At 33.0% G+C, this 71,952-nt stretch overlaps 3 protein-coding genes, 1 long non-coding RNA gene and 1 pseudogene across 8 annotated transcripts in view; 4 read left to right on the plus strand and 1 right to left on the minus strand.

Moving 5' to 3' along the window:
* LOC112272815 (protein phosphatase 2C 70) overlaps positions 1 to 1,356 on the minus strand; it is a 5,626-nt gene extending 4,270 nt beyond the window's left edge. Inside the window, exons 1-2 of one of the 2 annotated variants that reach the window (XM_024500950.3) lie at positions 817 to 1,356; positions 1 to 47 (exon numbers count right to left, since the gene is read on the minus strand). The exon at positions 1 to 47 is cut by the window's left edge and continues 191 nt beyond it. In XM_024500950.3, the coding sequence (XP_024356718.1) occupies positions 1 to 47; positions 817 to 1,023 (254 nt within the window). In that variant the 5' untranslated portion in view covers positions 1,024 to 1,356. The remainder of the gene's footprint in view (positions 48 to 816) is intronic. The other variant, XM_024500951.3, reaches the window with a different exon arrangement.
* A 12,853-nt stretch (positions 1,357 to 14,209) lies between these two features.
* LOC149987338 (uncharacterized) lies at positions 14,210 to 15,440 on the plus strand. The gene is made up of 2 exons (XR_016498564.1): positions 14,210 to 14,424; positions 14,703 to 15,440. It is a non-coding gene; the product is annotated as an uncharacterized LOC149987338 (long non-coding RNA).
* A 22,364-nt stretch (positions 15,441 to 37,804) lies between these two features.
* LOC112295683 (glucan endo-1,3-beta-glucosidase 8-like) lies at positions 37,805 to 44,333 on the plus strand (annotated as a pseudogene). The gene is made up of 6 exons (XR_016498427.1): positions 37,805 to 38,438; positions 39,024 to 39,402; positions 41,134 to 41,367; positions 41,820 to 42,146; positions 42,319 to 42,719; positions 42,822 to 44,333. The product of XR_016498427.1 is annotated as a glucan endo-1,3-beta-glucosidase 8-like (transcript).
* Positions 44,334 to 52,838: 8,505 nt separating this feature from the next.
* On the plus strand, positions 52,839 to 58,001 carry LOC112296088 (uncharacterized). Its single transcript, XM_024548245.3, has 5 exons — positions 52,839 to 54,153; positions 54,323 to 54,964; positions 55,176 to 55,875; positions 56,063 to 56,676; positions 56,832 to 58,001. The coding sequence occupies exons 1-5, from the start codon at positions 53,995 to 53,997 to the stop codon at positions 57,726 to 57,728; spliced, it is 3,012 nt and encodes a 1,003-aa protein (XP_024404013.1). The 5' UTR covers positions 52,839 to 53,994; the 3' UTR covers positions 57,729 to 58,001.
* Positions 58,002 to 63,719: 5,718 nt separating this feature from the next.
* Positions 63,720 to 67,180, plus strand: LOC112295759 (adenine/guanine permease AZG1). 3 transcript variants are annotated; one of them, XM_024547685.3, is made up of 5 exons: positions 63,758 to 64,009; positions 64,345 to 64,434; positions 64,715 to 65,626; positions 65,827 to 66,002; positions 66,087 to 67,180. In XM_024547685.3, exons 3-5 carry the CDS (start codon positions 64,807 to 64,809, stop codon positions 66,822 to 66,824), a joined length of 1,734 nt encoding a protein of 577 aa, XP_024403453.1. In that variant the 5' UTR covers positions 63,758 to 64,009; positions 64,345 to 64,434; positions 64,715 to 64,806; the 3' UTR covers positions 66,825 to 67,180. The 3 variants fall into 3 exon arrangements, with proteins under 3 accessions (XP_024403452.1, XP_024403453.1, XP_024403454.1); XM_024547686.3 differs by having other exon boundaries at positions 63,868 to 64,009; positions 64,345 to 64,476; XM_024547684.3 differs by lacking the exon at positions 64,345 to 64,434 and having other exon boundaries at positions 63,720 to 64,009.
* The last annotated feature ends 4,772 nt before the right edge of the window (positions 67,181 to 71,952 follow it).

Genomic DNA, 71,952 nt, shown 5'->3' on the forward strand with positions numbered 1-71,952 from the left:
ACCGCATCGCTGTCTTCTAAAAGTGGCTGCAACAAATCCTTGGGTCTCTGTCAATCCCTCAGAACCATTACTGTCAGATACTTCCAGTCCTCTTCCAATCATCAATCGGAACCAGAATCGACAACAGCTCCCGCGAAAACTTTTCGAGGCAACGTGCATGCTTATTCCCTTGTGCATGTAATAACACTCTCCTAATGCCAGACTAAGTTCTTTACCGGACGTTGCGTGTGCTCTACATCATCTGTCTTCTGAATTTAAGTTGCATTCTCAACACCAGCCCTATTATGAGATCCTAACCTAATTTGTTATAATTGACTGCCTTCATTCGCAGGTCTATGACACATTCTTAAGTATATGTGCAAGAACACCGCCACTAGAATTTTGCCATTACAAGTTGTAAGAAAGTGACAAGGACCGACACGAGGTCAAATGGTGGCATGTGTATTCTGCTGCCAATCGTGAGAAAGCGTCATCATATTTTGGAACAGAAAACCCCCGATCATGATAAATTTGCAATGCAGAATCCATGATCAACAAAATTTGTCGAGACTCAACAACTGCCTAAAATGCCCCATATCCGCAACCCTGTCGGCTATAACTTACACACAACGACAAATAACTCCAAAACATAATTTTAACGCAATCTAATCTCGAAACAAATGCGCCATTCGAGTACACGCTGCGCTTCGTTTCTTTGACAAAATCTGCCCTACAGAAGGCATCATCGTGCTTGTGGTCCGTCTTGATTGTCCATGAATATGAGCATTATCATAAGAGAAATAGCAATTCGGGTACAAGGGATAGCATGAGGTGAACCTGCACAGTGATCGAGTTGTTCTCACTCTCGGGCTCGTGATAACTGCGAGCTAACCGATGCCGCAACCTGCATGAACATGTGTAGATGCCGTACGCGACCACCACCACCAATCCGCCACAGATGAGCACTTTGGTCACCTCCATCTTGCCGTCCCCGACTACTTCTCCCTCGGCCCTTTTCGTCGTCCTCACCCCAAGGCCCCACATTCTTCTTCTGCCATCCTCCGCCCCCGAGGTCCCAACTGGGCATCCCACCCTGCTCCGTCGCCGTGCACTTCCCTCACCACCACCTCCTCCTCCACCACCCTCTGCAACTCCCCGTGAGACCACGCGTACACCATCAACCCTTCCCTGCTGCTGGTGCGACACCAAAACCCGCCGTTCTCGCTAGACTTTGCACCATTTCCTGCCGTTGTTCGCTCAAAATGACGCGTAAGGAGAGGCCTGGACGCCGCGAGGCCGTCGGCGAGGATTAGTGACGAGGTCCGTACGCGGGACGAGGGCTTCCCTTCCCCCGCTCCCCTCCCCCACGCTTCTCCAGCGATGCCCGGCACCATCTCCCGCTCACCGTCTCGACACAAATCCGATCCTCCCCCCCACCCCGCCATCGCCCTGCGATATCGATACCCTGTGTCCCGGGTATACTCCCAACCGATTCTCAGCTCCAAGCCATGCTCCAGCCCGTTCTCGTCTCCAATTCCGCTGTTGGCCGAAAATAATGTTTCCTTAGTATTTTTCTCATTTTTTCTTTTCCTTTTGTCGTTTTCTTCACTGTTTCTTTCTGAATCGGCACTAAGAGCGGGTGTTTGTAAACTGATCTCTTTGGTACCTTCTAGAAATGATCACAATATGATTTATAATTTCTATTGCAACTTTTTTGCTTTAAAAATCGTCTTGTTTAAAGTAGGTGGTTTAAGTTAAATTATGAAATATAAACACAAGTGGCATTAATTTAAGTCAACTTAGAAAAACTAATTCAAATGGTTAATTACATAAATACACATATTACCTGTTTTTTAATAGTATTTTAAAATTATATGGAGATAATAACAAGAATATCTTTTTCATTTTTTATTTTTTGAATAAATTAACTATTTCATAGAGATATTTGTGCAGTTTGATATTATAAATATTTCAAAATACAAAACAGTATAGATATTTTAAATATTTACATTGATTTATGTTTTGATATTAATAAATTATTTTCAGATTAGTGTTTACTTAATCTTCTAAATTTTCTTATACAATTTTTTTTAATTTACACTAATTGAAATATATAAAATTTATAAAAACAAAAAATAAATAAAAATAAATTTTTTAATGCGCATGCAATGAAATATAAAATTATAATCAATTTTGTAATAGATTATGTACGACTAAAAATTAATATTATTTTTAGAGTTATTTAAATTATTAAAAATATCATTAATTTATATATAGTTTTAAGTAATTGCTATTATGAAGGCTTTTTAATCTAATATAAATAGTATATTACTATTATGAAGCTTTTTTAAGCTGAATTCATTGTCAATTTTAAAAATAAATAAATATGTGTTTTTTTGAAGAAACTAAAATAAATATTCTAATGAACTGTTTCTTTGTAATTTTAAGCTTTTAATTGTAAATATTAATAAATAAGTATTTAAATATACGAATTTTAATGCTAGGGACTAATAAAATAAATCTTATATTTCATTATTTACAATAAGGTGAAATATTGTGGAAGAATTATTATTTTTGCTAAATCTAAAATAATAAAATATTAATATATTTATAAAATTTAAAATGAAATAAAAATTTATAGATATAAAAAAATAAATTCACAATTTTTATTTTTGTTAAGAATTTTTATGAATGAAATATATTTATAAATATACTTTTAAATATTTGATATATTTGTATACAACCAAGGAGAAATAAAAGATAATTAAAAGAGATATATTATTAATTTAGGAAAACATTAGAATGGCTATTGCTAAATACAAAGAAACTTAAGACTAAAACACAAGAAGAACATTAATAAGACTAAGGATGACACTATCTTTGACTCATTATATATTAGCGAGTAAAAACATCATGTATAAATTAACAAAGAACTACAAGACTTGCAAGCCAACTCTCTAAGTTGTAAGATCCTTCTATGTTGGTTTTTCAAGAGTATAAAATTCTTGAAAGAAGTTTTTGAAGACCCATTTGTATCTAATTTTTTTATGTGATGCTATCTAAAGAAAATATTGTCCACATAACTTAATCCTCCTATGTCTACATTTTTTTACTTATTTAAATCATTTAAATTTTAAAAAAATAATAAATAAAACATTAATCCTCCTATGTCTACATTTTTTTACTTATTTAAATCATTTAAATTTTATAAAAATAATAAATAAAACACAAGTCACAAAGAACAAATTTAAAAAAATAAAATAAAAACAAAAATAAAAAAAAAAAATTCAATTAAATATTTAATTTTTTTATATAAATGTACAAAACTTGATATGTATACATCTATACATACAATGTTTTTAATAAAATCATCATAAATACACTTATAGTGTATTTTGATCTTTACATATAATTTTAAAAAATAAATAATTATAAATATTTAAAATTATAAATGAATAAAGAGAATTATAAAAAAGATATAAAAGTGTTAAAATCACAAATTAATTATATAGATATTATAATTATTATAAAAAAAACTATAGATTAAATAATTATATAGAAATTTTGAAACAATATTATCTATATATATATATATATATATATATATATATATCTTTATACAACCTTTAGAGCATTTATATACATCTGTTTTATTTAAATTATTTATGATGCCTTGTATAATCTTGCAGGAATTCTTTAAGAAGAATTTAGCATTTTAAAATCTTCTCTAATATTAAAAAATTTATAATATTCTTTTAAGACTTTTGAAACATTTTTCTATAAATTTCTATGAAATTTGAAGATTAAGATACACATAGTAATAACATTATAAGTATCTCAATTTGTCTATTGAATATTAGAAGAAAATATATTCTATTATTTAAAAATATTTTATAAGAAAATTCCTTTTTTAATCTTTTAAAAAATCCTTAGATTATTTTATTTTCAACTTATTTATTAATAGTGATAGGAAAATAATTTAACATCCAATATAATATTTTTTTTCTCTAAACATTATGTTAAAGACTTTCTAAATAAGTTTAAATATTTAATAAAATAATTTTAGTTAAAAAAAATATATATATATATATATATATATACACACACACACACACACACATATATATATATATATATATATATATAGATATATAGATATACATAAAAGCAACCAAAGAAATTTTCTTGTAAAGGTTTGTTTAATAATTAATAATATATATATATATATATATATATATATATAATAGTTTACTAGATAACATTTTTGATATAAAAAAGTATCAAGTACATATTTAATGAGTGAAATTATTTCTAAGATTTTGAATTTATAAGTATTATTTTGGATCTACATGATCACTATTTTAAATATTTGTTTTATTGGCATTGATTGCACTAAGCTTGTACTATTTTATTTTTTTAATTACAAATAATCTAATAATTTCATAAGATTTATTATATATTAAAAATAAAAATCCTTAAATAATCTTAAATTATATATTTAAAGAGAAATAAATCAATAAAAATAGAAATTCTACAAAAGAATTTTTATTTTTTAAGTGCATACTAATAATAAAAATCATTGCATAAATAATCAGAAAAGATTAAATCCTTTTTAAAATATTTTTCTTTGCTCTTAGAATTGATAAAAAAAATATATTTCCAAAAATAGTTATATTCTTTAGTATTTTGAATGAATTTTTTATATAATATTTTGCATGTGATAGCCAATTGTTTAAAAATTATGAAGAAAATCAATTTAGAGAGATTACATGCAAATTGATTGTATAGATATATATTCCAACGTCATATCATTTGATAAAAATTAACTTCAGTTTTAATATTGATTGGCAAATTGGTTTCTACAAAATTAGACAATGTCAGTTTGTAATAAATACCATGTGGGTGGACTATACCAATTCATTATAAAATATTAGTTTCTTATTACTTTATAAATTTACAACTTAATTTGTAATTTATATATATATATATATATATATATATATTAAGCTATCAAATATTCGGTTGTAAAATCTTGTTCTATTATGATACCAAGTATTCTAATTTTAAAAATTATATATATATATATATATATATATATATATAATTATTTTAATGAATTAATTTTTACAAAATCCAAATGCAATATTTAAACAATGTCAATGTGATTGCACAATCAATTTACACAAAATTTATAAAATATAAAATATAAATAATTAAAGACTTGCTACAAACAAAACTCAAAAGCATCACAATAATACATTCGTGAAAATTTGACCAAAACTTTTGTCCAACATTCAAAGATACTGAGATAAATACTTATTTTATATGCCAATTGGAAAGACAGATTATATAGATTTTTGTTGATTATCAATGATTACACAAAGTGATTACAAGTTATTATTATTAAAACTATGTAAATTAAGAGTATTATAACAACTTTTCTAAAAATAGATGTTTATACAGCTTGGCTTAATTTTAATAATACTTGCAACCTAGTTAAAAAATTTTAAAAAGGCAAAAAAAAAAAAAAAAAAAAAATGATATTTTGTAGAAGACATATGTACTTAAAATAAAAATTCAAGCCTTTTGGACATAAAAATATACTTTTAATCTTTAGACACGTGATAACTAAAGATTTCCAATAATTATAGATGATTTTATAATAAAATTTTATTTAAAATTTTAATCTGTTTTTTCAATAAGTAACCATAAGTATTATGTATGTTTTATGTCGGAAAAACTTAAAAATTAGAATAATATTGAAAAAATTTAAAAAATTTAAAAAATCTTTAACCGTCAATAAAATTAATTTTGAGAATTAATATTTGTTTTTTAATTACAAAAAATTTAATTACATGATACAAAAGTTTACTATTTAATTGAAGTGGATGTCCATAATTTTTTTCTTATTTTAGTGCTTTAAAAATATGATAAATTTATTAAACTTTATCAAGCTTTTGTATTTTTTCTAAAACCTTTTGCTATCTAAAATAAATAAAAAAAATGATTTTAGCTTTTTAAATTATTATAAGTATTTACAGTAGATAATTTTAATATAATATTACTATTTTTGAAAGATATATAATATTTAGCATTATTTATATATATGTTATGATACTCTAAAATAATTCTTAATTATATAAATTTTATATTACTTAAAAAATAGATTTATATTTAGATTATTCTAATTTTATTATGTAAAAATGTATTATCTAGAAATATTTAATTAAAATTATACATGAATATACATATATTTTTCTATCATTTAATTGTAACTAAATAAAATATAAAATCAAATTTAAATTTGTTAATTTTTAAAAATAAATAAATATATTAAAATTAGAAAAATAAATATATTAGTTTTCAAAGACATAATAATATAATAATATGTATAAAATTTTAAATAAAAAATTTAATATATATATATATATAAAGACTTATTAAAATCACACCATATCAAGGACATGAATTTCAATCAATAAAACCCTCAATACACTCTTGTGATACTCAAAAAGAATATATATTCATTAAAATATATTGTATATTAAAACTAGAATGACTATTGCTAAAGTCAAAAAATTTAGTGCCTCTTGAAATAAGACTAAAATCAAGAAAGACATTAATAAGAATGAAGAAGGTTTTACTCTTGCCTCTATATATACTTTCTAATTAGAAGCTATGTGATAGCATTGTCATGCTAGAAAATAACATAATATATAAAAATAATATGAAATATTATAAAAGGTTGGATTATAATTAAACATAAAATAGAATAATGATAAAAATAAAAATAAAACATAAATATAATAAAATATTTGTCTAATTTGTTTAAGTTTGTAGTTTAAGTTTTGTAATTGAAGATAGAAGATGTAGAATTTATTAGTAAGAAGTTTAGAGGAGCTTTAGAGTCAAAAATATAATATTTTAACTCCTCAGCCATCTCATGTAGGTGGTTAAGATGAGTGATAGAGGATTTCATTTCTATTGGTTGAAAGCCATGTTCAATTGGCTTTAAGATATTATCTCAGATCATACTAGATTTTAAAACCATTTTAAGGCGATCCATTTGAGGCAAGGTAGACCATTCAAGGAAAGGCAATTCATTTGAAGTTGGAAGTTGGATTCTAAAAGTTTGTATTTTTGACTAGAATTTGAATGAAAGAAATATGTGATTTAAAGTTGTAATGAAAGAATTATGGTTTTTTGAAGTTAGGGCATGATTTTGGTACCTACTATTATTCTTTTAAGCATATAGAGAATTGTAGGAAAATTTTGAGAAATCAAAAAGTGAGATTTGAAAGCAGACTTAAAGAATTATATTTCATGTAAAAAATCATTATATTCCAATTTAGATCAAAAGAGAAAGAATTGTTTAAAGTTAGTATTCAGAACTAGGATTTGTAATTGAATTTTTTTAATTGGGATTTTAGTTTTTGCCATATCTTGAGTTTTTGGACAAATGTTTTTTTCAAAATTTCCATATATATAAATGATTATGTTAGAAAGTTGTATATGAAAAATTCATGGTATTTGAGCATTGGATTTTGGAGATATAAAGGAATTAATATGCAAGTGCCTAGAAATTGATATGTTTAGTATTTTCTAAAGATTAATTGATATCCAAAGACTTGAAATGAATTTATAGTTAAATTTTTGTATGAAAGTAGTCAAAGATATAAATTAACTTGTGAAGAATTTTGAATCCAACTAGATAGTTAGATTGAAAGTTATTGAGTGATGCATATAAGGAAGGAATCTTCATAAGAATAGAAGTGATTTTAGGATATCTAATTATATCTTAGATACTCTTATATAACCTAGACTTGTGTATTTGATGTAATTATCTACTTGAAGACAAGCTATAAATCATATTTGTATTTTATAATCTTCCAACTTATTTGAGCAATTAGTGGCAGATAAAGCCTTATCGCTTTCTTGAAGCAACTCTCTCTACTATAAAAATTTTCATAGGACCTCCAACTTGTGTCTTACTTACAAGATAAGTTTCCTATATGTACAATACATGATTAGTTTGGACTACAAGCTACTAATATGTGCAACACTTGGCTAGCTTATTAAATAAGCTTTAAACTTATCAATCAACTACAAATACATCTAAAATCAAATACATATCTATAAAGCTTTGCCGCAAGATATTATCAAATCTACATATATTTATATTCTACATGATACTTCTTATCTACATAAATATATATGTTCTTGACATTATATCCTTCTTCTAGAAATAAGTTCTATAAGAAGTAGCAATTATATGTTGAAGAAGTCCAAGATGCAATAAGTTGTGTTTTTCACATATTTTGATCTTTATTTTCTTCAAAGATGGTTGATATGTCCTCTCAACCATCAATAGAATCCCATACAAGGACAAGAAAACTACTCTGATATTTTATTATTGTAGAGACTTTTGTAACTCGCTTTAAATAAAATATTTAAAATATTGTTAAAGGTGGTTTCTATTTCTAGTAATATCACCAAGCATTAAGAGTTTCTTCTAAGGTTGTGATATCAAACATATTATATTTTACCATCTATTTAAGAAAGAACATGTTCTTGAGGATCTTCATCTCTATTATGTCATTTTGAAGGTTGTGACAAATATAATGTTTTATCTAATAACTTAGCAAATAATAACTCTTAAATTGAATTTTCTAATTGTTAATTTTCTATTTTTTTAGCACCATAAGTACATAAAAACTATAATCAATAGTAGAAATAGAATGCAATCTTTCTTAAACCATGTTTCTTTTACAATAAGGATTTATTATTCTTCAACTTCATTTTGATAGATGTCGTGAATAAAAATCATCAACATTCTTCTTATACTTACAATTTTTTTGGTTAAATTCCATGTATATTTATTAATATCATATATATGTCAATGAACAAGGTATTTCAATCTAATTTGGTATTACTTTGAATATAAGACTTTTGTAACATCATATTCTTAATTATTGTTTATTTCTCTAAGAAGAGGTGGCATTTGTCTTCTTATTGAGATATTTATTATCTTATATGATTTAAAAAGAGACACAAAGAACATAAGATGAATCTTGATAGACTTTGATAGATGTAATGAATAAGCAATATGATTGATTTATTTACATATAAAAAATGGTCTTAGTCTATGATAATCTAACTTATTACAAGAGCAAATACTTTTGATATTATGACAAAGTAACCATATCTTGTTGCTTACATGGAATTGAGGTTGTTCCTTGCAATAGGCATCTATACTAATTTTTTGTTGTTCTTGAGCTTCTTTAAATTGTACCTTCATTGTTGCATGTAGCTTTGATAAATAGTTTGTTAAATCTTTTGTTATAGGATTTTTCAACTTTTAAGAAGTAAAAAGTATGAAGTTCTAGATAATAATTATAATTTGTGAAAAAAAAATATTTTTTGAGTAGAAAAATAATCTATTTTATAATAAACAAAAATTACCAATAACAAAAGAGTTGTCCAATTATCTTATTGGTAGTTGATAGTACATCTCAAATATTACTTCAAAACTTGATTCACTCATTATGCTTGAGGATGAAAAGTTGAAGATAGTTTTATATTTATCTTTAAAATCTTGAAAAGGGTTTTCCAAAATCTTCATACAAATTGTGTCCCTTTATCCTTTTAAGTCTTATTAATGCATCTTAATTGGTAGAATTGTTTTAAAAAAATATTTTATATTTTTTAAATATAAAAATATTAAGATTTTAAAGTTTATTTGATAATTTAAGTACTTAAGAAGATTTAAAAGTTTTTATAAGTTAGAAGAGCCTTGTTAATCCAAAAGTCATTAAATTAAAGTCTTAATAAATCTTAAAGGCAATTATCTTATGTAATTTGAAATTTAAAATTTTAGGATTTAAAATTTAAGATTACATATATATACCAAATTTTTTATTATAAAAAAATATAGAATTTTATAAATTTTGATTTGACATAGTTTTTTATTTTTAGATCCTATAAATCTAATTTTGCCTTAAAATATTCTAAAAATATTTTAATTTCTAGATATAAGATCTTTAATTTGATATTTTATATTATCGACTTTTTTCTTACTTATATTTTTGAAATTTTGAGCTGAATTATTCCTTAATTTTGATGCTTTTCATTCAAACAATATGATTAAAAACTTCAATAAAGTCTATAGTTTAAAGATATAAGGTTTTTTTATATATTCATAGATTTCTTTATACTATAATGGTAGGTTTATAATTTAAAATTTGGGATTTTAGAATTAAGAGTTTATAGTTTAGAATTTAAGATTTCAGGATTTATAATTTAAAAATTAGATTACATGGTTGTAGTTGATTTTTTTAACCCCTTATTTATTTAATTATGATTTTATCTATTTTTTCATTTTTGATTCTACAATTCCAATGATATATTTAAAAACTTTTCCTATAAGTTCTTAATTTGTAAGATATATCAACTTTGACTTGAAGTTTTGAATTTTAATTTTTTTATTATAGAAGAATTTTATTAAAATTAAAAAAACACCTTTGGATGCATTTTTAGATTGTTCATTTTAAATATACCATTGGTTTTTTCTTAAATTGTATAGATTTGTAGATGTTGGATGTTTAACTATTTTAAACTTTAAGTTGACTTTGCAAATGAGTAGGATTTTATAAGTTTTAATTTGACCTACCCTCTTATTTTAAAAGACTACAAATGAAGAAGTGGACTTAGAATACTCTATAAGTTTTTTAATTTTTAGATTTAAGACATTTAACTTGCTATTTTTTTCTAATATTTTTTTAATATATATTAAGTATATGACATATTTATATTACTATTTTAAGTATATATAAATATAAATATATATATATATATATATATATATAAATATGTGACTTAAATTTACATAATCTATGTTCTAAACTATATAATAGATTTTACATGGTTATGTCAATTTACACTATATTCTCCAACATAATCTTCATATACTTATTCTTTCTTCTTATATCTACTAACATTAGATTTTTTGAACATTATTCCATCTATACATCTATTTATCATCTTACTATAAATAAACTAATATACATTATAAAAAAATTCAAAGATGAGATGAAAAATACTTGGATCATCTTGCTCTAAATTATAATAGAAAATTTGGCTCTCTTGTATCAATGCTTATTGGTGTACTTAATTACTTCTCTACTCCCTTATTTATTGAAGCTGATGCTTTATATTCTTGATACTCAATCTTATTATTTATCTAGCAAAAATTAAGGTACTTTTGACCCAAATAAAAAGTGCATATAAACTCCTTCTATGAATCTTATATGCCAACTTTTGTTATATACTTTACGTTATATGCAATGACTAGAGTAACAAATTTTTCAAAAAAATATATTTTTAGTATTATCAATAATAAATCTTCAATATTATCTTTTAATCTGTATTTAAATTTATTAATCAGATATTTTTCATTTTAATCCATATCGTAATTAAGATTTTGGAATTTGATTACATAAATAATAATTTATTGTGATCTTTATTATAAAGAAAGAAATTTTGTCTTTGCTATTCTTTTTTATAACTTTTATAAAATATGGCTATAAATACTTTCAAAAATAAATTAAGATCTTGTAAGAATTATGAATATTTTTTTTATTAAAGTTTCAAATAAAAAACAAAAAAGAAATACTTTAAGATATCAATGCATCTATAAATCCAACTTCAATTAATTCATTTGGATATTTGAAGAGATCTAAATTTAAATAGAGATTGGTTTGTTGTAAAATTCTTCAAAATTTTGATTTTGTTCTTTTAAACTTCATACTTATAGTAGCAAAAGATTTTGGATTCAATTATAAGGTTGATCTATTTTTTGCTTTAAATTACACAATTGTTTGGGCGTAAATATTAAATCTCATTATTGACTTCTTCTAAAGGCATAGGAATAATACTTTCATAGGTGAGATTAGTAATTAATAAAGTTTTTATTTTAAGAACATTAACAAGCTTATAAAAATCTTCAATAGTTGCAAATCTATTCTTACTTCTACCAAATGAAGCATCCATAATTTTTTCCTTTTGTCTTCATAATAGACAAATTTAATATATCTATAAGTAAAATTAGAAGCAAATAATTTGCAACCTCTACTATCAAATAAAATTTTCTACAAAAAGAAATAGTTTATTTTTTTTTAAAAAAGAATCAATATTATAAAACAAAAAATATTAGTTTAAAGATAGATAGTTTACAATCTTGTTGTATTTTTAAGAAATAAAATCAGTCATCTATTTTTAAAATTAATAAAAAAATTATTCTTGTTAAATTTTCAATGATATGAAACATAAAAAAGATTTAAAGAAATAATACACTCTCATAATATTTACAAATAAAAAATTAATAAATTAATAATAGATATAAGATAGAAATTAAAATAGCTATCTCTAAATACAAAAAAATCAAAGATTCTTGAACTATGACAAGAATATAAGAAAGATGTTGACAAGATTGAGGAAGACCTCATTCTTACCTTTGTATATATTATCTATCTATAAGACTACATGATGACATTCTATAGATCATCCAGCATGTGTCTAATTTGTAAGGCAAGTTTCCAATATATGCACTACATGGCCAACTTGTATATTAAGTAATCAACTTGTGTAACATATAGCCAACTTATAAAGCAAGTGGTCAACATATGCAATATGTGGCCAATTTATTTGCCAAGTTTGCAATCTATTGATCACCTACCAAGACTTAGAAAGTCAAAGTTGCATCTATAAAGCTTTTAAGAAGCTATTCTATAAGTTATTATCAAATTAAATTGCTTCTACTTATTTCTATCCAATTCTTCTAGTTAAGATAATTAATAATATAAATATGTATATTTATAACAATAATAAATTTATTAATACTAAAAAATATTAAATATTGATTAATTAGACATGTCTAATTATTTTTAAAAAATAATATATCTTTTTTTAAAATAAATCTTTAAATTTTTATATAAATGCTAAAAATTGAGTTATTAAGCTCTTTTTAATATATAATCCTAGAAAAAGAAGTAATTTCATAAATACATAATAAATTATTATCTTAAATACATTATTGTTTTATTGTCACATAAATTTCTTATAATATTTTATATGATTGTTTTACATTTTGTAGATCTTCAAAAAAATTCTATAAATTCTCAAATTATATATATATATATATATATATATATATATTTTCATGAATCTGAAAAACTTGTGCTATTTTTTACAATCACTTGATATTTTTATGACTTTTAAAATATTTCTATAATAGATTCTAGAAACTTTAAGGACATTTCGTAATGCTTAGAAACTTTTCCAAAAACTTTAATGAATCTTAGTCATTGAAATATAAACAATAGTATAAAATGAGAACTATCTCAAATCTAATAATCTAAAATTTGAAACTATCCATTACTCCTTGAGTTGTATTTAGTCTAGTTTCTCTTTCTTATCTTTTTTATTTTATTTTAATTTTAACATTGCACGGTTAAACCCTGAACAATTTCTGTCATGCGTGGTTAAAAATTTTACTGCCGGGATTTGAACCACTAACCGCTTAAAATTACTGATTTATTTGTTTAATATCTTTGACAGCATGCAGAATTGGATTGTGATGGCAGCTGCTTCCACGGTCAGCTTCGGCTCTTTCACAACGACGATGTTGTTGCCCAAATAATGAGAAAGATCCTTCTACGAGTAGCAACCTCGGTTTGCTTTCTTCATTTACTCTGAGGATTTATTTACTCTATCGCTGACGACACTGATCACAATGACATCCTCAGAGCCATTGTCCTTGTCGTCTGAAACTGCTCAGTTACTTCACAATAGTTCTCAGCAGTTTCAGCAAATCGATCACTCAAGAATTTCATCCTCACTGTGGAGTGAATTTGATGGAGCAATAAAGTTGTTGCAATGACTTCAGAAGAGTGCAAAAATTGGACTTACAGATGTGCTTAATTGCATTTGCATGTCTTGGACGCAGAGAGGTCTGTTTAAACGTGCCTCTTGCCTTGAGACGACTTACTCTTCAAAGGGAGTCAAAAGGTAAAAGCCAGTCTTCTTTGGTAGGAAAACTCAAGACTTGAATTTGCTTTTCAAGGCTTTTTCCTCTATCCAGTTAATGGGCTCGAGCATGGACGAGGAAGAGTGCCCTGTGAGCTGTCTCGATAGGTCACAGGAGTCACTATTCTCAAATCCCACATGTTTATTTGGCAGCGCGAGAGGTTTGGATTGACAGTGGTGTATCGGCGGAGATCACAATGCTGATAGATTCAGTGTCTCGTGCTTTGGAAGATAAGCACTGTCACATCACACAACATAGGGGTCATGGCACGGAGTAAAGCTGCATGCGTAAGAGACCTGCATGTGGAAAAACAACCTGGTGAAATTCCAGAGGTTGGCAACATCGGGCATCCAACGTTGCAGGTATTGTGATCCTGTTTGTGGGCTGTAGAAGACGATCAAGTATGAGATTAGCATTGTTTAGTGGGTAGAGGCTCAAAGTTCCACACAATCGTGTAGTGATCATGTTCGCAAGATTCAATGCATTGTCCAGACTGGGTATGTACGCTTGTGAATCTCGGGCCTTGATGGGCTTTTCACACGTACTCTTATATCATATTCTTCCATCTTTTGGTTTTCTGTAGATTATCCAACTGTAGAACTGTCCTCTTTTTTCTAATGAGAACAGAATCCTTCTGCAGATTGTGCAGTTTTTGAAAAGAAGAGACTCGAATGTATAAACTCTTAAATTCGTAGTCAAATGTAACGTGCATTGCCTCTTCACAAGTACAACGAAACCGCAGTATTTTTGTGGAGGGAAACAACTCAGGCTTCGGCACCATGTGTCGCCTTCCTCGCTTCGGTCGAAACAGTGGCTTAATATCACGGAGAGCCGGTGCGCGAAGCATGTTATTGCTAAAACGAGAACTGCAAGTTTGCACGAAGTGGTCAAAACAAAACTATGAAACAATTCAGGATTACAGAAGTGCAGTTATTGAACTGAGACAGCCATGGTTTACTTGAAAACGCCAACACCTTACGTATTGTTGGCCCATTCTATAAACCCAGAAAACCTATTCATCAGCTTATGAAGCTTTCAAGGAGGCAATCCCGCACCAATTACAAATACACATTCGGAGTAACGCGGTTGATCATCTACAATCCAAAGCAAACATCTGAGCAGGATGGCGAAGACATGAAATTGACTCAAACAGTGTCCAATTTGGAGTTCAGGCCATGAAGGTGGATATATAGAATGGCCTGAACTCTTCGCTTTTCAGCACAGTACTGTGTGGTTACCTTCGACAATAAATAGCAAGATGACGTTGGCATAGGGTTGAAGCGTTTCCATTTCAATGCATTATCTGGCTGACAATGTTTCCCTTCTACTGATGCTTTTCTCATAAAAATTCAATAACAAAAATTTATTAAAAATAAATATCAATCTAGAACTTGATATGTTTTTAAAAACATATAATTGCAAAAATTAATTAAAAAAACTGTAAAATAAAAAATTCAAAAAAAAACACTAACACCAAAAATATCACTTGTAGAGGCGGCTCTTCCTTTGTTAAAAGCAAGATGCTATGTATTTTTGAAAATTAACATATATCCTTGTAATGACTATGACCATGGATAACAAAGCAATGTGTAGTAGTGTATTAGTTTATGTATTAGTTGATAACCAAGTGTATAGCCTCCTCATTGGACCAAATATAAGGTGGCTTCTTATTGGACCAAATATGGAGGATTTTCATCAAAGAAAATAAATTGTGGTTTCTATTAGATTATTCTTGAACTACAAATATAGGATAAAAGAATTAGGAATTTGGATGTTAGACAATTTGTATTAGTATGCATTAGAAGTTGGTTTTAGAAGTTTTGTGTGTGTTTATTAAGTGCTACTAAGCACTTAAAAGGTTTGAGGGTTATGACGTTGTCGTGTTGTAACACGAGTATACCGTGAAAATATAAAGAAAGGGGACTTTTATTAATGTTCAGTTACCTCGAATATTGGGAGCAACGACCAATTCCTGTGCAAATATTGAGAGGCCAGGGTCAGTCACCCCGTTACAGTCAGTCGGGGCATATTGAAATGCTCCGTTCGATTCTAATAATGGGAGTCAGCAGGAAGGGAAAGGACCAATTCAACGATGGGTGAGCCTAGTTCGAAGAGCCAATTGGATCCAATTTCAAGACATACAATCTAAGTTTTACTCAATATGAGACCTGAATTGGTCGGGCAACCCAATGCGGTCCAACTACGGGAACATCCAGGTCTTACTATGGACAATTTAGCCAATATGAGACCTGAATTGGTCGGGCGACTCAATGTGGTCCCGATTACGGGGGTTCCGATTTTGTTTCACGTTGTTCCGTCTTTTGTGCCATTCCGGGAACGTCCTTTCGATAAAAGGATCTCTTAAAGGTAAAAATGGAGGAGAAAGCTCTGACGACGGAGCCAATTCCGGATCCAAGACGGAAGATTGAAGAAATTCAGAGGCTAGGGTTTGAAAGAGGGGAGAATTAGGGTTAAAGAGGAGGATAGGTTAAGAGAATGAGGGGTTTTTTAGAAAAGAAGGAGGGTTTGAAAAGGATCAGAGAGCTAGCTTCATGCTTTGGGGCAGAGAAAAAAGACGGAGAATTGGGTTTTTTTTTCATAGGGTTTTGGAAAGATTGAGGCAATCGTTGCTGAAGTCAGTGTTGTAATGGTGAATCGGGATTTTTAATGAAGTGGGTGTGATTGCTCTTGACTGTTTTGTGAAATCGAGTTACGTCTGTGATGAAGAATTAAAAAGGTGTCTATAGGATTGAGTATGCAAGGTGAATGAAATTTATTGGGTTAATCTAACGAGATAGTTAGTGGATACAAGTTCGTGAGTATAAAGCGGTATCGAAGATTAGCAGTTTGGGTTGTTCGGGATTTTCTATAACGTCTAGAGACCTACCGGCTGGGGCAAAAAGGATTTCGGCGAGCAGTCGAAGGACATCCATATAGATTTATGGTATATTCTTATAGTTGTTTATATTCCAACAGTCAAAAATTGATAAACTGCTTGAATATTAGCAAATCTCCATACTACCTTCTACAGCCAGACGCCCGGCGCGTTCTTGAGCAGGAAAGCACGTAATACGACAAAAAGTAGTGAACTCGATGTGAAAGCTTGAGGTGGAAGGTATTGGATTTTGTTTGATTTTATTTTTATTTTATAGAAAAAAAAAATAAAAATTTTGAAGGATCTTTGGGAGGAGTTTCTGGTGGGGGTTCTTCTAAAGGACAAGGTATGCACATGGATCCGTCTATTGCTAGTATGTTTCAAGCCTTCTCATTATCAATGCAGCAACAGCAAAGCAATGATCGAAAGGAAGCTTTGGCAACCAAAGTATTACAAGCAGTGGTCAATAAAATTGATCAATTTGATGGAAGGAATATTTCAAGGTATTTAAGATGTTATGTTCATGAAATGGAATTAAATCGGGTTTCTGAGAAGAAAATGGTTGAATTATTTGGACTTGGCACGATACCGGAGATAAGAGACCATATTACATCGATTACGGATCGTTATGGGAATTCATGGGAGGTTTTTTCACATGCATTGAAAGGCGAATATTTCTTGGAAGATACTGATCGCGTTACTAAGAAGCTATTTCTGGAATGGATTGAACGGCCTAATAAGAATTTACAAGCAACAGAGCTACTAAGGGAATTTGAGAGGTAGTACTCTCAATTGTCGAAGGTAGAAAAATTGACATTGGAGCCGAACAAAGTTGATCTATTTCTTTAAGCTGCTGATGGAGAATTGCAAGGGAAATTAAAACTCCTTCTTGAAGACAAAGAAGAAGATGAAGGATTGACAACAAAGTGGAAGAACGTTGAAGATGCGATGGAGTTGCTTACAAAAAGAGAAAGGAGGAAGGATAGGAGCAATATTCCGAAAACAGTACAAGCACCCAAAGCTCTAGTACGTACAACACCACCAACAATGCCTACAGTTCAACCTTCGACATCTTTATCAAAGAAAGCAGATATGGGGATGGAAGAAATTATAGGAGGAATGCGAGATCTTCAAATCAAATTGGCAAGACTTGAAGAGAATACTTCTACAAACAATTCGAAAAATGTTTCAAAACAAGGATATGTACAAAGATGCATTTGGTGTGATGACGCTTCACACATTAGAAAAGATTGCAATGAATTTAATAATATGATACGGCAAGGAATTATTTGCTGGAAAGATGAGAAGATAGCATTAAAAGATAGGGAGGATCTTCTTCAAACCAATTTTGGCAAGGGAGGAATGAGAGCATTGGTTCAAGATTACTTAAAAGAGCATGAAACAACAGCATGAGAAAGTGCAAGTTATGGTGCTAGAGTAGATGATGACCTTGGTAGAAGTACAGAAACTAGTGAGTTTTGGGCTTCTGCCGTTTCTACAATACAAGAAGGGAAATTACCTCGAGAAGCGTTATTGAGAACTGTAGCTATGATACGAGGTGCAACACGTTGGGAGGATCCTGTTAAGTCACTTTCAGTTCATACATATATTGCTAAGAGCCAACATGAAGCTTTGATGGAAGAAAAGAGACGAGGAAATTTTGATGATACTAGAGAAGGAAATTCTTCTAAGATGCAAACTCGAGGAGACAAGGCTCGGGAGGCAACTTCACAAGAATTGCTTGTAAAGGATACCTCAGCATCATTGGACGAAAAAACAAGGGAGACAAAAGATAAGGGCAAATCAATTGCTTATAAGCTACTTTTTGACATTGAAGCGGCAACAAATTTGAAAGAGGTGTTGGAAGAACGTATATTAAACGCTAAGGTAGAATTCACATTGAAAGAAGTCTTGGGAATTGCAAAGAAGGAGTTTCATGATGTTATCATTGACGGCATTAAGCAAAAGAGGCAATTAATGGGCGAAACTGGAATGAGTCATGCTATTGATGCAAGAATATTTAAAGATGAAGAAAAGGTTAATATTGGTTACAAGCAACCAACAAATGAAAAGAATGGGTATAATCAACGAGTACATTTCGAAGATTCTAGTGATAAGGAAATGGAAACTTTGAGCCATTATACTCGAAAGCATTAGGCAAGGGCAACTACTGAGGTATTGGTGAAAGTATGAGATATAGAAGAACCAATTGTTGCTTTAGTCGACCATGGTTTTGAAATAAATCTCATGTCTAAAGATCTTTATAAGAAGCAAAAATGGCCAATTGATATGGAACATGGATGGGCAATACAAGCAGCTAATAACACACGTGGCGAATTATATGGAGCTTGTCCAGATGTCAAAATTCGGATTGGGGATGTTGCGACGGAGCAACATTTCTTTGTTCAAGATACAACATCTTATCCGTTGATTTTAAGACAACCTTATATTATGACAACACGGATGGAAACAAAAGTACTTGACGATGGTTCTGCTTATGCAAAGATACGTAGCGAAGATGGGAGAGAAGCTGTACAATTTCTAACAGTACCTCCTAACCATGAACGGAATCGAGATAGGTTGAGGGAGAAACCATTGCCAAAGATTGTTGAAAGATTTAAGGATTTTGGGGAGGTACCACTGTAAAGCGAGATTATGGAGGTACAAAAGAGGAGGTACTCTCGCGAGATGAAGGTACCTTTGATGCGAGTTTTATTGGTATTTTGGAGAATGGAAATATTATGTATAAGAAAGTTGATGATTATAAAAGAAAAGAAAGAAAAAGATTATATAATATTGAAGGTGAATTATGCAAGTTAGGTACGCAGCAAGAAGATGAAAGTGATTTGGATAATGAAGGTCACGAAGACAAACTGGACAAAGATGTAGAGAATATATTATAAATCAAACAGAAATTGGGTAAATTGGTGCATACTGAAGGATGCACAAGTTCAGAGGGGGTGGATGTCGTGTTGTAACACGAGTATACCGTGAAAATATAAAGAAAGGGGACTTTTATTAATATTCAGTTACCTCGAATATTGGGAGCAACGACCAATTCCTGTGTAAATACAGAGAGGCCAAGGTCAGTCATCCCGTTACAGTCAGTCTGAAATGCTCCGTTCGATTCTAATAATGGGAGTCAGCAGGAAGGGAAAGGACCAATTCAACGATGGGTGAGCCTAGTTCGAAGAGCCAATTGGATCCAATTTCAAGACATACAATCTAAGTTTTACTCAATATGAGACCTGAATTGGTCGGGCAACCCAATGCGGTCCAACTACGGGAACATCCAGGTCTTACTATGGACAATTTAGCCAATATGAGACCTGAATTGGTCGGGCGACTCAATGTGGTCCCGATTACGGGGGTTCCGATTTTGTTTCACGTTGTTCCGTCTTTTGTGCCATTCCGGGAACGTCCTTTCGATAAAAGGATCTCTTAAAGGTAAAAATGGAGGAGAAAGCTCTGACGACGGAGCCAATTCCGGATCCAAGACGGAAGATTGAAGAAATTCAGAGGCTAGGGTTTGAAAGAGGGGAGAATTAGGGTTAAAGAGGAGGATAGGTTAAGAGAATGAGGGGTTTTTTAGAAAAGAAGGAGGGTTTGAAAAGGATCAGAGAGCTAGCTTCATGCTTCGGGGCAGAGAAAAAAGACGGAGAATTGGGTTTTTTTTTTCATAGGGTTTTGGAAAGATTGAGGCAATCGTTGCTGAAGTCAGTGTTGTAATGGTGAATCGGGATTTTTAATGAAGTGGGTGTGATTGCTCTTGACTGTTTTGTGAAATCGAGTTACGTCTGTGATGAAGAATTAAAAGGGTGTCTATAGGATTGAGTATGCAGAGTGAATGAAATTTATTGGGTTAATCTAACGAGACAGTCAGTGGATACAAGTTCGTGAGTATAAAGCGGTATCAAAGATTAGCAGTTTGGGTTGTTCGGGGTTTTTTATAACGTCTAGAGACCTACCGGCTGGGGCGAAAAGGATTTCGGCAAGCAGTCGAAGGACATCCGTATAGATTTACGGTATATTCTTATAGTTGTTTATATTCTAACAGTCAAAAATTGATAAACTGCTTGAATATTAGCAAATCTCCATACTACCTTCTACAGCCAGACGCCCAACGCGTTCTTGAGCAGGAAAGCACGTAATATGACAACGTTACTTGGAAGAGTGAAGACATGGACTATGAGCATATATTATATATTCTATATGGTTCCATAAAAAAGACAAAGTTTGGATTATGAATTTTGTTCATTGAGTATGAATAGAAAATTTTCTTTAGATAAAATTTTGGATATGATTTTTTGGTGAGATATGTTAATATCAAGGAAGGTTTAAAAGCTTAGAAGTTATTGAAATTGGAAAAATAGAGCTTCAAAGTGAAGTGGGTACAAACATTGTAGTAATAGAAGGGATAGACTTTGAAGGTGCATATTTAGGTAGATACTTTGATTGATGCTACTTATTTGAGAAGATAAAATCTTATATTTTTTATTTAGATTGTGCCAATATCTTGCATGCAAAGATCTATGATTTATGAAATATGAGTATTTATACAAGCGGTCTTTGTAACTCACTTCAAATAAAATATTTGAAACATCGTCAAGGGTGGATTTCTATCTCTAATAATATCACCAAGCATCGAGAATCTCTTTTTAGGTTGTGTTATCAAACATGTTGTATTTCACCTTCTATTCAAAGAAAATATATTATTTGTGAGGATCTTCATTTCTATTATGTCGTTTTGAAGGTTGTCATAATCATAATATTTTTTCAAGTAACTCATTAAATAATAATTCTTGAATTAAATTTTTTGGTTGTTGATTTTTTTATTTTTTATTACCAAAAATATACAAAATTTAGAAATAAAAATAAAAATAATATGCAATCTTTTTTAAACTATGTTTCTATAATAAAAAAAAATTATTATTTTTTATCTTAATTTTGATGGATATTGTTAATAAAAATTATTAATCTTCTTCTTGTATTTGTAAGATTTTTTATTAGATTTCATGTACATTTATTAATATCATATCTATGCCAATGAAAAAGACTTTTTAACCTATTTTGATATTGCCTTGAATTTAAGACTTCTTTAATCTTATATTCTTAATTATTATCTATTTCTATAAGGAGAGGTTGTATTTTTTTTGTCTTTCTAAGATATTTAATATCTTATATGATTCAAGAAGAGACACAAAAAATATAAAATGAATCTTCATAGACTTTAGTAGATGTAATGGATAAACAATATGATTTATTTATTCACATTTAAGAAATGGTCTAAGAATATGGTAATTCAATATGTCATAAGGACAACTAGTCTTGATATTGAAACAAAGTAACTATATCTTATTGCCAATATAGAAATGAGATTTTTCTTTGCAATAAGTATCTATATTGGTCTTTTGTCATTTTTGAGTTTTTTTAAATTATACCTTTATTGTTGTATGTGTCACAGATATACATAGATATATTAATAAATATCTATATGATTAGGTAGAAGTAAATAAAAGTAGATAAAAGTAGGTTAATTTTACAATACCTTTTAGAAAAGCTTCCTAGAAGCTTCATAGATGCTACTTTGACTTTATATGTATTTGTACTTGATTGATAGGTTAGAAACTTTGTCAACAAATTAACCATGTATCCATAGCTTATGAAACAAGCTAACTATGTGGTATACATATAAAAAACTTACCTTGCAAGTTAAGATACATGTCTTGCAAAGTCAACACGTTTTAGAGGTTCTATAATACATTGTCATATAGCTCCTAGTTAAGAGTATATATGAAGGCAAGAGTGAAGCCTTCTTCACTCTTGTCAACGCCTTTTTAGTCTTTAGTCTTCTTTTAAGACATTCTAGTCTTCTTGTTTTTAGCAATAGCTATTCTAATTCAATATTATATCATCTTTGAATAATTTTCTAGTTCCTTTTAGTGATATAAGAGTATATTGAGGATTTTCTTTCTTTGAAATTGATATCCTTAACAATATATAGCTTAGATAAATGATTTGCTAAATCTTTTGCTATATGTTTATCAACTTTTGAAAAGTCAAAAGCATCAAGTTATAGATGATAATCATAATTAGTAAAGAAAGATATTTATTATATAAAAGAATATATTATATTATTATAAGCAAATTCTATCAATAATAAAAGAGCTATCTAATCATCTTATTGATAGTTGATCATACATCTCAAATATTACTTCAAAACTTGGTTTATGCACTTTATTTGTCTATTGATTTGAAGATAAAAAGCCAAAGATAGTTTTATATCTATCTTTAGAATCTTGAAAAGAATTTTTTAAAATATAGATATAAATTGAATTTCTATATATAATGTACTATTTTTGAGCAAGCTATGATAATAATAGATATTATCAATCAAAAACCTAATTTTTTCTTCACATGTAATAGATTTTGTATATAGTAAAAAATATGCCATCTTGGTGAATCAATCTACTATCACAAACATAAAGCTATGTGAACTTGAGATTAGAAGTTACATGATAAAATCTGTAGAAATAAAAGCCCATAATTGTTTTAGAATAAATAATGGCTGAAAAAATTCATAAGATTGTTGTTGAAGAGTTTCTGATCTTGAACAAATGTCATATAATTGTATAAAATATTTGATTGCCTTTTAAATTTAAAACCACCAAAAATCTTTAGATATTATTTTCAAAATATTATTGAATCCAAAATATTTAAATGTTGGAAAGTCGTGACAAGCTTGAAGAACATGTAATTGTATTTTGTCTTTTGGAATATATAATATTTTTTTGTAATAGAATGTACTATTTTTGAAATAAAACTTAGAATTTTTATGAGACTTAAAAGAATTATTTTTAATATCATGAACAAAAAGATTAAATAACATACTCAATTGAACTTCTTTGAAAAAAAATTGAATCAACAATTATTTTTGCTTTCATTGCTTGAAGATGAAAATACTTTGGCTTCAAAAAAAATATTCTTTATTAATCAAGAGCTTCATCTCTTTTTTAGGATATAAAATAAAAATATCTAAAAAAGATGTTTGACAAATCTTGTTATTTTTTAGATAGATAAGTGATCTTCAAATTAAATCTTGATAAAAAATATGTTCCAAAAAGCATGGCAATGATTTAAAATATATAATGTTGTAAAATACTTGAAGTTTTTGTAATCTATATATAAGATGATTAGAATAAAAGCGCCTTCTAGATAATGATGCCATTCTTGAAATGAATCTATAATTGACACAAAAAATTCTTTGTTATGGATCTTATAATTAATCTTGATTGCTAAAAATTTCTTAGAATAGAAAGTTATAAGATAGAGCTTATTATTTGCTCTTATTAATAATAAAATCACATATATAGTAAATTTTGATGTATTTGTTTCTTAAAAGAATGCCTTAAAAAATTCAGATGATACAAGATTGGTATTAGAATAAATGATGTATTCAAAGCTTCAAAAAATGCTTTAGCTTCTTTATTCCATTGAAGTTTGTCTTTACATGTCAAATGTATAAAAAGAGTTCCACTTGAAATAAAAATTTTAATGAAGATCTAGTAATAATTTATAAATTTCAAAAAAAATTAATCATCTCTAATTATTTTTAGAATCTTTCAATCTATGATAATATGGATAGTATGGACCTTCTTAGGATCCATCATAAGACATTTTTTTTGAAATAATATATCAAAAGAAGTCAACTTGAGTTGTATAAAATATACACTTTTTTATCTTAGCATATAATCTTGCATCTCTTAATTTTTGTAATATACAACAAATATGAAGTTTATATTCTTCTATGTTCTTAGAATAGATTAAAATATTGTCTAAATAAAAAATAATAAAATCATCAAGAAATTCACAAAAGACATCATTTATTAGATGTTAAAAAGTAGTTGGTGCATTCGTTAATCTTAAAAATATGATGTTATATTTGAAATATCCAAATTATGTTTAAAATGTAGTTTTCTATTTATCTGCTTCTTTGATGTTTATAAGATTATATACTCTTTATAGATTTATTTTTGTATAAAACTTTGTTGATTGAGTTGATTAAGAAGTCATAAAATCAAAGATAAAAGATATCTATTCTTGACAGTGATCTTGTTGAGTCTTCAATAGTCCACACATATTTGTAAAGATCTATCTTTTTTCTTCACAAATAATATAGGAGTACTTGCTAGAGATTTACAATGGCATATAAAATTTTTAGCTAAATTCTCAACAAAAATATGTATAGTGTAAATAACAAAAGTTGATATTTTTTTGCAACATACATAAAAATTCTTGTACTTATTAATAAGGATTTAGTTATATTAGACTTATATATTTTTACTTGACTAGCAAAATCTTAGGCTAAACTACAAAAAAATCAAGGTTACAAGAAATTTAATTTATTTGAGGGTTATATTTTTTTAGCTATAATAATCCTAAAATAATTAGATTGGAATGAGCTCTAATGATATTAAATATTATTAAGCTATTATGATCTTCAGTTATTACATCTAAAAGAATTACTTAATGGATAATATCTTTAGAGAAAAACAAACAATCATCTATAATATTTACATACATGACTATGATTTTTTTGACTAAAGATATTTCTTATTTTTTGACAAATTCTTCATCTATCAAATAGGCTGAGGCTTTCAAATCTAAAAAGATAAAGATCTTGCAATTTTTTGGTCCTAAACAAACTTCTATTGAAAAATAAGCCAGGAGATCTTAAAAAAAATAAGAACTTTACTAAGTATTGCATAAGATTTTAGTTGTACGGTCCATATTGTAGTTGAAAAAACTTGTTTTCTAATACATTGTCTTCTTTGGCAACCATGCTCCATATTTTGTGATTATATTTCTTCTTTGGATAATACTAAGCAATATACCTGAGTTTTCTACAATATAAGTATAAACTTTTTTAACAATGTTAAGTCTTTTTTTGCTTAATAAAAGATTTAAAATGTATTATGATAATATGTATAGACTTTGGTCTAGATGAATAAGCTTCCAAAAACTTAGAAGATATCACCATAACTTAACTTTTATCTCTCCAATCAAATCTTTGTTTTTGGCATCTTTCAAAAAATTGATTGTTGGATACAATGGCATGAAGAATAAATTACTCTAATAAGTTATATTTTGGCATCATCAACAATAAATTCTTGATATCATCTTTCAACCTATATTGAAATTTACTAATAAATACTTTATCATTTCAATCTATGTGACAAGTAATGTTTTGGAATTCAATAGTATATATTATGATTAAACATAATTTTTGTTGTAAAGATATGAATTTTGTCTTTACTATCCTTTTTCAATTATTTTTTAAAAATATAATCATAATTACTTCTAAGAATGAATTCAAATTATAGAATAATTGTGAATATTTTTTCATCAAAGATACAAACTAAGAAAAAACACTCATATATAGAAGTGTATCTATTAATCCAACTTGAATAAATCTATTAAGATATTGAAAAGGATGCAATCTTAGATAGAACTTTTTTTAATTGTAGAAACCTTCAAAACTTTGATTTTGTTCCATCAAACTTTTATGGGATAATTATCCTTGTTTCCTTCATACTTGTAGTTGTAAGATTTCTTAGATTTGATTGTAAACTTGATCTACTTGCTTATTTTAATTGCATAATTTTTTAACCTAGTCTTTGAACTTCATTGTTGATTTTTTCCATGGACATAGAAATACTACTTCTATGATTCACATTAGAAATATGTGAGATTTATATCCTAAGAGTGTTGATAAGTTTGTAAAGATCTATAATAATTACAAATCTATTCTGCCTTTTATCAAGAGTAGCATCCATAATTTTTTTTTCTATTGAAAATTCAAACAAATCCTCAAATCAAATTAGAAGAAGGTAATCTACAACCTCTAATATTAAACAAAAAATTCTACAAAAAGTTGTAATTTTTCTTTTAAAAAAAATGATATTAAAAAATTAACTATTAATTTAAAAGTAGATAATTTACAACCTTCAAAATATAACAATAGAAGTAGAATATTCTATTTAAAAGAATAATAAATTAGCACTCTTATTAAATTATCAAGAACATGAATCTTATAGAACTAAAAGTTCAATATACTCTTGTGTCACTCAAAAAGACTAGAGAATCACTCAAAGATGATATAGTATTAAACTAAAATGAGTACTATTAAAAACAAGAAGACTAAAAAGTCTTGAAATAAGACTAAGGACTAAAAAACCATTGATAAGAGTGAAGACGGTTTTATTCTTACTTCCATTTATACTATCTAACTAAAAGTTATGTTGCGACGTTCTATAGGATTTCTAACACATATCTAATTTGTGAGACATATGTCTTAACTTATAAAACAAGTTTCTTATATATATGCTATATCATTAGCTATCTATATATGCTACACATGTCAAATTTTTTGGCTAAATTTCTAACCTATCAATTAATTATAAATATTTATAAGCTAAAATATACATTGTTGTATGGTATAATTTGCAATCTGAGAATACACAAGGTATATAGTTTAGTTTTAACTTATTTGTTAAATTCCAATAAGGGATTTATTCGACCTTTAACTTATATATAAAGTCTTAGCTCTCAAAATCTCTCCACTTTATATAAATGCCCAAATTGTAGCAAAATCTCTCGAAACATATTTTTCTTGCAAAGGATTTCTCCTTCCTATACTTTAAAAATTCATATCTCTTGATCCAACTGTTCAATTTTTCTCAAATTTTTATATAACATAGCTATTATCTTTAAGCTTTACTACCAAAAAATGAATCGTAAATTTACTACCAATCTTTTGGCATCCTAAAAACTCTAGTAAATACTCTAAATCCTAACTCACAAGCATCCAAGCACTATTTTCTTCATATCTCAAAAATCCAAAAATCAAATTCCACAAAATTTATGCACAAAATTAACTAACATGACAATATAAATTTTTAAAATTTTTTAACCAAAATCTTATCAAATTTCTCAAGATATAGCTCAAAACACAACTACTAGTAAACCTAATCACTTATTGTCCTTAGATTGTAAGTGCTGAATTCAACTTCCAATATCTCCTTCATTCCAACTTAGAATCCATTAAAAAATATGCCAAAAATATAGCCAAAAAAGTGATCTCTCTAATCTTAGTCGCCAAACTTTTATTTCTTTTTGTATGTGCGTGTTATGTCCAAACAAGTGATAGTAGATACAAAATTAATACCTTAACTTTAAGCACCTATTTTTCTTTCATATTAACTCCAAATCACACAAAAGTTACACCAAAACCATAGACAAAATCCTAAACTTGCTGAATCTAGCCTTCAAAGTCCAAATAACTTCGAAAGAGTAACCCTAATTCCTAATAAGGCTTAAAACAGCCTACTGTCAAGGACAAGAACTCGATGAAAAAAACAATTCAGATAAGTGAGCCTTCACTCAAAGAGAGGTAACAAAATATATATAAACAAGGATATATATTGAAAGAGAAACTGGAATGGCTATTGCCAAAAGACAAGAAAACTAGAGACCTTTGAAACTAGACTAGAAGCAAGAAAAAAGTTGACAAGAGTGAAGAAGCCTTCACTTTTGTCTCTATATATACTATCTAACTAAGGGCTACGTAGCGACGTTCTATAGGACCTCCAATATGTGTTGACTTTATAAGACACATGCCTTGACTTACAAGGCAAGTTCTTCTAAGTGTGGGCCACATAATTAGCTTGATCTTCAAGCTAACAACATGTGTGGCACATGGCCAACTTGTTGACCACGTTTCTAATCCAAAAAGTCAATTAAAGACACCTATGAAGTCAAAGCAGCGTCTACAAAGCTTCTAGGAAGCTTTCATATTAAATACTATAGAATTTACTTACTTTTACTTATTTTTACTTACTTCTACCTATTGGTATATGTAATTACGAGCTTACATGATTATGTCCGTGATATCAATCCCCTTTCTAGGGACGAGTTCCACGAAAAGCGGTCATCATATGTTGAGGAAATCTATGATGCGACGAATTATATTCGCCACATACTTTGATCTTTTTTCTCTTCGAAGATGATTGATAGGGCCTCTCAACCATCGGTAGTGTCCCATACCAGGGCGGGAAGACCACCCAGTTATTTGATCATTGTTGAGGCCTTCATAACTTCCTTTGAATAGAATATTTGGAACATCATCACGAGTAGTTCCTACTTCTAGCACAATCACCAAACATCGAGAGTCCCTTCCCAAATCGTGATACCAAACGCATTGTATCTCGCCATCTATTCGAGGAAGAACATGTCGTTCTTGAAGATCTTCATCTCGATTGCGTCGTCTTGAAGGTTGTGACAATCGTAATGTCTCATCCAGCAAGTCAACAAATGAAGGCTCTTGAGTTGAATCTACTGGTTGTTGGTTCTCCATCTCCTGAATGTCACTACTACAAAGAAGCTACGAACAAGAATTGAAAGTAGAATGTTATCTTGCCTAGATGTTGTTTCTTTTATAAAGAAGGTTTTCATCTTGATTTTGATGGATGTTGTCGATGAAAAGCCTCCACCACCTTTGTTGCATTTGCAAGTTTCTTTATTGGCTCTCATGTGCGTTCACTAATACCATATCCATGCCAATGGACAAGATATTCTAATTTATTTCAGCGCCGCCTTGAATCTAAGACTTCTTCTACTTCAAACTCTTCATTATTGTCGACTTCTATAGGAGGAGGTGGAGCTTGTCGTCTTTTTAGTATGTCCATTGTCTTGTATGGTTCAAATATAGATAAGTGGAATACTGGATAGATTTTCATTGACTCCGGTAGATCTAAACGATATGCAACTAGATTGATTTGTGCAGAAATAGAAAATGGTTCCAACCTTTGATAGTCCAACCTGTCACAAGGGCGAGTGGTCTTGATATTGCGATGAAGTAGCCATACCTTATCACCCAAGACAAATGATGGTTGTTCCTTACGATAGACATCCGCATTGGCCTTTTGTTGTTCTTGAGCCTCTTTTAACTACGCCTTCATCATTGCATGTAGCTTTGATAAATGAATTGCCAAATCTTTCGCAGCAGGATTATCAACTTTTGAAAAGTCAAAAGTATCAAGTCGTGGATGATAACCATAATTAACAAAGAAAGGTGTTTGTTTTGTAAAAGAATGTACCATGTTATTGTAAGCAAACTTTGCCAATGGCAAAAGAGTTGTCCAATCATCTTGTTGGTAATTAATCGTACATCTTAAATATTACTCCAAAACTTGATTAATACGCTCCGTTTGTCTATCAGTTTGAGGATGGAATGCCAAAGATAGTTTTATATCCACTTTAAGAATCTTGAAAAGAATCCGCCAAAATCTTGATACAAATTGAGTTCCCCTATCTGATATAATATCCTTGGATAATCCATGATAGCGATAGATATTGTCAAGAAAGAGCTTAGCTGTTTCTTCACCTGTGATAGATTTTGTACATGGTACAAAATGTGCCATCTTGGTAAAACGATCTACTATCAAAAATATAGAGTCATAAGAACCTGAGATTGGAAGATCCGTGATGAAGTCCATAGAAACAGAAGACCATGGTTGTTCTAGAATGGGTAATGGCTGAAGAAGTCCAAAAGGTCGATGACGAGGAGTTTTCGATCTTGAGCAAACATCACATGATTGTACAAAATCTTTAACTGCCTTCTACATTTTAGGCCACCAAAAATCCCTAGATATCAGCTCGAAAGTCTTATTATATCCAAAATGTCCTGCTGCTGAGAAGTCGTGACGAGCTTGAAGAACACGTAAACGTGCTTCTCCTTCTGGAACATATAGGCGTCCTTCGAAATAGAGTAGGTTGTTCTTGAATTCAAATTTAGAGGGATCATGAGATTTAGAAGAATTATTCTTGATATCATGAACAAGAGGGTCTGAAGACATACTTAACTGGACTTGCTTAAAAAAACTTAAATCAATAGTCAATGTTGATTTTATTGCTCGAAGATGAAATTACTCTGGCTTCAAGAGAACCATTCTTTGTTGCTCAAAAGCTGCATCTCCTTCTTTTGGTACAAGATAAGAACATCTAGACAAGGCATCGGATAAACCTTGTTGTTTTCTTGGCCGATAAGTGATGATGAACTCGAATCTTGATAAAGACATGCTCCAACAAGCTTGGCGATGATTTAATACGCGTATTGACATAAAATATTCGAGGTTCTTGTGATCCATATACCGATGACTGGATTGGAAGCGCCTTCTAGATAATGACGCTATTCTTGAAAAGAATCCACAATTGCAAGAAGTTCTTTGTCGTGGATCTCATAATTGATTTCTGCTACTAAGAATTTTCTTGAATGAAAGGCTACTGGATGAAGTTTGTCATCTGTTCCCATTTGTGATAAAACTGCACCCAGAGCAAAGTCCGATGCATCTGTTTCCATAAAGAATGTTTTGAAAAAATCAACACGATACAAGATTGGCACAAAAATAAACGCTGTCTTCAAATATTCAAAAGCAACTTCCGCTTCTTGATTCCATTGGAGTTTGTCTTTATAAGTCAAACGTGTAAGTAGAGCTGCAATTCGAGAAAAGTCCTTCATGAAGATCTGATAGTAGTTGGCAAATCCCAAAAAGTATTGGACATCTCTTACTGTTTTTGGGATCTTCCAATCTATAATAATTTGAACTTTCTTAGGATCCATCATAAGTCCATCATTTGAAATGATGTAACCTAAGAAATCGACTTGAGTAGTGTAGAACACACATTTTTCTAACTTGGCATAGAGTCCTGCATCTCTTAATTTTTGTAACACACGACGAACATGAAGTTCATGTTCTTTTGGATTCTTAGAATAGATCAAGATATCATCTAGATAACATACCACAAAATTATCCAAAAACTCTCGAAAAACATCATTCATTAGATGTTGAAAAGCCGCTGGTGCATTTATAAGTCCAAAAGGCATGACGTTGTATTCAAAATGTCCATACCTAGTTCGAAACGCAGTCTTCCATTCATCTCCTTCTTTGATGCGTACTAGATTGTATGCTCCCCGAAGATCTATTTTTGTATAGATCTTAGCTTGATTCAGCTGATCAAGAAGTCCAGATATTAAAAGTAGTGGATACCTGTTTTTGATGGTAATCTTGTTGAGTCCTCAATAATCAACCCACATCCGCAATGATACATCATTTTTCTTCACAAATAGAATTGGAGCTCCTGCCGAAGATTTAGAATGGTGTATGAAATTCTTGGCTAGATTTTCTTCAATATACTCCTTGAGTTCAGCCAACTCATTTTGTGATAAACTATAGATTGGTCCGAATGGCGGTTGTGCTCCTTCTTGAAGATCAATTGAGCAATCATAGGGATGATGTTCCGGGAGTGTATCTGCATTCTTTTTTTCAAATACATCTTGAAATTCTTGATATTGGCTTAGAATGCCACTTGAAGTCTTTTCACTAGTAGAAACGGGTGCGGCATAAATAATATATGGTGATTCTTTCATAGCAGCATGCAAGAAAGCTTTTGTACCTATAAATATGGGTTAAATTGAACTAGACTTATGACTCTCTACTTGATTAACTACACTATTAGTTATACTTTTAGAGAAATTAAGAGTTTGGGAAATCCAGTCTATTTGAGGGTTGTATTTTTTTAACCACGATAAATCTAAAATGACTGGATTAGAGGGAGATCTAATGATATTAAATACTACAAAACTATTATGACCATTGATTATTACTTCTATAGGAAGGATTTTGTGAGTAATATCTCCAGAAGACAATGGATGACCATCTATGACTTCTACATGAACAGGTTTAGTTTTCTTTACTAAAGATATGCTATGTCTTTTAGTAAATTCTTCATCTAAAAAACACGCTTAGGCTCTTGAATCTAACAAGGCAGAGACTTTGTAATGTTTAGGTCCTAAAATAACATTTAATGTAAAACAAAGAGAGGGCTCTGAGGAGAGAATAGGACCTTTACTAGAAGTTGTGCAAGGTTTCAGCCGCACAATCCCTATTGTAGCTAGACAAACTCGTTTTTCGACATATTATCTTCTTTCACAGCCATACTTCTCATTTTGTGATTGCGTCGTTTCTTTGGACAATGTTGAGCAGTGTACTTTGGTTCTCTACAATATAAACATAATCCTTCTTGACGACGACGAGTCTTTTCTTGCTCAGTAAGAGGTTTGAAACGTACTACATCAATTTGCATATCCTCTACTTCCGAATGTATGTGTTGAAGAGGTGTTGGTGTTGCCATTGAATTATAGTAACGTTGAGGTCCACTTGTACAGTTCTCAGATCAGAATTCAAAAAGGCGATTGTCGCACTTCACAGCAAAGTCAATTGCTTGACTCAATGTTTGAGGATCAGATAAGTTGAGCATTAATTTTTTTATCTCATATTGTAATCCGTAGAAAAATTAGCTAATAAGTGCAGCATCATCCCACTTGATATCAGTTGCAAGTTGTCAAAATTGTGAAGCATATAACGTTACTGATCGATTGCCTTGTCGTAAAATACGGATCTTATTGGTTGCAACACGAATTGCATCATGTTCTCCATACATGGATCAAAACTCCGCCAAAAAAGCCTCTAGATTATCCAATATTGGATCTCGTCATTCAAGAAAAGATGAAAACCACGATAGTGCCGAACCTGAAAGAAGCATACCAATGAATCTAACTTGTGATCCTAGAGTTGGATAGCTTTGGGGTTGAAGTTCAATCACAAGTTGCACTTGATTGATAAATCTTCGAAACTTTGATCTGGTGCCATCAAACTTCTCGGGTAGGGCAATTCTTGGTTCTCTAACATTTGAAGGGCGTTCCACCATAGGAGAAAGGACATGGTTTGGTGCAGATGTTGAAGCAGTTCCAACCATTTCTATATCGTCACTTTCTGCCAATCTTGTTGCTCCTTGTGGTGGTAAATTGAATTGATGCATTACAAGTATTAACTCCCTCAATTGTTCTTGCATTTGTGCCATTGCACTCTTCATTTCAAGAAGTTCTGCCATGATAACACTTAGAAGAGAGAAGATGTCTAATATCGCTGAAGACAAATAGAAGAGAGGACTTGAGAACAAAGAAAATACTAAGGACAATATCAGTTTAGAAGAGGGTAATCCGCAACTTCTAATATGCTTATATCTTATCAAGAAAAAGGGGTAATCCACTCTTAATTAAGATTAGACAAAGCTCTGATATTGTAGGTGTACTCTTGTCAATCTGTCAAGGACAAGAACTCGATGAAAAGAACAATTTAGACAAGTGAGCCTTCACTCAAAGAGAGGTAACAAAATATTTATAAACAAGGATATATATTGAAAGAGAAACTAGAATGGCTATTGCCAAAAGACAAGAAAATTTAGAGACCCTTGAAACTAGACTAGAAGCAAGAAAGGAGTTGACAAGAGTGACGAAGCCTTCACTCTTATTTCTATATATACTATCTAACTAGGGGCTACGTGGTGACATTCTATAGGACCTCCAATATGTGTTGACTTTGTAGGACATGTGCTTTGACTTACAAGGCAAGTTTTTCTACGTGTGGGCCACATAGTTAGCTTGATCTTCAAGCTAACAACATATGTGGCACATGGCCAACTTGTTGACCACGTTTCTAATCCAAAAAGTCAATTCAAGACACCTATGAAGTCAAAGCAGCATCTATGAAGCTTTTAGGAAGCTTCCATATTAAATACTATAGAATTAACTTACTTTTACCTACTTTTACTTACTTCTACCTATTTCTATATGTAATTACTAGCTTACATGATTATGACCGTGACACTATTTGATTGAAATCAAATTTTTCTAATATATTTATAACAAGCACAATGACAAATTGAAAAATTTTCATTTGTGAATATGCTACAACACTCACAAAATCATCAAATTTATAAACTTCTTTTTATTTCTTAAAATCCAAACCCATTGAATACACCTTTCACTTTGAAAAGCTCTCAAAACTTCAATATATCTTCAAATTACATGAAATTATTTCTCAAAAATTCTATTATAATTTTTTTCTCAAATGCCACTATTTTATCAACCAAAGAATCCTAGAGTTGCTATAGGTGCATGGTTTTGTGCCTTGAGGTTTGATTTCGACCTTGGTTCACAATTGATCCTCTCCAAGTATCAATACTTTATTTTTTAAAGTAATTTTTGCTAAAACCTATTCTTAATCTTCTTTTAAACATGCCTATATCAATTACATATCTAAGTTACTTTGATTTGGCTTATTTATGCCTCTACAAATAGAAGTGTTTTCTACAAAAAGGTAAATTTAATACTAAAGTTTTTACTACCTTCCTATTATTTATCCTTATTTTTTTAATATATATTTTTACTAGGTTCTTTTATAATAAAATAATTTCTTTCTTTTTTCACCTAATGGCTGTATTACTACATGACATCATCAATGCCTCTTCTAAAATGCATAGATATTAGATGCTCAAGGATTTATAATGAGAGATGCACCATATTTACATGGGAGCACATAGATGTGCAAAGGCATACTCCAACTCAAGGATCTATGGAACATCCAAAGAGAGGATTGGAAATCCACTAAAGAACTAAATCAAGTGGTAGGATCTCGGAATACAGAACAACACCAAAGAATCCCTGTGGACTCCAGCCTAGCAATTGGAGCATGACCCAGCGACCAGCCCTCACACTGTTCTACCTAAACAGAGAAATTCAGTCGCTCTTCCAAACCCGTGGTACTCACGAAGGAGCCATATTCAAACGAACCAAGGCCCCCTTCTACTCGCGCCAAGACTCGGACTCTTTAATATCACAAGCCTTGACCTTCATCAAATTAGAGTCACAACCCCGGACGGAGACCTTCGCACTGCCACAGTCAACCCGGACACACCATACAACGGCCCCATGCAGTGCATAGGACCTGTCCGCTCGCTAGCCTACGATCCATTATAATGGAAATGGCGCAAGATCGCGCCTCTATGAGCAGCAGAATTTTTCAATTACACAACGAGAATGGTTATCGAATCGCACTTGCAGATAAATCCCAAGTCACTCGACTCCATTCCAAATAGATTGCCCTTGGTCTCACGTCAGTAGAAACGGCAGACTCCATCAAGCTTATGTGGGATAAACACAAGCCGGCTAAATTCCAGACTTTTTTATGGCTCTTAAATTCAGGAGGACTCCTGACTGGCAGTTGGGATGCGCCACTAGGTTTTCCTAGCAAGTGTTAATTCTGCAACAGGGGCATTCGAGAGACATCAGAACATTGTCTACGTGATTGCAAATTTGCGCAAAGAGTTTGGCATCGTTATTCCACGACTTGGACCACCCTAGGCATGCCACAATATCTCTCTTGGCGAGAAATCATCACCGGGGTTCCCCCTGGTACGACAATTAACGCAACATGCACACCCACTTCCCGAACTCCAGTTCTTGCAGGAGACGTTCTCCGTGGTGCTCTACTGTGGAGAATTTGGTGCGCAAGGTGTAGCCTTGTTTTTTCCGTGATCAGATTAACATCCTCCAGATCTGTCATAGCGCCTGGAGAGATACAATATACACTGGCATGGCATGCAGTAACCATATATTAAGTTTTATTAATTCATGTGGAAAGAAATGCCTGGAAACGCTCATAGAAGATTTTGACTAAGTATGGTTTAGCCCAAAAATATTTTGCGTAGGAAGCCTCCATTCACTTCGGTGGGTAATGGCCTCGTCAACCCGCTCATGGGACCCAGACTGACTTGTAACCACTTTCTTAATATAATCATCGTTCGTTCAAAAAAAAAAAAAAAAAAAAACTCCGCCCTCTAACTCTTCTGTGAAAACAAATCAAGCGAGGAAACAAATCCAAATCAGTAACAAAAAGAATGAAGTAGAATGATTTGTACAGCTGTTCACTTTATCGACGTGCTGTTGTCAGATGCTGCTTCCGCGTTCATGAATTTTTGTTTCCTTTTACAAATGGTTCGAAAGAACTTGAAGCAGATGGAGACAACCATTACTGATTAATTGCAAAATATGATTTTCTCAACTGATGTTACATGCATGGATTTTTGTGATAATTCTACGTGTGTGGCCACTATTTTGGGCAGTCATCTCATGCAGATTTTAATAAAAAAATCTTGTAATTTAGTTTATTCATGATTCACAAATGCAAAGTTTGTCACGTGTAGTGATTCACACAACTGAGTCAATGATGTGGTTGAAATGATAAATTTTATTTATAACAGATGGTCATGTAGTAAGCTTAATGTGATGCTACAATAAAAAAGCAGGGAAGTGCAATTACATTTAGAGTAATATTTGATCAGTTAAAAATATTTTGAAATAAAATATGTTAATTATATTTAGTAGAGAATGTATGTGCTCTGCTTCATATCTAACACAATAAAATTGATGTCATATTGATTTGTTAGTCGTTTATGATGAGAGAAAAAGTTGTGACAGGTGAAATTTAGAAGCTAACACAATCCTCTGGCTATTTTATCTTTTTCTTTTTGAAAAATAATTTTACAGTATTAAAAATTATCACAAAAGGTGACACAAGTAATCTTTAAAAACAGGAAAATTAAAAATACTCATACAACTAGATCCGTGGCCGCTTTTGCTAATCCCTATATTTTCGAAATCATCTGATTACCAACCACATCAGCCAACAGCCTCTTTCCATTTTCAGTAGCGACCTTGTGATTCGTGGTTGTCTCATCAGTCTCATCAGTTTCATCCTCTTGTTGCCTGCATTCCCTCAGTCCCCACCTCCATGCGCTGTGTTTACTTACCTACTACGGGATCTGCCAGCTGCTGACGGATTTGTGGAATGTACTTGCGATGTACGGTGCGCTGAGTGCGCATTATTCATGGGTATCGCTTTCGTTAGAGGGCTAAGTTTGGTATCCGGTCGTGACATTAGCATTTGAACTGTGCCACTAGATGTCGCCGCTGTAATTTTAATGTTCATGGTGTTGCGCAGCTTGTTGAGGTTTAAGCTATTGTTTCTTGGTCTTGAGCTTGGATGAGCGCTTATATGGATGGGGTTGTTGTAGTCTCCGCCGCGACTTATAGAGGGAACTAGGATTCTTGATTCCGGGTTTCACATTTAAACTTGTGGATGGAGTGCGTGAGTTTCCTTGTTTTTTTGTGACTGATATATGATTGAGTTGATAAACATGGCAGGAGCACGAGGTGCCTGGTGTACGGTTGTAATAGTGCTACTTTTGATGGTAGCTTTTGAATTTGTGGGTGGCCCGGGCGTGAATTGGGGCACTCTTTCCATCAATCCCTTGCCTCCTAGGCATGTGGTAAACTTGCTGCAAGCGAATGGGGATCAAGAAGGTAAAGATCTTTGACGCTGACCCTGATGTAGTGAGGTCGATGGCGGGTACGGACATTGAAGTTATGGTGGCCGCCCCAAATGACATGCTCGCTACGCTTGCCAAAGACCCAGAAGCATCTGATGCTTGGGTGAGAGAAAACGTGACTTCCCTCAACTTCGAAGAAGGCGTTTATATCAGGTACTAGCTAGTTTCGATTCTCAAGATCCTACGCCCTGTTTTATGATCCTTTGCATGTAAGTGTAGCAACCATTGCAAACATCTAAGGTTGTTAAGATGTGTTTTGATCGTTGAATGCCTGTTGGCCACGTTGGTGAATTCTTGTCAGATTATTTAAACAGGAATTTAGGTCATAAATGAACGACACGTCAGGGGTCTCCGACGACGCTTGAGGTCTAGTTGTATCTTAGATAGTGGTATCTCATAAGCAGGTCCAGGCCCTGCAACTATGCGGTGATTTGGTCATGCCCGAGTGCTAGCAACAGTGTATCAACTTTTTGAAAGTGTTGATCATGATCTGCATGTGAATTAGCAAGAAACGGAGAGGACATTGTTGGAACTACCTCTGAGTGTGTGGACAACCGCGTCTGATTTCAAGAACATTTTCCCCGACCTATTCTATCGTTGGGCTCATGTTCATCAGTCCGCTGGAGTCTCTCGGATTCCGCTGACGGTATGTAACTGTAAATCAGAATGATGGCCCTGAATTTTCCTGCAATCATCGAAGTTCGATCTCTTGTTGACCTGCTCACTGTCCCTCTGCAGATGGGTTGCAGTCGGTAACGAGCCCTTCCTTACAGCCTATGAAGGAGTGTATCTGACAACAACCGTTCCAGCACTTAGAAATATTGTCAATGCAGTGGCGAATGCAGGTCTCGCAGACACTGTGAAGGCCACTATTCCATTCAATGCAGATATTCTTAATGGCGCCGCAAAGCCTTCAGAAACCCGGTTTAAGATCGAGTACATTGAATAAATTAGATCCATGCTGCAGATTTTTAACAGCACCGGTACGCCATTTAGCGTGAATTTGTACCCATTCCTCAGCAAGTACCAATCTCCTGATTTCCCTCTCGGCTATGCCTTCTTCGAAGGATCTACCGCCTCAGTAGTTGATGGCCCACACTATTGGGAGAAATATTCAGTATAGTACACTAGTTCCTAGTATAGAATACTATCTCCTTAATTGTGACCTTACACCAAGAGTTGTGACTCTTGGTGTCACACTTGGATATATTGTGTGAGAATTGATCATATTAATATATAAGATGTTTCCAACATGATATCAGAGCGATAGAAATTTTGATCAGCTTCAAACCATGATAAGCAATTGAATTGATTAAGAATAAATTAATAAATAATTTTAATTCAACTTCAAATTAAGAGTATTGAAGATGGCACAGAAAGTGGACATCAATCATATTCCAAAATTTAATGGTTCATATTTTAATATATGAAAACATAAATTGATACTAGTTTTCAAGGTTGAAAAGGTATGGTCTACAATAAGTGGTGAAGAATGCTTACCAGTGGAACCAACGGTAGCTAAAGTTGCTACCAAAATCCCAACTTAACCTACCATAGAAGTAGAAAGTATAAGTACATGGATAGACAAGGATACCTTGTCTTTAATCATAATCAACAATTGCCTAGAAAACAAGTACAATCTTGTATATTAGCAAATTCAGTGTAGCAAGAACTAGTAAAAATATTTGAATCACATGACATAGTGATTAAGATGTATTTAAAAGATAAATTATATACCTTAAAAATGACAGAAGGTGATAGTGTTATTAAACACATATGGAACAATTGTTAGCAACAAGATCAGTAGTTTTAGATGATGTAAATACTTACATTTGATTTTGGATGTTGATATTTATGAAGAAGTAAGTATTGATCTAATCTTGGATACCAAACTCTAAAGGATTGTTTAAGACCATAGAGGGATTTATTTAACTTACATATCTTATTAATATGTGTAGGAGGTAATCCTTTTGGAATAGTCATATAAATATCTTCTTCTATAAAACCATTTAAAAATGATGTATCATTATTAGCAACAAAATTTCCTTGATTCAGCAAGTTAAAGATATTTTACAACAAGAATTTGATATGTCAATTGAAGGCAACATCCATTACACTCTAGACAATGTCATTCTAAGAAATCAAGAAGAAGGATAGATAATTCTCCATCAAGCCAAATATTTAACAAATAAACTTCATGAATTTAATATATTGAATTCCAACTCATTAAGTACCTCAATTCAACCATAAATTTGTTTGAGTAATGAAGACCATATTATTTTTCAAGATTATCCATATTCTCAAGTTGTTGGATTTTGTTGAAAATCCAAAATATCACTTAAGAAGAAAATATGTGGACATACAATACCATTTTACTAGAAAAAAGATCCTTGCCAAAGAAATCAAACTGTAATATGTGCCAACCATACATATGACTGTAGATATATTTATAAAAACTCTTCCCAAAGAGAAACATTTCGAATGCATATCTCAACTCGGCATGTATCCAATTCCTCTAATTCTAGAAGAAGCTAATTGTTCTACCACCATTCAAGCCTTGTTGGCCTATTCAAATTAACAAGAAATTCTACAACCTTCATATTTTGATACATCATGGAGTGGGATACAATCTAGTAAGCAAACTTATTCCAAATCCATGACATTTTAAAATACAAATCCTATAAATCTAACTTGCTGCAGTCAAGCTTACTCCAACCAAGCTTGCTACAATCCAGCCTCCTACAGCCAAGCTTAGTACAGAAAAGGGTTATACTCTGTTGTTGGACTAGCTGCAAAGCCCACCACAAAGCTTGCTATAGAATAAATCGTCATAGCATCTTTGGTGGAGCCCACAATTGCACCTGCTGCGGAATTCACAACCGCACATGCTATGGAATCCACATCCGTGCTTGTTGTGGAACTTGTTGCCGCAGCACTTGCAACAGAGCTCGTAGCTATGCCTGTTGTAGAGCTCACAGTCGTGCTTGCTGTGGAGACTGCAAGCCAACTTGCCATCCAACCTATTATAGAATGCACAGTGATGTACGCATTTGGAACTTCTCCCAAGCCTATAGCAATACATGTATGGACGGTTGACCACAATGGCGCTACACCTCCACAATTCTATATCAAATGAAGAAAACAAATAAAATCAATATAGCAAACATGCCCAAATCAAGAAAAGACATCACATACCTTCTCAAACTTGAAGAAAGAGTAGAAGAACTACAAGAGAACTCCCCAACATTGCTACACCAAAAAAAACCTTAAATTTTTTACATATATTTGTTCTGAAATGGATGAACTTCCACAATGGATGAAGTTTATTTACAAATAAAAACTAGTATTCTAATGGGAGTATTGAAAGAAATATTCAATATAATACACTAGTTTCTAATATAGAATACTATCTACTTAATTGTGACCTTACACCAAGAGTGTGACTCTTGATGTCACACTTGTACACACAATATATTGTGTGAGAATTGATCATATTAATCTATAATATGTTTCCAAGACACACCTATACAATAACTCGCTCTTGATGCGAGTATTGATGCTCTAATTGCAGCTCCGACAGCTGAGGGGTACCCCAACATGCAAGTTGTTCTCGGTGAAATAGGATGGACTTCGGATGGAAATGTATTTGCTAACTTAGAATTGGCAGGCAGGTACAACCAGCGAATGATCAATCATTTGCAGAGTAAAGTAGGAACTCATTTGCGTCCGAACTCCTTCACAGAATTTTACTTGTTTGGGCTATTGGACGAAGATATCAAAAGTATTCTCCCTGGACCATTCGAGCGGCACTGGGTTTGTTCTATCATGACGGGGTTGCTAAATATCCACTCGATCTTGCAGGTGCGTTTCCTTGCATAGCTGAATCGATATTTTTGTGTCCAAGGTTTAGATGATGTTCTGAATTTTAGTTCTGAGAATATGTTTGGCTAAGGTCCAGTTGGTTTAGTTAACTACCTCTGGTTTTGTATGCCCCCAGTTAAGTGCTATAGACACTGATCAACACTGTCTGCAGACATCAGGTTTAAGACCTGTAAAGACTCATCTGCTGCGTTTGAGCTAGTTCTCCTCCTTTTGGCTCTTACAGCTAGCACAGCTTTTCCTCCACAAATGATCAAGAGTTTGGAATTTCCTCCCTACATGAGTGCCCAGTATTGTGTATTAAATGAAGAGGCTGACAGGACCAATCTTAGCCAGAATGTAGCCTTTGCATGCTCCCGAGCAGATAGCACGGCGTCGTATCCTGGGTCTTCATGTGCAAGCTTAACCCCTGAGCAAAATGCCTCCTCCTCTTTCAATCAATATTTCCAATTTCAAAACCAAGACTCGCATGCATGTGATTTCCAAGGCCTTGCCAGAATCACAACTGAAATCCCTTCTGTAGGAAACTGCCGTTTTATCATCGGGCTCGTGCAGGTGCCTCCACCTAGTGCTGCAACGAGTGGCACAAATTACAATGCTGTTGTAATCGTGACCGTCTTTTCGATCTTAATGAGTACTTTGTTTCGATTTGTGTAGGATAAGCACCGTAGTAGAGCCCATCAATGTATATTTGTAGGTTTTGGTGCTGGACTTCTCATTGCGGGAAGGGCAGGCTGTGTTCCTAAGTTGGAACAAAGAGAGGTGGGGAGGCAGACCGTACTCATTTTTTTTAGTCACAACTATCGCCAGCTTAGTTGTAGATGTAATATCAGTTGGATTTTTTGTTATTAGGTACAACAAGATGTTGAATCTCTCACGCATGCACACCAACGGATGATCTCTGACGAGTGAGCATTCCATATCCTCTCGATGAGATTTACAACGTGATTGACTGATGACTTCTCGTCTTTTGTGAGCAGGAGATGATTGTCAAAATGTTGTACAAGATTGGGAACAATCAATGAATGGATTATGTGCATCTGTTAGCACTCTGAGTACACCAGATGATCGTATTTCCAATTAAACCTAGCCTTGAGAGTCAGGCACACAAACTCATGTGGTAGTTTGTTTCGCTACGTGGTTGAACACAAGATCTACACTTGGCATGGACTGCCACCTGCTGTTGTAAATCCCTTCCTGCTGCAACATGTGTGTGAGGATAAGCATAGGTCGTCTCGTCTCGTCTCGTCAGCGTTCTTACGCAGTCATGCGTATTATTCTCGCTCTCGTCTGACTTAGAGACTCATAACAGTTGCTCTTCTAAGTCTGAAGGCACACTATTTCCTCCATAGTAAAGTTCAGCAGCTAGTGTCTTGGGATACACTAAGTTGTCAAAATTATGGCAGTCGTGCGTCCAATTATTTGACTGCTGCGCGCACGTAACGCCGGCAGGGAGGAACATTCCCCTGAGAAGTTGTGCTTTGGTTTGCAAGAACCTAGTGTCCATAGACCAATTCCAGCTGCAGCTTGTCATGCATTATGTATCATGTGAAAACGGTCCGCAAATGGGGTTGTGGTCTGCGTTCAAGATAGGTCATTTTAAGAATTCTGACAACTTAATGTACGGAACTAGTGCTGTAAATGTGAATATTGACTCACCTTGCTGTAAAATCCTTAATTTCGATCTGTGTCCAAGTAGGTTTAGGGGCACAGTAACTCATGTTGAAATATTGCAGCAATGAAGACATGATCACAATTTGATTTGCATCCTTCTGAGCTAGTTTTTCTAAGAAGATTGCTTTGGGTGCCTATTCAGCAGCTGGAGATGGATACAAAGTCTAATCATCGTTGAGCCACTTAGATTGACACGACACATCATATGTGTTACAAAAAATGGATCAACAGACATTCAGGTTGCAAATGAGAATGTGCGGGAAAGTAGCACTCTAAGGGTCTTTGTTATGAGTTGGATAAGTCACACCTTTTGGTGCAATCAATATGGCATACTCAACACTCCTCCTCTAGAAGTAGGGCTTAGTTTTTTTATTGAAACAAGACTTAACATATCTCTAAAAGGTAGAAACTTATCTCTAAAAAGATATTTTGTGAAGATGTCTAATGCCATCTTCTCCATGGAATAATACTCCAAACCAATTTGTCATTTTTCCACACATTGCCTAATAAAATGATGTTATGTATTCCAATGCTTTGTATGACTATGGTGTATTGGATTCTTGGCAATAGCAATGGCATTTTGGTTATCTTTATAAATGATGATTTTTTTTGGCTCAAGAACATTATAATCCCTATGTACTTTATAAAGCCATAAGGTTTCATTTGTTGTGCAGCCAAAGCTGCATACTCTACCTCTATTAATAAAATTTAAACTAAGGATTGCTTCTTATTTGATCAAGTGATAATTGCACTGTCCAATATAAATACATAACCTCATAATAAATGATGCATCTCCACACAACTTGCTCCATTTGCATCATTGTAGTCCACAAGTTGCAAATTTGCTTCCTTTCTTCTATATTATAATATCAAATCTTTTGTTTCTTGCAAGTAACAAAACATTTATTGGTTCCTTACCAATGTATTATATATGGGTGTATCATATATTGAGCAAAGTATTGACAAGAAAATGCAACATTATACCTTGTACCATTTGTAAGGTATATTAATAAACCTATAGCTTTTTGATAAAGCTTTAAATCTTCCCCATCAAAAGATTATCATTCTTATGCTTAGTAAAATAATCTCGTCTCATTGATGTGGCAATTGCCTTTATATCTTTCATCCCAAATTCTTCTAACTTTTGATAAATATACTTGATTTAATTTAAACTAATGGAAATATTATTTTTTTTGTCTTGTAAAAAATCAATACAAAAAAAAAACCATTTTTATTTAAATCTTTTATCTTATAGAATTCTTATAATTCATTCTTACATCTTTCAAGGATCTCAAAGTTCTTGCCACTAATAAGTACATCATCAATATAGATATTTAGTGCAAGGACTACTTTCTAAATGTATATTTTGTACAAATAAGGATCTGATTCTGAGTGCTCTCAACTAAGATTTAATAAAAAATTATCCAAATTCATATTCTATCTATATTTAGATTATTTCAAATTATTTAAATTTTTTAGCAATTGCAATGTCTTACCTTTGTATTCCAATGGAACTTCTAATCTTTATAGAATCTATAAAATATATATATAAATATATATATATATATATATATATATATATATATTAATTTACTGTTTAGATAAGCTAAAACAATGTCAAGTTATAACATATTTCAATTAAGAATAGTAACAATTGCAACAAATATACAAATTATTATAAGAAAAGCAATTAGTACAAAAGTCTCTTGGTAATCAAGACCTTTTATCTAAATAAAATCTTTTGCAATTACTTGTGCTTTAAAATAATTAATAAAGTCATTGCTAGTAAGCTTTTACTTAAAGATTCATTTTAAATCTACAACCTTCATACTATTAGATAAAAATAAAAATTTCCATGAACCATGATCTTTCAAAGAATCAAGTTCTCTCTTCATAGCATGACTCCATTCTTTGCAAATAAGTGAATTCATGGCTTGCTAAACAATTTCTAATTTTACATATTCATCAACATGAATCACATCTATTATTTCAATTTGTAAGTTATAATCTCTTCAAATAAAATTATTATCATTTTTCCAAAGCATGCAACACATCCTACTACTACTTATAATATTTCTCAAGTTGATTCCACCTACACAATAATATCTTGATGGTAGAGCTTGAGTGATACCCTCTACTTCTGGTTGATGGAATTCTACTACTTCTATTGATATAGAATTTTCTTCATCTTTAATGATTTTTCTACCCAATCTATGATGTACATGTAATCTTAAGACTTGAGTTTGGGATATTTTTAATTTACTTGGATGTTAAAAATCTAAAAAATCAAGATTATTTCTATGATCCATATCTTTTCCACTTTTTTCTTGAAAAGTTGATGGCTCACTATGCAACTCATCCTTATTATTAAGAAAAATCACATCTCAACTACATATCATATTTTTTTCCTTAGGTAGAAAAATCTCATATCTTTTTATCACTTCTAAATAGCCAATAAAAATACCCTTCTTTGCCTTTGTATCAAGCTTTTGATGTTTTTTCTTTGATATGTGATATCAAGCAAGATAACTAAAATAATGAGCATTTTGATGAAAAGATTTTTTTACTATAAAAAAATTTATGTAAAATCTTACCATCAAGTCTTGTAAATAGAAGGTGATTGCATGTTTAGGTTACAAACTTTTCATATTATTAATGATCCAACTTGGCATTGTCTAAAATTATTTGTATTCCTTCAAAAATAGTATACATTATATGCTTTACTATGTTAACAATTTCATTTGTGTATAGAAGCGTGATTATATATCAAATGTCTTCAATCTTGAAATGAGAACCAATCTTACCATTCAAGAATTTAGTACCTCAATCTATGAGAAAAGTTTTTATCTTTCTTTGATTTCTTTTTTGTCTCTTTTTTTTTTTTCAAATCTTGTAAGTAACATGTACTTGATTCATAATTTGAAGAAATACAAGGCTACAATAATTAGAATATTCATCATTCTACACAAGTAACCATTGAAATAACTAATGTCAAATACTATTACATCTAAAATATCATTGGCATGCTTAAACCTTGTATAAAAAAAGGTGCCTATGGACCTTACCAATAATTCATAATTCATTTATAGGTATTTTGTCCTTCTCATCTTTGATCTTTAATCTTTTAAGACTATTCATCCACTTTGCTTCTTGTATTATATGCATTAAAGCATGTACTAATATTTGATGTCTTTCAATAAGTATACAATCCAAAATAGATAATCTAAAAATTCTAACAGCTTCTTCAATTTTATGAGGCATAAGATAAGCTTTATTGGATAGCATGCCTTATACAAGTAAGCTACTTGAAAATAGAATCTAATCGATTCTATTGGAGTCTAAATTGAATTTGTAACTTTTCTTGCATAAGATAGCAGTTGATAAAAGAGTATCATGTGCTCAAGGAACCAGGTGGATATCTTTCACAATTACAAAAATGTATTTTTCTTCAAGCTCTAAAATTGTGAAATTCATCTCATTTGAGTCTTGTGATTTGTCAATGCCACCATCATAGCTTACTCTTGTCTCTTTATATATATATATATATATATATATTATTAATACAAATATAATTCCATAATTGAAATAACAATATAATTGTTATTTTTGAATTAAATGATGCATCTCAAACTAAAAGAATAATAATTCTAGCATTTACTACACTATTGCTATTTATTCTATGATACTCTAGATCACCTTGCCAATATCTCTTCTATCTACAAGTCCTACAAGTGCTTTTAATCTTATCAATCTTATGCTTCTATTTTTGTTGTAGGTGGTGGTTCTTCAAAACTTACTTTCTTCTTGTATGCATTGCCAAAAAGAAAGAAAAAAAAAAAAAAAAAAAAAAAAAAAAAAAACTAAGCTTCTCTTTTTTTTGCAAGGAAAATAGGCCCTACTACTTTTTTTGTGATTTCTTCTCTTTTCTTCAATACAATTGATTGAAGAAATAAATCCTAAGATTTTGGTAATGTTGTAAGTATAAAAAATGCTATGCTTTGTTTTTTCATTTTTCCATTAGCTTCAATATATTGATCTTTAACATCAAAAATATCTCCAAGAAAAATCTCCATAAATTTTCCATCCACATATTGAAGATTATGCAATTTCTTCATTAAAAATATCTCAGTAATAACTCATAAGGGCTTGTGGATCTTAGCCAATATGTTCCACATTTCATTTGCAATATTGCATTTGCATGTATGAGTTGATTGTAAAGGCTTGACATTGAGTGCAATCAATGCTTGTACTTTTGCTTCACTTGATTTCCATTTTAATTTTTTTTAATCAGTACCCCTAGGACATTCTAATGTCTTATCTACATGTATGTAGAGCTTATGGATGAGCATCAAGTGCTTCATAAAATATGTCCATGTGCCATAATTTTTCTCATCTAATTGATCAATGCAATGATACATTGAAGATGATACGATTGCCAAATACAATCAATGCAATAGCAACAAATGTTCTACAAAATGCAATATTAAGGAATAATAGTACCAAGTTGTATTGAAGCAAGATCAACTCCTCTTCAATATTAGCAGTAGATATATTTTAATTATAATAAAAACAACAGCAATAATAAGTGGTTCCAGTGGCAACGAGGCTCTGGCAGCAGCTCATGGATAAGATCTTATCAAAAAAAAAATATCCAATCAATCTCATCTATCCAACTTCTTTCATCCGCAGCTCTTGTTCATCCAAGGCTCTGATACCATGTTACAAAAAATGGATCAACAGACATTCAGGTTGCAAATTCAGGTTGCAAATGAGAATGTGCTAGGACAAGGGAACTCAGCTCTTTGTGGGTCTTTGTTATGTGCTGGATAAGTCATATCATTTTTCGATACAATCAATATGACATATTCAACAACATGTCTCTAAGTTCTACTAGCTGTATTTATATAGTTTCACTTGGTTTGCGTGGTATGGCATATGTTATCTAAGCAAGTGCAGCCACTTCTTTGTCAAATGTCTTATATTAGCCCAACATATGCAGAGACAATTCAAGGCTGCCGGAACGCCCGCCACCAAATAGTTGTAAGGATTCAATTCATTTTAGGACTCGTTTGCAGAGGGTTGAAACGATAACTTGTGAGCACATATGTTTCACACACCGACCATTTCTCTGGTTATTCATGAAATGTGGATGAGGCCGATTGTTACGCAGAATAGGCTTCCTTTCAACCCACATCCTCTAATGTTTAAGCAGGACGCTAGAAAACGAGGAATAAATAGGTGGTTAGAATGTTAGGTTATTAAAAAATTCTGTCTGTTTCTGATTATGGAAAATCTGGCGAGTGCTGGAGGTCGCGGAAGCGACGAACATGACCAGATGATCAGGGAGAGGTCGGAGCTCGCAAAGAAAGGCGAGCATGAAGACATAGCAGCTGATAGGAAAGATTTGGCAACAGATGTGTGGAGATTTATTAGAAATGCGAGTCTGTATGGTGGCTTTGTTCAACCAGGTAGAATTGAAAATGAGATAGACGCACAGAGAGCCTCACGTGCAGGCGTGGGGAAATGGCTCCGGCATCGCTGATGACACGTTTACGTTGGTGATGGTGTACCCTGATGCACTAATTGCTAACGCTTCCTGGACTGTTTTCAACATTCCAGGCTCAGCGCAAAGTCTTCAGCATTTATGAAAGGCAAGAAGCATTCATGGTCCATTACATTCTCGTGCATTTCCAGTGCCAAAAATATCACCATTTTCTTAGACACCCTTGCAAGGTCCAAACCAACAAAAAGCTGAATTCTGAGAAGAATGAAAGCATTATTTTGAGAGTGGCATGATATGGATATATTCATCCAGTGAGGGAACTGCACAAGTCAGGGAGGAAGGGAAGGAGGGGGGCCAGCAGGAGTTTACCCCTGTGTCTTCAACTTGGTCAATTAGGTGAGTTTCCCTGTACAAATCCCATAGAATTTTCGTGTTTGTTGAATAAGTCAGTGATGCTCCACGAGCGTTTACTGACTTGAATGGTTCTCTAACAATTCTCCACGAGAAAAACGGTAAAGAGGAACACGCAACTGTCTTGATGGCCGAGCACGATGGCTAAGGGGCTGTAAACCGAAGGCTCCTCAAAACCTCTCAAGAAAGTAAGAATGTTCTGTAATACTAAGAACGGGAACAAGTTAAACTCTTCTTGAAATGGGGTAGTCTGCAAAATTAGAATGTCATTAGCCATTATTATTGAACCGATTTCACTGTCCCATAAAAACCCTCGTGAAGAATACAGTTGTGATTGGCGTGACGGCAGGCGCTTGATTGGATAGTCGTTCAGCGAATGCTTTCAAAGGACTCAAGGCAAAAATTGTCTGTGTAAAGTAAATTAGCCATCCTTCACAGGGTACACCAACTTGTCATACAAGCTGAACTCAGCCAGTGCTCAAGGCGGACAACCAGTAGATAGCGATGTAGAAACACTTCTTCTGTCCTTGCTTATGGCTGTAAGCAGATGCTTTGTGGTGCAGACTGTTGGTTTGGACAGTATCTCCGTATTTTAAGTAACCAGGAGTTGCAACGTCTATTCATAGATTCTCTTCTCCGAACAACATTTTGATAAGCTTCCGGGCGTGACATTATTGGCGCCGGATCCCCTCACGTGTCGATTTATTCAAAGCTCACATTTCTCTCATGTTGCTGTCACTTGCTTCCTTGATTCTCGTCTCAATAAAAACCTGTGAGAAACCACCGCAATGGAGACAAAAGAAAAGACGAATTAAAAAAAAACTCCCTGTTAATAATAATGGTAACAATGGAAATGCTGAAAGGACCAGCTGCAGAGAATGTCAATCACCTGTTACACCGAACAAGGCAACAACGCTGTCACTAAAACTAGAAAATGCCAAAAATAATCAACAATTCGTGACTGAATTTCCAGATACTTTCTGCTCTCATTTTCTTCAATACATTTACATCCAAGTTTGTATGCTCCACGAAGTGGTCTGCTTCGACACGAAAGCGTTAGTCTTAGTTAGTAGATTCTTCACTTAGGACACTTACTCCACCTAATTAGTATTAGGAGCGAGGTTGTCAATCCTTGCATCACAATCCACTCCCTCAATGCCTCGGATATAACCCATTTTTGTGTAAAAAGTAAAAGAAGTTTGAAGGCACTAAACAGAAAGAAAGAAAATGAAGCAAAATAATTCCAAAAATAAAAAGAAGCTCGGTTGTAAAACTGGAAACATATCACACCACACGCATCTGGAAAACTATAAAATAATCACTGTATCCTCAGTATCCACTGTATCCTTCACCCTCCCTCAACAGAAATCATAGCCTCAGCCATCCACACCAACCCACTGTAAAGCTACTCCCAAAAGTTCACTGGAATGTGTAGAATATCCACTATAAATTCTAATAAGAGCATGGGGAGACATGTCGGGTCACGAAGCAACATGTGCACAGTGAACAGTAAGAAAGACCATCGAGACCTCTCGTTTTCTTGCCATCTTTCTATCCCCACCCTCAGTGGCACTTTTTACCAGCCAACTCCCTTAAAATTCTCACACATTCTCTCCGTGGCTGTCCCTACACCCAACAATTGCAGCACACGAGAAGCTCCCCTGCACAGATTACCACATGTCGAAATGCAATATCCTACAACGCTCTCAACACAAGCCCTAACGAGTGCCCCACATGGTAGGCGGCGTTTTACTGCCTTCATATCTCCACCATATTCTATGCATATTCTTCAATTTTTTCCATAGATAGTGTGATCCATGTCAGAGTTTTTAGAGTAAATAGAGAGTTGTAGGTTCGAAAATGCTAGAGAAACTTTTCTGCAGCGCTGGTTACAGTCTTGGATGGGATCCTAAGAGTCCATTTTGCAAAATAAATGGATCAAATTCGAGTCAACTGTTCGTGCTTGAATAAGATTCTTGTGTACCATATTTTGAGCTGCATATGGAATATGTTTATAAATAAAACAAGATTGCAATGGTACGTTAGACATATTGTATTGTTAGATGCATTGTATTTTATATATTAAGAAAAACAATACATATGGATTAGAAATGAAGATGATCAATATTAATATTGTCAATATAAAAAAATATATATTTAAAAAGTCAATATTCGAAAAGTCAATACATGCATTGATTTAAGAATAATAGATTTGTTTTTTTATAATACCAAAAAAACTCTCTTTGTATATATAATTTCATCATTTTAAAGATGTAACAATTAATCTCTAATATGAAAAGTAATAAGTTATTCAAATATTTATTTGAAAATTGTTTTGTGAAAATACTAATGTAATAATAATATATTTTTTAATGTATTTTTTATAAACTATAAATAAATTAGATGTTTGATTTGGTTTATTAATAAAAAAAATTAATAATTAGTGTAAAACAATGAGAAGTAATAGGTGGAAATTTCTTAGAGAAATAGGAACCTATGACACAATACCACTATGAAATCCAATGGAGGATACAATTTATTTAAGGTTTAAGAAACAAGATAGCACATAACCAATGGAGAATATTAATAGAGACACACAAGGTTCCCTCCAATCTTGTCTTGGCATCAAAATTAGTAATCTAATGAGGGAAGAAAAGAAAAGAAAAGAAAAGAAAAGAAAAAAAAAAAAAAAAAAAAAAAAAAAAACTTCAATGAATCCTCATCTATTTCCACCAAAGATATATTAATCAACACTCATTCAATAGCTGTCGTCTTATTGGCCCTGATTAGTTTTCTGTGGAAGCAAACTAGATCACATCTTCCTCATCCAATGTCCACAAATGGGTTATGTTTTATACAGTCCAACACCCAACTCATTCACACACACACACACACACAAAATTAAATAGACAGACATAAATAGTAAAGTACGTACAAAGGTATTCGTGACATCGTATGCGGTACAAAATACGGAGCGGCGCATGGTTTCCCCATGAATCGGTGTTCGTCGCAGATCAAGGACGCTGGATCGCCACCACCACCGATGAAATCTAGCAGCAAGAGCAGCGTTGCACTGGAATCGAGGGGCATGAATAGAACAATCTCAACTCACGGATCCATCACTCTACCCGCGTGAGCCTGCCTCCGAGTGTGCGCAGAACTGGTCTCGCCTTCAACAAGTTGCACGAATTCCGAGCAGCTGAGTGGACATTTCCCCCTCGTCAAGGCTCTAATTCCTGTTACCTGTCGTTGGTTGAAGAAGAAGAAGCAGATTCTGTGGAACGGGGCTGCGGGTATTCTCGTTGATCGAGTGGTTTTGGGGCTGAGTATTTCTTCACGTGCCCAGCTTGCGGAAGTATTTCGCAGTATCTGTGCACTTGGGTGTTCTGTGCTGCTGCGCCTGAGGGGATAAAGTTCAGGAGTGATCGGACGATTTGTTGTCTTTCGTCTTTGCTGTTTTGTCGTAATTGAGATCGGGTTGACATTATCCTCGATCCAGTAGTTCTCGCAGGATACCGTATTATCGACGAAGCAATCCAGTCTGAGTCATTTCTCTGCATTTTGCTTCCAGTCCTCGTAGCTTAGAGCATTTTCCAGATTTCAGTGGATGCCAGAATTAGTGTATAATAGTTTGCTGGAACTTGGAGTGTGAAAACACGGAAGTTTCCTACTAGATTTTCGCTACTGTTGCAATACCCGTGGCTGATATCTCCTCCCTCTGCCTCCCTGGACATTGTGTGATTCTACACATCTCTCTGTGGAATTGGCGACTCTGACTGAAGAGGGGATTTTAATATTTGTTAAGGTTGGTGAAATCTGGAAATGAATTTCGTAGAGAAACGCTCATTTTAGAGTTTCCTCTCAGAACTGAGAGGTCTGGAGTTGGACCTTACAGCAGCCAGCACTTCGACCAGGTTTAGGGTGTAGCAGGCTGAGGTCAAATCTTGTAAGAGTGGTGACCAAGTGTTTGAGATAATCACTTTATTCTCCAGAGCCTTTTTCTCCGTAGCCATAAAGATCTTGGGGTTTTCAAAGACGTTGGAGCGGTTACACAGAAGCAGAAAGGGAACTTTGGAAACCCGAAATTCTCTAAGCGTGGATCGTAAAAATTGTAGATGTTTGGAGTTTGGCCTTGAAAGAGTCCCTTATATTGCTTAAGTGCTGCATTTAGTGAATATCACTGAGAAACTCGTTGGAACCCACATTTAAGAAGACATATTTACCAGAAGAGAGGTGAAGAAGATGAAGGAAGACGATAGATACCGACACTTGAGCCCGCTGGTGAAGCAGGACTTAAACTTGCTCGACGCGAATGCTGACACCCGCCGTCTTGCGGTGAAGTCGTTGAAGCTGATGGTTAAGCAGCTGGACGCTCACACCTTGCCCCGGTTCATTTTTCAGGTAATTTATTTAATTCTCAGGTCCACACTCGAACAGTTTGTGAATTTCTTGACTTTGTCACCTAATCATGACGGAGTCGAACTCGACGATAATGCGGAGTCGTGTCACGTCCATGGGAAGTAGGATAGTATACCCTACACCATCCTGATAATCTTTATCGTTTGCTCAGATTTCTGAGTCTCATGAACCAGCAGCAACGCGATCTTATGTCATTTATGTGTTTGAGGAAATTGGAAGAGTGCATGGCAAGCTTATTGTAACCCACATCCCAAGAATAATGGGGTTTATAGTGCGATCTTCATCTGCAATCGGAAGCTGTCATGTGTTACAAGAGGCTTGTGCGAAAGTCACGGCATCTCTTGCCCTATGCGGTATCGATTCAAACACATCTCAGGAAGATGCAGAGGAAATTATGCGAGAAATTTGTACACCGCTCATTGACGCTCTTGCAGGGAAGCTAGACGCCGTCGCTGCTTGTGCCGCTTCTTGCATTCACGCTCTTGTTGAAACTGATAAATGGAAGTATGTCCGTGAAGAGATGGTCCACAAAGTGTGTCATCGAACGTTTGTGGCGTTGGGTGAGAAACCCACCCGAACAGCAGCCCACTTGCATCTCATCTGCTCACTGGCATCAGCGAACCCCGACATCATCAGCAGCCATGGTGGGAGTCTATTGAGGGCCGCTGAGGAAATTTTGAAGGTTACAACCAATCCCTGGCAGCTTCGCAAGGCTGCAGCTCAACTACTGCTGTCGGTGCTCACTATTCTTGAAAAGGACAAATTACAAAGAGAGCTCAACTCTGCTATAAATGTACGTGAATCTTTCGAAAGTGTTCGTCCTGTGTAGTTGTACTTTCCCTCTCAACGTCTAAAATATGAAACGCAAGAATATCTTTTTTCGTTTCAGTGGATGCAGAACTCCGCGCTGGGCCGTGCTCTTCGGCTGTGCAACTGCATACATAGTTCATATGTTGGTTTGCTGGCACCCATATTTAACGGACATTCACTGAATGCTTTTGCAGGTGTTAGATAGCTGTCGTCTAGATAAGATGCAACAAGTAAGAACAGCCGTCAGCGATGCGTTGCACGCAGCCAGAATGTTAGCCTCTGGAAACAATGTCTATCATCCTGCACTTGACATGGCAGCAAGTCCCATTCACAAATCCAAAGAGCGCGGTGATTGGAGTTCTAGGTCTGTTTGTAGACTCTACGAGCAGGGTTCTGGTCCCAAGGCCCCCACTCACCCTGGCGAGGTGGTGTCTCCGTCACCCGTTTCCAGGCCGGTTGATAATCCACAAATCCTGACAGATCTAAATACGGTGGGTCTTTTCAGTCCTGAAATCGCTACTGCTAGTCCGGGAACTGATAGTTTAACATCTCAAGAATCACTTCATGTACCCTATTCTCCTACTTCTAGTTCCTTAGAATCTTTCGAAGTTCCTTCCCCTGCTCAGAGCGTAGGTTCGCCAAAGGAACCTGGATCACCTCACAACTCACCTCAAGACATGGCCAATGTCCATTCTCCTACTTCTACATCCTTGGAATCTGTCGAAGTTTCTTCCCCTGCTCACAGCGAAGATGCGCCAAAGGGACCTGGATCACCTCACTACCCACCTCAAGACATGGCTAATGTCTATTCTCCCCAATCTGCTACCCCCCCTGGCACATCTCCTTCGAGTTCCATCATTGCCGTGGAAGAGTGCGAGTCACCGTCACGAAGATGTGAGATTTTTCCCTGTCCTACACTATAAATGTTAGATATCATACTCACACCTTATTCTGTCTTTTTTATGCAAGTTAATTGCAGGTAGAAGGTTTGCGCTGATACTCTTAACTCGTCACGCTTGGTACATTTTGCGGAAATGTTCTTCAACTGTTTCATTTCTGACACGTTCTCTTTCATGTGCAGTGAGTGCTGAGTTCAATGTTCAATCTCAAAACAGTGAAGTAAGTTGCACAAGTTTGGAAGGTGATGACACTGGCAATGACGACCATTCTTTCCAAGCGGAGGTTCCTTTGACCTCAGACCCAAGTATTTCTCTTCCCACCTCTCAACAGAACATGTTGAGTGTCGAGGTCCAAAAGATAATAGAAACGCAAGATTTGAAAGACGTCGACATCATCACGTCCAAGCTTCCCGAGCACTTACGTGAGACATCGAATGAAAAATATGATCCTCACACTTTCATTCGATGTCTCCTGAATGCCATCGATGGTAGCACGCCAATGATGAGGATTTCCAGCATGAATGTGCACCTAGTAATGCCAAGCAATGCAGATGAAAGAAGTAAGAACGAGGATGGTAATGAGACTCTGAGTGAGAGTGCCGAAGTTGACAAACGGGAGATTCTAAACTCGAACCCGCCAATCTGTGTTGAGAATTATACAGTGTCTGAAGTAGAGCATGATGCTGGAAACTCGAACGGGGGGGGATGTGCCTCACATGAACAACTGAAGTTGCTGGAACACCGTGACAATGCTTTGGATCATGCGGGTGTTGACACTGTTGACGCGGAAAGCGAGGTGAGGGAACAAAGTCCTTGATGCTTAGCTTTGATGTTGAACAAATATTTTCGGCAAGTTCCTTCTTCACCCTCGACCAGTGTTTGTAAAGCACACACGATCGAGGTTGGAGTTTTGTTCGAGATGTTTTGACGTCTTGTTACTTCTATTTGCAGGAGACAGAGTCACTCAACGAGGCGAAAGATTTGCTTCCGTTTGTCACACCGACGGAGTTGGTACACTCCCCATCGAGCTCATCTATTCCCGATCCGAGAGAAAGTGTAACCGAACAGGACGAACCATTACTGTCCACCGAATTGCCGACTAATGATGTGGATGCGCACAAATTGGTAGGCGAGACTTCAAGTGAGGCAAGTTGGAGCGTTCGTGACAATCCGATTGTATCCGAGAGGTCTTTCCGAATCGAAAACTCAGGTGAGGAGACGGAAGCCCACCGCAAGAGAGCACAGGACTCTTTCCCCAAAGTTCACAAGGTTGGTTCTCCCGATAGTTGGAGTCCTCGCGAGATTCACATGATCCTACCTGCCTCCGAGGCTCATCTCTCTGTCGGCGATGATACATCACTGGATACCAGTAACCCCGTCGACAACTCTGATCGCGCGTGCTGCCCGATGACCGACGATGCAGATCATCAAAGTAGTCCTTCGAGTGTTTTGGCGGAGCAAAGCCCCACATCGTCTAAACCGCGCACCTCAATTCAAGCAATCAAGGACATGCATGGTGGTCCAAACGGACTATCTAGCTTGCTTCACGAAGACGGGAAGTCTCAAGTTTGTGAACACAAAGCTACTGGACAGTGCGATGATGCCGTTGTCCGCATAAAGTCCGACTGCACAACTCCATCCTCGAAGAAATACTCCCGAAGACATGCGAAAGAAGTCAAGGGACTTCGGATCCGGCTCCGAGTGATAGCCCATGGTTGGAAAAAATTACGCTCGTGTACAGAGACAGCTTTGAGAGGAACACTGTGTGTAGCCATCGCTCTTCCGCTGGCTGTGATCGTGGCCAAGTCATTCAATGGGTCACGAGACGGCCGCCTTGTGCCCACATAACAAGCCACCCAGATGAACCTTGAAGAGGCAGGAAGCTGCTTTTAGTAGCATAAACGGCGTATCATCCAACAATGAGTATTATAGTGTAGGATGCTTCAGAAGCACAATTTTTGTACATATTTTTGAAGCCCATGGAGAGTAGGATCACGATCTTTGCAGAGTCTTCTAGAGTATACAACGTCGATAAGATCAACTTGTCGTTGGCTGTGTTGCCATCGCATAAAATTGCGGAAACTGCATCAATTTCGACTCAAAGAAGTTTCGTTCCTCAAATTTTCTTTCCATATTTTGCTTCTAACAGGGCATGTTTCTGTCTGATTTAGTGTACTTAAAACCTGGGTTAATGTCCAAAAAGTATCTTGAGACAGTAATTTGCATTGAAACCTGTTTCCTTCTCGTCTTTCCAACAAGATCATAAAGCTTGATTTAGAAATTTGGAGTCTTAGGAAGCAAATCCTGTTTTTCAATTTGGTCGAGTTGTTAGAAGTTGAGCTTTCATTAGTGGCTGTAATGACTTTCACTTGTTTTGCTGGAATCTCAATTGGGCATGTGGAAATTGTATGTGACATAACATCAAAAAAACATGCTAAATGGTGTTTTCAAGCATACACGGAATCTAGATTTCCTGCACATTCTAGCAATCTCAGTGCTAAAAAAGTGGTGCTGCTTCTAATTTTGCCTCCGAAACATGGATTTTTGGAGAAACATCAGTTCTTTTAACATGTATTTCTAACAACATACACTGAAAACAGCCAATCTAAAATTAAAGTTAAAATTAATGTTAACTAAAATGACTGATTTGTCTATTGACCAAAGAGGTATAATCATCACAAAATTATTTTAAAAAATTATATAATACACGAGAGTTTTAGTTCATCGATTAATAGAAAATCACAAGATGAAAGGAATAGAGAAAAAAAATATTAAAAATAAAAAAGAAAAATAAATAATGAATTAAAAGTAGTTTTGGAATTTTGAACTTTGTCATTTCAAGGGTCAATAAAACGTTAAAAGTTAAAATTAGCTGTTCATAAATATATTAAAAAAAATGTCTACCAATAATATAATTTTAATACACATTACTGTTGTGTGTAGTAAAAATTATATATATATATATATAGCAAGAGAGAGTTTTAATAATATTATATTGTGAATTAATAAAATAGCATAATTTCATATTCTTAAATTTTTTTATGGTTGATCTATTTTATTTCTAAATTTGGTACATATAAGGAGACAGGGATTTCTTTATATGTATATAAATAAATAAATAAATAGATAAAATTTTCTACTTCTTCTATTCTACATGATTAAATGCAATGCTTCTATGTTGATATTCTTTTGTGAAATTTGTCTACAGTTTATATATATATATATATATATATATATATTTCTTCGCATGGTGATTAATATATTAATCTTTTTAATTTTTTAGCTGAATTTATATGTATAAATATTGTAAATTGACCTAAAGTCTTAAAAACACATATGCAAAAATATTTAGAGAAGATGATTAATGGATATGAAATAAAAATCTAGATTATACCAGAAAAAATATAAAAGTAAAATACATATGTAAAAAAAATTAAATTAAAATACAAATAATGAGTATGTACAGAAGATTATAGTCCAAGATAGATATTAACAAGTCCAAAAATTGCATTCATTTTGCATCTAAAAATTTTAGCTAATTAGAGAATTATATAGAAATTTTCTAAACAAAATGAAGCTTTTAAAAGAAGGAACCAATTTGTAAGATACTTCTATAATTTTTATTTAAATTTGGAAAAAATCTATATGAAGTTTTTATAGCCAGATAGTACATCTAAAATACTTGTAAATCTAACTTTGACCTAAATTTATTTTTGATGCATTTCACAGAAAAGTTATTATTAATGCATATTACAACTATCTGCTTCTAATTATTTCTATTTGTTTAACTAATATAGATAATGTAAACGTATGTTACGATTTCAAAATAAAATTTACGAGATATAATCAGGTTCCAAATTCAATATTAAATTAAAATAATCTGAAATTTATGAAATGGTATTTGCTAAAGCTATTTGAATATTATTATTTAAAAATTGTTGATGAGTGCTTTAAATTATTAATAATGTCTTTTTCTTAGTATAAATAATAAAATAAAGAATTATTTATGAGTTTTTTAAGGTTTTTATAACTACTAAAAGTTTAAATATTTAAGATGCTATCAAAAATATTATCCATCTCTAAGAATACCATTAATTATCAAAAATCTCTTATAAAATCTCAATAAATAATGCATTTTATCACACCATTTATTTAGAGAAGAGTATGTTTTCTTCAAGAGTCTTCACCTCAACTTCAATAATTTTTTGCAAAAATGCATAGGTGTGCATAAAATTTTATTTTTTCAATAATATTACTTTAAATATATCTTGAATTTAATTTATTTCAAAAAAAATACAATTAGTTTATTGAAATAAAGATTATATTTTTATAAGTAAAAGAAATTTTAATGAATAGAATAAAAATTTCATTAAAACCTATTACATATCAAATAATTATATGATCATTAATGATTCTTTTTAGTCATTTATTTATTTATTTATTTTATGAATAATGACTTTTGAATGTAAAAATAATTTATCTATAACTTCTACATGTGATATTTTAATTTTTATATTAAACATACTGTGTGATGCTTAATGTACATTTTATTTTCTAAAATTAAATGTTTTAGAATTTAATTAGTGCTGAAATTTTAAAAAATGAGAAAATACTCATTGTTTGAAGGTCAAACTAGTCAAACTCTAATTTACTTACATCAAGTTTTAATATTGTGAAATAATTTTTCTAGGGAATATAACATTTTTATATTTAACATCATTCCTAAATCTCAAAATTGCAAAACAGAAGTCAGTACACATTGTTTTTTATATAACTGTTGCAAGAATTAAAGATTTTTGGTCATTACATACATTATAGCATGTTTTCTAAAAACAAATTAAAGTTCAAATAGAAATTCATTCAATCTTTTTAAGATTATGATTTATTGTTTGAATAATAATACAAAAGAATTCTTCTAAATTTTTATCTAATATACAACTTTCTTACGGATTTAAATTTAAATTTTAGTAATTTAGCAAGTTTTTGGTTTAAATTTAACAAAAAAAAGTATAATTTGATAAATCTTTCTAGTTTGAAATTAGTATCATCAATATAAATTCAAATACCTCTCAAATAAATAGATATATACAAACTTATTTTTATTATGATTTTTAATCAAATCTATTGCTTGATATAATATAATTATGTTATCTTTGTGTCCACATAATTAATTATTCTTTAAGTTAGTTGTGGTAGTAGGAAAAATTAGGATTTAAGTGAAAATTTGTTTTTAGAGACATAGAATTTATTTAGAATATTTTAAAAAATACAGAAAAAAAATAATGTATTATTTTAATCTGACATCAAATATATACCCAATGATTTTTCCATAAGAACTTTTTAGTTTTTTCTTTAAAAAAATCATTATATATTAATATTAACCAATAATCTATACTTTTATGTTTAGAAGATTGTTATTTGAGGTTCTTTTTTTCTTTTTTTTGAATTTCTTAGTATTTTTTTGTTATATGTAAATTAAAAATATACATAGTGCAAACACAAGTATCACAAGGAATTATCTAGATGATCTTGTTAATCGTAAAGAGGCCATGTTTTAGTTTAAAGTACCATATATCATTAGTGAAAATTATACTAAATCTTTGTTTTTATATTTTTCATTCAAACCAATGGTATATTTAAAAGAAATGTCTATTTACATACTAAAAAAATTGTGTCAATAGGTTATTAACATTAACAGAATTTGAACTTCCTGATTTATATTATTAATCTAATATATTATGTTATATAATAAAAAGAAAGAGTGAAGATAGCAAAGTTTTTTTTAATAAGAACCATTCATTTTTATTTTATTGAATGGAATAATATATAATTTTAATTGTATGAAGTATGAATAAAGAATAATAGTTATTTATACTAATAATAGAATCAACTAAAGAATTTTTTTTAAAAAATACTAGATCATAGTAGAGACTTTCATGTGTTATCTTTGGTATGTGTAATAGAATTGAGACAACCAATTGATCTTTAGAAAAACTTATGTTTACCAAGCTAAGAAGCACAACTTTTCAATGTGGGCTCCTAAGTCATTTAAATATGACATGAATGTGATACAATACCTCTTTTGTCTATTGACAACAAAATGCAATTGAGTCAATTGATTAGTATTTTAAAGGGTAGTTGGAAAGTCAAAACAATCACATGCTTCTTGACTAGTCATCTCTTTAGAATACACATAGAACCAAATCAAACAAAACTTGTATGAACAATAAAACCAAATTATTCAAATCAACAAGAAAACTATCCAAAATCAAAAAAACACAACCAAAAATTTGTGAATAAATAAACTTGGAACTTTGTTGCTCATACAATGCTAAAGAACAAACAATATTTATGTTGTGAATGCCACCACATTCAAGCAATTGGCACTTTTTTCAAGGTCCATCATGTATAGTTGACATTTTGCAACAAGAATTACAACCACCAATCTTTTTATAATAATGCTATCATACAATCTTGGATGCAACTTGCCATTGTATTGTAATGCTAATTTGACATCATTCAAGACCAAACATTAGGTGTTGAATTGTGGAATCCACTCGTACATAGAAGTGGGTCCCAAGCAAAAAATAAATAAATAAATAAATAAAAGTAATTTTTTTGTGGAGGATGCCATTCAGAGTGTGAACATGGGATGGCATCATGCATTATGTGATTATCCATCTGCAGCAGTGTCAAGGCAGCCAGTGTGTCCAGAATCCCTCCTCCTCCTCAAAAGCTGGGCCCCTTTTAATTTTCCTTAAATGTAAGGCTTTGCTGTTGAAATTCTTCCACTGTCCTTCCCTTTTGAGCCTGTCACATGCATACAACTGAAGGGGATAATGTCACACAAATGGTGGCCATTTCTGCACTTAAAAAACATGCTCAATCCAGGTGGAATCCATCGACAACCACACTGAGGGATCTGCACAAACTTATGTGGAGGCTGCGCACGTGTTTTTTTTTTTGTTGGTTGTTGTTGTTTTTTTGTTTTTTAATTCTTTACTCCCTGCCTGCAACATTTCCGCTTCGATGCGTACAGATTTCACCGCTTTCTTACAGAGTGAATGTGCTTGATGTGAAGTTTCATTTGTGAAGTTTTATTTCCTCAGGACTTGTCGTTTTGACTTTTCGGAGCAGATTTAGTTTAACAGGTCACAATCTCTCACCAACAAGGAACTTGTGGATGCAGTCCACTGTTTGAGCAAGTGAAATCGTGTACGTTTTGTGCGGGCTGGGCCAAATCGGGTTTGGAATCTCACAAGAAAGCCCTAGTATGAGATCGTTGAGTTTATTCCTGTGTAAAAGGTGGGTGCAATTTGCAACTCCAGGATCATTACACATAAGCCAATCGCGAGCCATGTCAGAATATCTTGAGAGGCCAGAAGCACCGTAATGAGCATCAGTTAGTCTGATAACTTGCGAGTATAATCATGTTCATTGCACAATAATAATTTCATTCATTTTCCTGCCGCCGAATCTGTGCGCATTGATAAGAAATAGAATAAGGGAGAAAGTTTCTATCGTCACTACATTGCAGATCACTGTGATGCCCGAGACCCACACTTCAAAATGAGCTATTGCAAGTGCACGATTGATTAGGTCTGGGTACTCAATCGAAATGCAACATCTAATAACTACAAAACTTGTATTCTGGTCTACACGCAAACTGTGAGGATGAGAATAAGAGTGATTTATCGATATTCACGACGGAGTAAAATGCCGTATAAAGCATCATTTGTTTTGCATCTGGGGGCGTTGGGACGGAATCGACCATCGTTCGAGGAGCAGTGAGGGATCACCGCGATTCTCTCCATCCAGTTTCTCATTGGTTCCAAGCTCATGGGGTCGGACAACGTTATTTAGTTCCGGTATTCCTTCCTCCGATCTGCGTCCTCTGGTCTTCTGCCGATGAGAGGCGGCGACCAACGATAGTGAATGCGTCGCACTTCTGCACTCCCTCGGGCTGCTTCCGATTGCGTGCAGCGATGCTTTCTCATACAAGACCTCGAGGAATCGCCTTGAGCTCGTACTTTATCGGGGTTGCTGATGTCGATTTCGATCGTCAGGAGGTGTTGAGCTTCAGGCGTTGTAGTTTGGGCACCCTTGAGTGATGCGGAGTTCTCACTTCGGTAAAGATCCAATTCCTTGCTTTAGATCTGTGAATCAGTTGGACTTAAGGCAGGAGTTGACCGTTGCGCATGCCTGTTCGTCTCTCTTACTCTTGTTAGAATTTTTTGTGTGTCTTTTTCTTCATTGTAGCACCTGCTCTATTTTATGGGGTCTACTGTTTCAGTTTCGTCTTCCTATCAGTTGAGCTCGGGCTTTGTGAAGGATTTTGCTGAGGGTAGACCCTCGAGCAGACTTTTGTGGGTCTTGAACGCATCGGAAACTGTTTCTTTTCCTGCTAATCACTACAGTGGCGAGCACGGAGCGTGTTGTTTATTTTCTGTGTTTTTTTGCACAGCAAAGCTGTATTGATTCTGCCACAACACTTACGAGAAAACCTAGCGATGCAGTAATAATCGTTTCTAATTCGAACCTTGCTCGCGTTTTCGTAAGACCTCTTTTTAATCGCCCCTCAAATCTCGACAATTCCGTACGTAAAGTTAAAGTCTCTTCGTTTTTTCTTTTTTCTTTTTTCTTTTTTTCACGAAGTACTGGCAGGTTTTGATAAGTTTTCTTCAAATGGCCTGCCTTCTCTCTCAGCATTAGAAATCAAGACAGAGTGTGGTTAAATTGTCATTGTGGGAGTCACTCCAAAGATTTCATTTTCTGGGTTCTTCTACATTTATTTTTGCAAGATCTTACCAGCGTATCCTCTCACTATTCTGCAGGAAGAAAGCTCACTAGATGAGCAAGAGTTGAGGTCTCAGCCACTTATCAACCATCACACATTTGACAGTGCCCCTGAAATCGACTTACAACCATGGCAGGGGTTTTTCGGCGCGCCAGCCGGTCGTGGTCAAGATCACTCGAGACCCTCAATGCAAAAGTGGGGGAGAGCAAAGTCGGCAAGTACTTCAAGCTGGAAGAGCGTAATTCTTACTTCACCCAAGAGATCCGCGCTGGAACTGCCACTTTTCTGACAATGGCTTATATCCTCGCCGTCAATGCGAGCATTCTGACGGACTCCGGAGGCCCTTGTAGTGTCGATGACTGCCTTCCAATGTGTAGTAATTCCGCTTTCGGTTTCGACGTTACATCATGCGTAGCTGCGGGCTCACAGATGATGGCCCCCACTCCTGCTTGCAAGTTCGCCCCAGTAAACCCGGGATACCAAGCCTGCTTGGCAACCGTCCGCAAGGACCTAATCGTTGCCACTGCCGCTGCCTCCCTCATAGCCTGCTTCATAATGGGCATGTTTGCAAATCTTCCCCTTGGGCTAGCTCCCGGTATGGGTACCAATGCTTATTTTGCCTACACCGTGGTGGGGTTCCATGGTGGTGGCAACATCAAGTACCAGTCGGCCTTGGCGGCTGTTCTGATTGAGGGGATAATCTTTCTCGTCATCGCAGCTCTCGGGTTCCGGACGAAGATTGCGAAGCTCATGCCCCGGCCAGTTCGACTCTCTACCTCTGCAGGAATTGGGCTATTTTTGGCGTTTATTGGCTTGCAAGCGAGTGAGGGAGTTGGCTTGGTTGCATACGACGGCTCCACTCTTCTGACACTGGGAGCTTGCCCACGTGAATATCGTGTCTCGCTGGCTCCCGTCATTGATGTCAATGGCACCATGCAGCTCATGCCTGGTGAGATATGCTCCTTTCACTTCAACCTTAAAACTTCTACTCCTTTTTTGTACATTCAGTTTGACTGTCAAAGATTTGTCAGTATAAGCCATGCGAATGGTTTTACTTAGATTTGTCGAATTATTTACGGTACCTCTCCATGGCGTCGAGAATGATTCTTTCAAGCGAGATGAACTCTAAGACTTCACTGTTGTCAATAGGTGGAACAACATCTAGTGCAATCATGTGCACAAAGCATCGCATGGAGGATCCCACTTTCTGGCTCGCAGTTGTGGGATTTCTCATCATCGCATATTGCATGATAAGGAACATCAGAGGCGCTATGATCTATGGCATTGTATTTGTAACGGGAGTGTCGTGGTTCCGCCACTCGAAGGTATATCCCCTCACATGACCTAGTGAAACTTTTGAACATCAGATTGCTTATAATCCTAATGTCTGCTTCCCGCAATCACTGCAGGTTACGTACTTCCCAAATACCGAAGCTGGTAATGCATCCTACGCGTACTTCAAGAACGTAGTTGACGCCCACAAAATACAATTAACGGCAGGCGCACTGAGCTTCACGGAGTTCAATACAAGTGAGCTTTGGGTAGCATTGATCACCTTTCTCTATATAGACATCCTTGACACAACTGGTACTCTGTTCACGATGGCAAAGTTTGCCGGATTCGTGGATGCCCAAGGCAACTTTCCAGGGCAATACTTTGCATTTATGAGCGATGCAACAGCTATTTGTGCGGGCTCCCTGCTGGGAACCTCCCCTATCACAACTTTCATTGAATCCTCCACAGGCATCCGAGAGGGTGGACGAACTGGCCTGACGGCGATAACAGTTGCTTTTTACTTCTTCCTGTCGTTGTTTTTCACACCACTTCTGGCATCTATTCCTCCCTGGGCAGTAGGACCGGCGCTTGTGCTAGTTGGGGTGATGATGCTCAAGTCCGTCGTGGAGATCAACTGGGAAGACTTGCGGGAGGCTATACCTGCGTTCATCACCATTATCGTCATGCCGCTGACATACTCCATTGCCTACGGTTTAATTGGAGGAATTTGCACCTTCATCGCCTTGCACCTCTGGGATTGGGCGTTCCTTGGATATAACAGGTTGCGATTTGGTGATAAAAAGAGTCCCCATCCGGAAAATCCTGACAAGATCCCCAACCCTGAGGTGGAAGCCACAGAAGGGAAGCTGTAGCTTTCGACAGCGGGGTCAGTACGTGATGAATTCGTAAGCTGTTATTCAAGATCTCGTTGAATTTTTTACCTTCCAGTCAGATAGAAAGTAGGTGTCATGCTGTAGAATATCAGTGCCAGATGTAGAAAATGTCTCTTCTAGTGTAGTATTATTAGACCTCTGACGCCCTTTGCTGAAGCGTGAACTAATCTCGATTTCGCCGGGCCACCTTGAGGTACTTGCAAAATTACAAGCGTTAGACTCTCAGGATTGGATACAATTGTAATCTCCATGTTCGAATCTTGATGAACAAACAAACAAGCTAATTTACTTTCGAAGTGCATCCGCACTGAACAAATTTCTTCCTGAGACAACCATACATTGGATTCGGTCACGCGGTAAATTCCGCTGGAATGTTTTTCAAAATTTCTCCTGCACTCAAATTATAATTATAAACCAGCTCGCAATCCATTTCAATCATCTGAATTTAGCTACCTTCGCTTTACTTCAACTGCTCAAATATCCCCAATTCTAGTGCACAGCGAGTTCGTCTAGGAAGGCTAACACGTTGTGAATAACAATGATAGCTTGCACTACCTTTCGATCTTAGCTAAACATCTTCCAGTGAAGGAATCTTTCTCATTGAACAGATGCATAGCAGCTCTTGAGCAATAACTCTCATTGAACAGATGCTTATCTACATCAGCAACAATTCCACACAATCACAAGCAGCAAACAAGCACATCAGCACCAATGCGAAATCTGCGTGACAACAGTGTGCAATCAGACAACGCATTAGCTTCAGTAATGCTCGAGACATTTAAGATGCAATCACTAACCGTGTCAAGAAAGGACAAGGAAACTTAAAAGTCAAATACAAAAACCATTTGAGCTCGAGGGGAAAGAGTCCAACGTGCTTGTCGGGGTCAAATTCTGCATACCGTCTTTCCAGAAAATTCTGCATTTGTAACCTCGAGAAACACTTACAAATATGTCCTCTCGATTAAAAGAATGCACGCTCAATCGGCTTTTCTTATACTATGCAGTCGTTCTTACCGGTAACGTATATAGAAGAAATAGATTCTAGCACAAATAGCAACATGAAATAGCAGAACTTCGGTCTAGATTTCTTCATCCAGCCAAAGACAAGTCAATGGAAGCTGCCATATTCACTTGCCTTGATTCTTTAAAGAAATAGCATGCCAGGACGAAGTGGGCAAAAAGCTCTCCATTCGCAAACCTTGCGAAGAGCCTCAGAAATAGTTCTCACCATCGAAGTTGGTGATGCAGAGATTGCAGTCAAATTGAGAAGTGCCACCACAGGAAGTGTACAAAGAGATGATGTAACTCCAAGCTTGGACAAAATGACCCAGAAGGCAAAATCATCTTCACTGCTTAGACTATTGCTCACGTCACATCCTACATGTACAGAGACCAAACAAAACATCACAACAAACAAACCTGTATAAACCTTTATGAAAACCGAATGCCTTAGATTTAGATGCTACGACAGCTTTTGCAACATAGGTGGTGATCGTTTGTCCATGTGGGTTTTCAGACATCTAAATTCTGCTGAAGCCATTATTTTGAGCTTGACAGGAACTTCACAAAGTCATGTACCGAATTTCTCAAAGTTGAATAGTTGAAATGCCATCTCTTAGTATCTTCAAAAATACAACTTGCCGTGATCGTAAGCTGACCAGCAAGAAAAAAGATAGCTGTCGAGCTGCAGAATTCTCCTTCCTTTCGGATCTTGAGTTGTGTCCCCAACTACTGACCTCTGGGTGGGTAATATTTTGAACTTTCCAAAAGATGCCCATGCTCAAAAGTATAATTTTATAATATGAAACTATTCAATAAGTCACTGAAATTCTGTGATAAACAATATTACAACTGTTCCCGAGAATCCCCAGCAAGTGAGAGGCATCAGATTCTACATTGCCCCCCAATTCCTTCCTTGACTCGAAACTTGTAGTAGACAAAATCTCAGCAAGGTTAAAAAGAATAAACATGGCGATCTTATTTACCAGCTGACAAACTGTACAATAATTTAAAATATAATCAAACGAGATACCTTGAAAAAATGCATACAATTGAACTAGATGGGAAGTAGATGTCAGAGCAGTGACCCAATCTCAGCATTATCTAACCAATCACATTTCAAATTCAAACAGAAAGTTTTAAAAAAAAATAATTATATATATATATATATATATATATATATGAAGAGGATTTCAAATACTGTCTAATTATTTTACATGATATACCAACATTCAAACAAAATCATTTGTATCAATGTATGAGTCCTTATAAGCACAAATCTCACGTCATAACATTATGTTTTTAAGAACGTTTCAATATCATTTTTAAACTAAATTTAAGGAATAAATGAGACATCTTTTAAAAACTTAAAAGCTTAACAAATAATAGATTTTAGATTTTTCTTGATCTCAAGTAATGCAATCAATTATTATCTAGCATATCTAAAACAAATATCATGTATCTATTTAAAGAGAGATACCATTATAAACTCTAAAAAGAATACCATAAAAATTCATGCAATTTTTTAAACCTTTTATGTTGGCATCTACAATGAATATTTCTTTAATTATCAAGACATTGGTTAAACTTGCATAGGCAAGTAGAACACACACTAATTTATAAATAAACACAATAAAATTGAAAATACTATTAGCTCTTGTTTGGAACTTGATTTCTTGACTTCAATATAATATACTGATATGACATAATTTATTTCTAATTTTTTTTAATGCACTATTATAACTTATAAAGGCTAGAAATTACATGCAAGTATAACGTATGAGTATAAATAAGTGAAACAAAAGAAAATCACATTGATGAAAAATATTTAATTAGACCAAAAAAAAAAAAAAAAAAAAAAAAAGAAGAAAAAATGAAGAATAAATTACGAATAAAAAAATACGAATGCATGCAACTAAAAGATATCTCAGCATTATATCCAAAGAAGAAAAAAAATTACAAACTTATCAAATTTATTATAAGTTCATGGCCATTAAGAATTATTATCTTGATATTTAATAATTAATCATTCTTGACCAATTTTACTAAAAATAAGATATTTTTTTGAAAGAACTATACATGCATATATATATATATATATATATATATATATATATATAATATTTTTTATTTAAATTTAAATAGTTATATAAAATTTATTGTAAACTTTTTTCAAATTAATATTCAACTCATACAATTAATTTTTAAAGATAATATGGAATAGAATATATATATATATATATATATATATGTACACATACATACTAAGGCTTAGAAAACGAACTATTTTTATAGATATTAGTATATCAAACCTTGTAATAAGAAAATTTATAAAAAAATGAAATAAAAATACAGACATTGAATTTTGTTCTGTTTCTTTTTATATAATATTTTTTTATAAAAAAATATATTCATATTATTGACATAAGTATTAAACTTAAACTATTAAAAATATATATACAAAATGACATGATAAGTGGTTATTTTAAAATCTAAGTTATTTAATCAGTGAAGATTGTCCAATTATTCTTCATATAAGGTGTGGATAGTTAGAATAATAAAATTTTATGAAAATTATGACAATTGTTCTTCTTAATATGAAATCATTGCATTTTTTTAATTATGGTTAATATTTATCATTTATAGCATGTTTTAGGATTTCAAGATTGAATATATAAACATATTTATACCATTTTAAAATTTTAATATTCACAACATTCTTATTATATATTTAAAAATATTTTTTAATATATAATGATATTTATTTTTATAACAAGATTTTAATAATTTCTTCATAAATAAATCTTTATTAATTATTTTATTTGATTATTTATATAATATTTGATATATTTTAATAAATAATAGAAAATAAATAGTGATTTTAGGCTATTAAGGACCAACTCCTAAATTATATTTATTCATAAATAAATAATTTTTAAAAAATAATTTTAAATTTATTAATTGATAATTTTATAAAATATTAAATTTTTTAATGTATGTGTATATGAAGAGTCTAAATCAAGGATAAGATAAAGAAGGCCAAATAGAGCTTAGTCCAAAAGGGTATCCAAAAATAACAATAGCTTCTAAGAAAAAATCTAATTTACTTTCTCAAATTTTTAAACTTTTAAAATTGAAAACAATAAAAACAAATCATTTACAATTGCCATTGGAAAGTTTCAAATTGAAGACCTACAAGGTTGCAAGACTTACCTACCATCATCTCTAAAAACCTCTATGGCTCTTAATTTAAATTATAAATATAAAAGTATTTATAAAAATAATAACATGTCTTCTATTAACTACCCTTGAGTTCAACAATAGTGGATAATAAGAAGTAACTCATTCTTAACTCACCAAAGATGATAATACGCCTAGCAATCTTCATCTACATATTGAATCTAGAATTTATTTTGTAAAACGTTTAATTTTGTTGAAATTATTATGATTGCAAATGTATAGTAAGTCATAATTGTTTTTACAAATCAAAATATTATTTGTATTACTAATCTACATTGATTTATTTTATCACAAGGTTTAATTGAATTCAAGATTACAAGGTACAAATCAAGTCAAATAAACAATCTCAACATTTATAAGATTGAAGAATGTCAATTAAAGTATTGCAATCCCTCTTAATATTTTGCAATGTTTTATTTAATCTTACATATCATCAATTATATATATATATATATATATAGACATCCAAAATTACTATCAAACCTAAGCTTTAATTTTAATGCTTATGTTGAAACATTTCAAATTAATCATTTAATAATTTTACTTTTAAAAAAATAATTATTAGTATTGTATTTATGGTTAGATGGAAAATTTTAATCATGTTAGAGGTTATTATTGTGCACCTTTCTTCAAAAACCATTTATAAATTGAAACCGAAGAATGTTCTATTTAACCTTTTGCAAAACAACCCATGAAAATGTCCTGAAAGTTTTGTATAAAACATCCCTAAATTATAGCATGTACTGAGTTGGAATATGAGTCTAAATATCCTTGAAAGGCATGTTGTGGATACATTGCAGGATAAGTTGACACATCATTTTATCTGAATGAAAGTCATACCGTGATTAGGAAGCATCACTACCACATG

The sequence above is a fragment of the Physcomitrium patens genome, chromosome 19 (assembly GCF_059467195.1).
Source record: "Physcomitrium patens ecotype Gransden chromosome 19, ASM5946719v1, whole genome shotgun sequence".
Lineage (NCBI taxonomy): Eukaryota > Viridiplantae > Streptophyta > Bryopsida > Funariales > Funariaceae > Physcomitrium > Physcomitrium patens.

What these genes read in the sequence shown, in the direction of transcription:
- LOC112295759 (XM_024547684.3), top strand. Translation starts at nt 64,807, where the DNA reads ATGGCAGGGGTTTTTCGGCGCGCCAGCCGGTCGTGGTCAAGATCACTC. An exon ending in CACCATGCAGCTCATGCCTG is followed by an intron (nt 65,627 to 65,826) that starts GTGAGATATGCT and finishes TGTTGTCAATAG; the next exon opens with GTGGAACAACATCTAGTGCA. An exon ending in CGTGGTTCCGCCACTCGAAG is followed by an intron (nt 66,003 to 66,086) that starts GTATATCCCCTC and finishes CAATCACTGCAG; the next exon opens with GTTACGTACTTCCCAAATAC.
- LOC112296088 (XM_024548245.3), top strand. Translation starts at nt 53,995, where the DNA reads ATGAAGGAAGACGATAGATACCGACACTTGAGCCCGCTGGTGAAGCAG. An exon ending in TGCCCCGGTTCATTTTTCAG is followed by an intron (nt 54,154 to 54,322) that starts GTAATTTATTTA and finishes TCGTTTGCTCAG; the next exon opens with ATTTCTGAGTCTCATGAACC. An exon ending in CTGTTGACGCGGAAAGCGAG is followed by an intron (nt 56,677 to 56,831) that starts GTGAGGGAACAA and finishes TTCTATTTGCAG; the next exon opens with GAGACAGAGTCACTCAACGA.